Source organism: Saccostrea echinata, unplaced genomic scaffold, assembly GCF_033153115.1.
Source record: "Saccostrea echinata isolate AGI-Se365-2 ecotype Australia unplaced genomic scaffold, CSIRO_AGI_Sech_v1 ptg000002l, whole genome shotgun sequence".
NCBI lineage: Eukaryota > Metazoa > Mollusca > Bivalvia > Ostreida > Ostreidae > Saccostrea > Saccostrea echinata.
This window is the reverse complement of record NW_026889751.1, coordinates 23451933-23512880: the sequence shown is the minus strand read 5'-3', so window position 1 is coordinate 23512880 and position 60948 is coordinate 23451933. Positions and strand designations below refer to the sequence as shown.

Here is a 60948-nt window from a genome sequence, read left to right as displayed (position 1 = left end):
ACCTTTTAGGATAAATTGTTAAATTAAGATTATAGCATATCACTTACATTTAAGTATTCAAGGTCATCTAAGGTGTTTTTTGGAACCCTTAGCTAGTCATAAATAAATGAAATACTTGTGCGAACGCATAAAGGAACTTAAAGGAAATACTTCCACCTTTTAAAATTACACGACTGAATACCATTGTTTTGGTGATTACATTTCATTTATTTATTGCCTAGGCATTACAACAGATATACACACATATATACATGTAAATAAATAAATTAATTCACGTAAGTAACAATCGACTGTAGGGCATACTCACATGTAGTTACTGTACATAGAAAATCACAAAGAACACGTATAAAACATTGGTGTTAGAATCTGTCAAATAAAAATATGAAAAGAAAACAGAGAAAGGATGAGAAGCCACTCCAAAAAACTTAGTTTTTGGATTTGTTTTGATACTCCTGCACTGGACAGGAAGGGTATTGGGGCACAGGGATAGTCCTTAGCCATCAGTTCATTCTCGTACAGTACCGCACCAAATGTCCAGTCTGAAAATCCAAAAAATATGAAGAGTTCAACATTTATTTCGACTGTTTTGGAAGTCATAATAAAAAATCAGGTTATGTTTGAATACAAGTGTTTAGGCTTCTTTTTATATTGCAATTTTTCATCATCTACATGTACCAGTAATGTTGTTCAGGCCAAAATAAAAAAAATACCTTTGTTTCCCCTAACGCGACCGACCCAATTAAATCGCGCCGACTGAAAAGTTTTTTTAATAAGATAATTCCAGTATTGTTTTTTTTTAAAATGTTTTTTAATGAAAATACAATTTCATCAAAATCCGTTTTTAACAGAACGGCGGATTTTGTTAATTTTGATTTTCAGGCGTTTGTTGGAAACAAAATGGCCCCCACATCACGTGGTCAAAGAGGGTTAGTTCGAGTTAATAAATAAAGGCGACGTATCAATCTTATGCCTTTAGTTATTAGAATCTTACACTCTTCAAATATTTCGTTAATAAAATATATCACGACTAATTACGATTGTTTCTGTGGTATGGACAAACCCTTCTTTAAAATTAAGGTACTTAGTATCCACGATACATGGTAAGGCCTGCCTTCCTCGTGAACACATCAATAAATTTCACTGCATTTTATTTAATTTGAGTTTTGATCTAATAAAAAATTCATCTATTCTCCTATGTTTACTATATGGGACCATAGGAGTTGTTAATATGTCTGCATATTTAATACTGATGAATAGAATTCACACGTTCCTTTCTTTCATGCCTTTAATTCATGGCTTAAACTTCGTGACTTTGACATTGTGTATGACATATTTATCATTTTTAGACATGGTTTTGTTTCATTAAATATTATTTACTTACTCTTTCCAAATAGCTTTGAAATCACGATACAGCTTCTTGAGATGTCCAGTGCATTTTTTCTTTAATTAGGGCCCCGAAAATTGGTTGTTTCTTTGCTTAAAATTCCTTCGAGATTTGTTGAACATTAGCCCGGTGAAGGGCTCCAAATTTAATCTTGTACTCGGCACCTTTAGCCATTAATTGTGAGGGACCTTTTTTGTGCCAACATCTACTGCGACACTAGACCTTAGTTTTTACGGTCTCATTCGAAGGACCGGTCTCAACGTCCTGCATTTATATTTGAACCTACGACTTGGAATTAAAATTAGCTCCTTACTTCCGGACTCCAAAAGGAAATGCTCTAGACCATTGCACAATTCGAAGCCCTTGATAATGTACATGTACTTTAATTGCATGTGTTAGCACTGGGACCTGATAGTAGGTTTGAAAAATATACTCCATTCCTTGCATATCCAAGAGTCTTGTCTTTTATATATTCGATTTCAATAAATTTACATTGGCGTCAGATATTTTACAAGTTCAATTGAACAATAGTTGTAAATTAATTTACCTTATATTTTGCTTTTAAACGTCGTTTACATGTATATGAAATTCTGTTTACAAATTACTTTCTTTTGTACTTTTCTTATTTATAAAGGTTTTATTCCATTAAATTTCAAAATGTATTTTCAAAGCTGCTGTCAGAAAAAAAAATTTACCTACCTACCTACCTACCTACCTACCTACATGTACCCAACTTGAGATTTTAGGGTCGGGTTAGGGGAAACAAAGATATTTTTAATGATAGCCTCATTTATTTTTAATTTTTTTTTTTTTCGATTTGCAGACCGAAAGTCAATGTCAGATGTCAACGCCTCACCGAGTGGTTTTCCATTAATCTTTAAAACAGAATAGATCCTATCAGTGTTCACCGGAAACCCGTAAGAGAAGGTGAACAACTCTGTTATGTAAAGCCCCATCATACAGGTGACTGATGCGTACTCTGTCGTTACTTTGTAAGCAGATACTACATAGTCCAAAGTCTGAAAAAGGTAAATATAAAACGCATTTAAAAATTTTAAAAAGAGCAGATGTGAAGTATTCCATTGCAAGGATCTTTCATTTATTATAGCTGTTCATGCTTTGTTTCCAGTCTTGTAGAAAGATGTAACGGCCAACTATGACACCGATGTAAACGTATTTAATGACATATTAACTTTTGGCAATTCAAATTATTAAATTATAATCAAAATATGAAAAATTATATGTACATTGTAGTACAGAATTTTTTTTATATATAAATGTAGATCGACTTTTTATTTGTGCATTTTAAAACAAATTTTGTCATTCTTGAGTAAAATATGTGTACTATGTTGCAATGCAATGGTAGTATGCACTGATCAAGTTCGATCACTAAACATTTTCTTACACAAAATCTCCAAACCTTTAATGACAACTGCATTGCCCAATTAATTCAAATCAACTCTAGATCCCTGATACGTTAGCTTGTTCTGTCTACATCTTCAGTGCGAATGAAACAAAAATCTGAACTTGAGTAATAACTGACTTAGTAACCAGCTTACCTACCTTAGTACAATACACGTATGCCGTTTTGTTAAGTTTTTCGATATCAAGTCTCCCTGAAGAGTCTGAAGCATTTAAAGTAGCTGCTACATAAGCATAAGCTTCAATGGCGTAGAATTTGTTGGAACCCAAAGAGGGTTGATAGATAGAACCTATTGCACACGGCTTTGGGTAACAAGTGTTGTGAGCCTCCTTCAGAAAGCTAGATATAATACTGAAACACTCAGAGGGAGAACCAGATCCCCGGAATGTCACTGTTTTGTCTCCAGTGTCGTATGCGTAATTGTCATCTGAAATATTCAAATTATGATATATGTACATGTTTCCATCTAGACCGTACATCTGCTGGATTGAATAATTGTCTATAAGTTTTACTTGGACTTGTACTGTTTCTTATTCAGTCTAAAATTCATAGAATTAAATATGAAGATCACGAACAGTAATCAAGATCAAAAGTCCATTGAAATGATACAAATATGGAGCAGAGTGAACATGTGGACCTCTAAAAAAAATCAGAGGTGGGATCAGGTGATGTGGATGAGAATATGCATCTTAAAATTTTCTGAAATTGTACCAGTTAACAGACCGTGTCTTGGTGCAGTCTAAATGTGTACCAATGTAATAAAAGTTGAAGATAACGAAACAGTGATCGATCTCATAAATCCAGTATACAAAATGAATTGTAAACAAGGCAAAGGCACGAGCCCTCATGAGATTCAATAGAGAATAATACATCCTCATTTCCATATCACATTCTGTATCAGCCCGAGACACCAATATCAGACAGAGGACCGAGGGCTGATATTGATCAAGGACTGATACTAGTAAAGGTATGTTTTTAATATGTTTATTACATACTTAGTAATAGGATACAGCACACATCTGTTTAAGCAAATACAAATAAATAATCACTGACTAGCTTATTAAAGCAAAGAATAGTAATTTAAAATTAAGAGAATGAGAACCAAAAAAGTGAATTATCTTATAAGTACTGTTTTTTAAGTATTAATCTTCAACGAGTGTGTTACAAATACGTATCAGCCCAGTAGATCCATATCAGCCCTGCATGATCCATACCAGCCCTGGAAGCTTATATGGCTATTGCGACGTCAGTCACATCACATATGCAAAAACCTGTATTTATTACTAAATATGTCATAAATACCAGTATGCAAAATAATGTAGAGTACCTTGCTGTAGTCAATTATCAAAATTGACCAAAACTGTATGAGTAGCGATTTGAAAAACTATAAACTATAATAGATGGACTGGTGAACAACAGACTCTTTGCTATGGCATACAAATGATATATAATTTGTGTACATCCAAATTACATTTCAAGAAATGTATTAAAGGCAATGCTTATAATGTTTGAATTCAAATACTCGAATTTTAGTTTTCTACATTCTTACTTATCAATGCACACGGATTGTTGATCCTCGTGTCCTGTGAACTTTGATGGATAAGATACTTGTTTATTCTTCTATACATATAATTCATTCCAAAATTTAAATAACTGTGCGAGTAGAGATTGTATATTCGCCCTGCTATTCGGAGTGTAAACATGTGAGCTAAGAGAGGTCCTTCTGGTAGAAAAGTGATTTGAGTGGATCCGCCTCCCATTTCTAGGACACCGAAACCTTTCGTCAGAGATCTAAAAAGTATCATAATTTACGATATTAATAGAAATAGCACTCATGCTACAAGAACTAGTCTAATACCCCTTGTACATGATTATAACTGGATACCGAAGTTTAAATCAAATATTTGAGAATAGGTTTCTCACTTGTTAGCGGAGAAGAATCCATTGTGAGAATTAGCCGTAATCCAAGCGAACACGCCTTCCTCTTCACCAGAGAGAATTCGAACGCTTCTTTCGCTATAAATGAATTCGTTGATTCTTCTGTCAGACAACACACGTCTTACTGTATTCATCAGGTTCTTTGCTTTTTCCTCTTTTAGAAATCGAAGACCTGGGAAAGAGTTAGAATTGGATTTTTTTTAATAATTAAAAATACTAGTACTTAAATTGGTCATTTTTGTAGGAGATAGCTATATTCTTGTCTATGTTGATTACCTGCAGTTGCAAGTAGATACAGATGACTTCTGTTATGAAAATGAGATGGAACTTTTGATTCGGCGATTGAGGTCAAATTATGCATATATTCCGGAACTGAATCTAATCTATCCTGAAATGAACTCAATGGTGGTTTTAATTTCTGAGAGAATACTTCAGTTATGTTAAATGTTGAGAAAGTTGATCTTCGCTCAGGCCATGAATACACTCTGACTCGTGTACCGGAACTTCCTGCATCGATCATAACACCATAATGGAATCTCTTTGCGCATGTCCTATCTGCCAAGAAGAGGCCAACCATAAAAATGACAGATGTAGGCATTTTCTGAAATAGAACAAAATAAGTTTACGTGGTGTAACTAACTAAACTTTATCAAATAGGTCAATCATGTACATTTTAGTAAAGGAAAAATTACTTGCATATGAATGTTTTCCTTTTTTATCTTAAGATAAGATGATTTGGAAATTATTTTATTCAAAATTTCAGATTTCATTGGAAGGGGCGGGGTATGAGAGGTCAGAAGTTGTCCAGTAAGTTTCACCCATTTGTTAAAGTTCAGTTATACTGTAAACCAACTATTATTCGCGTCATCTTTTATTCGCGATTCGTCAGTTTGAAATAAGTCCGCGATGATTAATTTTCACGACTGAGGAAACATTGTCTACAGTATATAAATTTTCATAAACTACATGTTTATCAAAATCGATACAGTAATATAAAAAACATGATTTGAAATGAGACCAACCTTTACTCGTTTAGAAATATTTTGCCATTATCATTCATAGAAAAATGTTAGGTTTCCAAAAAGTTTCTTATACTAATGATAAAATACAAAAAGTATTGCATACAAAGAATTCTCGTGTTGTAAATAAATGAAATCAAAAGGTATCTTAAGTAAAAAAAAAAAAAAGATCTGCAATACCGGGTAATACCTAGGTTGTGTAATTAGATAAATTATTAAAATAAATTTGTATGACTATAGTAATTATTGTGCATGTATTACAGTTATTAATTTTGACACTTTGATTTACTATAGTGCTACCTTTTACACATTGATTTACTATAGTGATAAAGAATGGGTGGCCTTAACTGGCCAGAAAAAATGCCGTAAATTAAAGTTTCATAAAATGATTAATTCTTTCCATCATATAAATCCCCGATATCTTAACCGTGTATTCATGGTACAGATGTGAATTTAAAACGCTCTTTTCGAGGTAAGAGGTAAACTAAATAAATATCGAAGGCATGGTGCCTGAAGATTTCTTGAATATCAATAGATAATCAGGATCACGCGTTTATCATCGTCTGAATACATAGTCAGCGCATGTTTGTCGGCTGTTCTTAAGAAAACTATAGTTGTATATTGAACAAAATAATGTCATTATGAACATTTTCGGAATCTCAGACACCCGACAGCTGACTTCAGACAGCGGACTTTTCACGTAAGGGAACGTGTCAAAAAGTGAATAATATAAATAATTTTTGTAGTTTTGATTTATTGTATTCGATAATCACATTTCGTTCTTATTTGTATGATTTACACTACTCTGTATTGTACAAGTTTGCACATAAATGAAAGGGGGGTGTCTTCCCCAACTTTTCCTAAAATAATGATTTGCCCCCTTTCCCAAGAGATTGTTTAATTGTTTAATTCCCGTTGCACCATTTTCCCAACAACAAATAAAAAGCAGAAATCTCCAAGAACTAAGAAAATGTAAAGGAATTGCATCTTGATATAGGTACGTTAATGAGCGCATGATCTTTAAATAAAAAAAATCTCTCAAAGTAAGTTATGGCGTCACTATATAAAATATATTATATGATAAATTTTCTTTAAGGAATTGTTAGTGGACATAAAACATTTAATTTAAACAAAAAAGTACTTTCTCAGGAAATAAATAAATTTGGACAATAAAACATTATCGGTGTCTTGAACGTAAATAACATATCACATACAGCTTATTCCGTACTCCAGATATATCAGGCGCAGATCCAGATATTGTAAATGGGTAACAAGCACTGAGCTTTGACATATAACTACTGATTTAAAACTTTAAGTCATAAACAAGTTACCCCTAAAAAAATTTTTTTAAAAATACTGAACAGTTACATTCTTGTTGGAATAGCCGCGCAAAGTGTTATGTAAATTAGTCAGGATACCTGTTTGGGATCTGAGGCCACCTGCTTGAGGTTTCCACTGGGTACAGGTAAAATTTGAATTTGACGCCTTGCTAGGAGTCTAGGAAGTTTCTTAATTCTTGGATCTTGAAAGACAGGCTTTTTAATGTAAATGTATGAATATTATTGCATCGATGTATTTTAATAAAGAGTTTGTAATAACATCATGGCCATGATAAAAATACAATTTGAATTATCGAGGTAATAACATGTAACTTTTAATTCCATATAAATGTATATATATACACAAATTCATATTCAACCAAGAAATGGCTTAATTAATGTACTAAACATAATTCAGAATTTTTGCACGTACATGTGTTATCTATATCAAGTATTTTATCTTTTAAAAATGGAGAGGGAAGCTTTCTTAATTGTTTACTTTCATTAAATTTTGAGTTCTTTTAAAAAATCACTCAATAAAGTCAGATTAGCAACGTACTTTTGGATTTTTCAAATCAAATTTTGCAAATTTTAATTCCTCATTGTGACTTTTTTTTTCAAAATTATGTTCTTTTTCATATCCGATTTATTGATAAAAATAATCACTAGTTTCTATATTATCTTAACCGAGCTGATGTGGTTAATGTGTTGATATAAACAATCGGTTTCCTATTTCTTGTGCAATCAAGAGATATCGAAAATTTTGAATGACTTTATTGTGCTGAAGAAGATGAATCATATGTCAAGTTTATTATTGCCTGTTGCATCATAAAATTCCAATAACATGTATACAGTCACAAGTCTCTTTTTTCACCCCTTCTTATATTTTTTTTCTTTACAATCCTCATTTATTATTTTTTATTTCTTCCAAAATCAAAGGGAGGGGGCTGCATTTCCCGTTACCAATCTGAATCCGCCATTGCATTTGATGTAAAGAAAACATATTTAATTATGATCAATTAATATGGTAGTTTAATTGTTTGCAAAATGTGCTAAGAACGAACTATTTTTAATCTCTACCAATCTCAACAAATTTTGACCAATTTAATTGTTTTCAATTTATTCGTTTTAACAGATGTCAGAGATAATGAGAGAAAATTCTCAGGTAAATGTTAAAACGTATTTCTATACGCTCCCCGTAAGTTGTCTTTTGTTCGCAAGTCCGCTGTCCGTAGTGCGATTTCAGGGGCTCGTTTCTCAAAAAGTCGTAGATTTCAGCCTAAGTTAGTCCGACTAAGGAAGTTACGCCAAAATTTAGACGGGCCTAAATCGCGTTTCAGAAAGCGGCGTAAGACTAGGCCTAAGACTAAGACCTCTCCGCTAAGTACTAAGTATGCGCAGATCGTATTTTATTTGGTTTAGAGACTACAATTACATGTGGCGGATCAAATTAATATTGAATTTAAACCTAAATACAGAAGTAAAGCACGGATAGCACTAGTGCGCGTCCATGTTTTCTCTATTCGCCATCTTTCAAACATACATGTATATATTATGCAAATCAATCTGTATACATATTTTCAAGGTTACAGCATAAAAATTAAATTACTATTTTTGTACCCTCAGATAAATTTTAAAAAATCTCTATGGGTACAAATTACATTAGAAAAACATAAACATGCATGTACTCCATTGTGATATACAATCGTACATTAAAACCCAAACTTTGTACATAGCATACGTACTTGCGAAAAATTGGAGTACATTTAGCATAAAGAATTTTACTGAAGTAAATTTCTTTTGAAAATAAGCCATATTGTCTTTTCACTTATGTTTTACATTAAGATAAATACACTTAAGGTAGTGGCAAAGGCCTGGAACAGGTTCGTAGCAACGGTTTCGAAAGTTGAGGACCCCCCCCCCCCCAAAAAAAAAAAACTTCATTAACTGTCCAAGTCAAAAACCTAATTAACTGTCCAAGTCATGAAAATATGGAATTTATCAGTGATCGACCTTACAGCGACAAAATCGGATGGGGGGAGGGGTTGGCACCAGCATCTGAAAGAAAATTTAATATAGCAAAATACTACACTCAGAAAAAGTGGAGGGCCGGGGCCCCCTGGTCCCACCGCGTTCTACGGACCTGTGGATAATTTAACAATTATGAAATCATATATTATTAAAATATGGATAAGAGATTTTTGGAAATTTATTAGTTGTATTGAATTTATAATTTCATAACAATCAATTCTAACTGAATTAAATTTCTTGGCATTCAAACTGATACATGTATTACACTTTGGACATACAGTATAACATTGATATCGATATGATAATTTACACAGTCCATGTAAAAATACGCATATACAACATTTCCATTAGCACACACATTCTCAGTAAAGGTTTGCAAAAGCTTAATTAGTCAATCGAGTATTTTTAGTTTATCAAAAATATAAAATATATATGATAAATAGTTAATTAATTTCTTCTAATCCATATTACAGGCAAGCAGTCTAGTATTTTTATAAATTTCTGAAATATTTTCATTTAATAATTTCCAGTCGGAATCAGATTTATTTAGATCGGGAACGGTACAAATTTCAACATCACCATCTTTTTCTTTTAAACCTAGTAGTTCCGTTTCAATTTCTATTAAGAATATGATCATATTATATTTACATTTTTCAAATATTTTTCCTCAACATCTTTTGCAAATTAAAAAAAAGTTCATGATCTCATGGGATGAGTAAGAATATTTCCATTGTGATGTGATTAAAGTCAACTATTTTAATGCAAACTTTGTTTTCTTTCAAAAATGATCGTTGAATGACAAAAATATGTGGCAAGTTATCAGAAAAATAATGTAAATATAAGATATGAATTTAATTTTTGCGAATCCATGAGGCACATGAACTTCACCGCTTCACGCCTGCATATTTATCATGAAGCGCTAACGCGCTTCTCGCCGGCGTACGCGTGAAGCGTCGTAGTTCATGTCCTCATGAATTCTCAAACACTCTCAGTTCTTAAACACATGTATTTCTTTTATAGATGCAGAATGTTTCTTGAAGATTGCATCTAGATATAATGATATTAACAAGTCATGACTTCCATATTCATAAATATTTTTAGATAAGCAAAATTTCTTCTTCTTGATACGTTTTATGAGTATAATGCATTAAATGACAGAAAAATTTGAAACTGTTTCTCATTTACAATAAAAAAAAAAAAACATGTTTAATACGTTATTGACCATTTTCTTTTCAAATGCATGTAATATAAAGTGTTTATCTGTTCATAAATCGATCAAAAGACACTCTCAAACAAAATTTGTCTGACAATAGTACGATAGATTGTAAATTAATTAAAAACAAGTACCTGTTTAAAAAATAATGATAGACCCATCTGCATGCTTTATATGCCATGACAGTTACTCCTTTGAAATAGGAAAAAACACTATTAAGGACAAGATAATTAATTACTGGAACATTTTACAAATTCATATTTTTTCTGTTCTATAAACATATTTAATTAAAGGGGAAATTAAGGTAAAAGGTGTATTAACTTAATTTATGGCATAATTACCGAATATTTCTTTTTATTGAAACTATATTAAATGTATATTGTTTGAGTTTTTTTTTTCAAAAACATTATCTATTTCAAAAATAACACATTATCAGGGACCCAATTGTGTGTGTGGGGGGGGGGGGGGAGGGGGGAAGGTAATTGAGTAACCAAGATATTCAGCAAACTTCGACAGTACAAGAAATCAAATACTGAAAGTGTAGGTCAGCCTAAATTACAACTTAATTTTTAACACAAAACACCATTACTGGAAAAAACGGGAAGGTTGCAACCCCCTCCCCCATACTACGCCTGACTGGTTTTTTTTAAAACTCGGGTACTTCTTAATATCTTACCCAGTTTCACAATTCAAAATTCTTACAAATTTCTAGCTCATCAAACCTTTTTACGGAAAAAGTCTGCATCCTCGCTGGATTTTACTGCCTTTCTATTTACCTACATAATAATTGTATATTTCACGATTTTTCGCATATCATATATGTACATGAATAGGTATTTTATCTTATAAGTACAAAATGATTATTTTTGTTATCTCTTTTTGATCAAAACACTTGCCACTTTTTTCAAGTTGTGTACAGACTAAGAACTTAAGCCTACTCATGAGGAGGCCTAGATTTAAGCTTAACTTTAGTCTCGACTAAGTCTGCGCCTTTTTGTGAAACGCTACTTAGTCCGATTTTGGGGTTTAGTCACTGACTTAGTCCGGACTAAGCTTACGCCTGGTCGTAGGCCTTTTTGAGAAACGAGCAAGTGTTTTGATCATAAAGAGTTAAAAAAAATAATTATTTTTTACGCGCACGATATAAACACCTATTCATATTCATATACGATATGTGAAAAATCGTGAAATATACAATTACTATGTAGGTAAATAGAAGGTGTGTGCACTAAGTGGGAATAAACCAAATAGAAAGGTATTAAAAAACACAGCGAGGATGAGATTTTTTCTGTAAAAAGTGGATGAACTAGAAATTTGTAACTATGAATTTTAAATTGTGAAACTAGGTAAGAAATTAAGAACTGCCAGAATTTAAAAAAAAAAAAACAGGCACGCGTAGTATGGGAGAGAGGCTGCAACACTACCGCTTTTTGTAGTAATAGTGTTTTCTGTTAAAAATTAAGTTGTAATTTAGGTTGTCCTACACTTTCAGTATTTCTTTTCTTGTACTGTTAAAGTTTGCTGAATATTTTGGTTACTCAATTACCTAACCTACCCCCCCCCTTTCCCCATCCCCCGCACACTTTTTTAAAAACGCTGCTGGGTCCTTGATATTTTTTTGTTTTGAAATCGATAATGTTTTAATAAGACTAGCTCCTCAAACAATATACATTCAATATATTTTCGATAATGAAAAATATTCGATAATTATGCCATCAACTAATCAAGGTAATGCACCTTTTACCTAAATTTCACCTTTAATTAAATATAAATATCATAAAAAGAAAAAAAAGTAAAATGTTACAGTAATTAAAGTATCCTTTGTATAATACTGTTTTTTTTCCTATTTCAAAGGAGTAACTGTCATGGCGTAAGATGGGTCTATCATTTTTTTTACTAGTAAATAGGTACTTGTTTTTAATTCATTGACAATCTATCGTACTTTTCTCAGACGAATTTTGTTTGAATGTGCGTTTTTGATCGATTTATGAACAGATAAACACTTTATATTACATTTGAAAAGAAAATGGTCAATAAAGTGTTAAAAATGTTTTTGTTGTAAATGAGAAACAGAGTTTAGAATTTGCTGTCATTTAATGCATGATACTCATAAAAAATATCAAGAAGAAGAAATTTTGCTTATTTGAAAATATTTATGAATATGAAAATCATGACTTGTTTATATCTTTAAATCTAGATAAAATCTTCAAGAGATATTCAGCATCCATAAAAGAAATATTATTTGATCATATTCTTAATAAAAAAAATTAAACGGAATTGCTACATTTAAGGAAAAGATGGTGATGTTGAAAGTTATACTTTGTCCGATCTAAATATATCTGATATATCTGATCCCGACTGGAAATACCTGTATATCAAATGGAAATATTTCAGAAATTTATAAAAATACTAGATTGCTTACCTGTCATATGGCTTACAAGAAATTGTTTTAAAACTAATTAAGCTTTAAACCTTTAATAAGAATGTGTGTGCTAATGGATATGCTGTATATGCGTATTTCCGCATGGACTGTGTAAATTATCATATCGATATCAATGTATAATACTGTATGTCCAAAGTGTAATATTATAATACATGTATCAATTGAATGCCAATAAGTCTAATTCAGTAAGAATTGATTATTCTGTAATGAAATTAGAAATTCAATACAACTGATAATTTTTCAATACTCTTATCCATATTATAATAATACTAGTGTATGATTTCATAATTGTTAAATTTTCCACAGGCCCGTAGAACGCGGTGGGGCCAGGGGGCCCCGGACCTCCACTTTTTCTTCTATAGTAAATTTTCCTTCAGATGCCCCCCCCCCCCACACACACACACACACTTTTTGTCACTGTAAGGTCGAGCACTGTCAAATTCCATGACTTCAGTCTTGGACAGTTATAATAATAAGGTTTTTGACTTGGACAATTAATGAAGTTTTTTTTTGGGTCAGATTAATTTGGTAAGTTGCCCCCTAGTAGTTCAGGTTTTTTTTTTTTTTGGCTTATCAGAATTTTTTTGGGGGAAGTTGCTCCCTCCACCTTTTAAACTGTTGCTACTAGCCTGTTCCAGCCCTTTGCCACTACCTTATGTGTATTTGTTTTAATGTATTTAACATAAGTGAAAAACAATATTACATATTGAAAGGAAAACTACTTAAAATACCTCATGCTTAATTTATTCGAATTGTTCACAAGTACTTATCATGCTTACACTACATGTATGTACATCGTTTGGGTTTTAATGTACGATTGTATATCAAAATAACACAATCGTGTACACGTGTATGATTTTCTAATGTAATTTTTAACTTCATGTGTATATAGATTTTTTTATTTGAGCATGCAAAAATGGTTATTTAATTTTAATGCTTTGACCTTGAAAATACAGGTGGGATTGCGTAATATATCTGTTTGAAAGATTGTGAAGAGAGAAAACATGCACGCGTGCTCATGCTTTCAGTGCTTTACGTCTGTATTTAGGTTTAAGTTTGATATTTTAAAATTTGATCCGCCACATGTAATTGTAGTCTCTAAACCAAATAAAATACGATCTGCGCATGCTTAGTACTTAGCGGAGAGGTCTTAGTCTTAGGCCCGGTCTTACGCCGCTTTCTGAAACGCGATTTAGGCCCGTCTAAATTTTGGCGTAACTTACTTAGTCGAACTAACTTAGGCCCAAATCTACGACTTTTTGAGAAACGAGCCCCTGGTGTCTGAGACTCCGAAAATGTTCATTAAAAGAAGAGCCGACAAACGTGCGCTCACACTTAATTTAACAAAAAACATGTTCAAAACAAAGTTCTTGTTTCCATTGTTATGACTGAGTTAACCTTGATTTGACTTCGACTGACCTGTTAAATATTACAATTCATCACGTGATGTCCACCTGCGAATGTACTCGTGAAAACAGTTACATTGTACATTGTATTCTTCAACCTGCCCTCGTTCTAAATCACATCTTTGAGCGTGTTTGGTTGCAGTTTTCAGAATTTAGCAAATTAAATGTTGTTTTAATTTTGCGTGTCCACACATTTTTATTTTTAATTTCATATTGACATCGCTGTAATATGCCATACACATATTCGAATTTCTAGAGAGAGAGGGAGAGAGAGAGAGATGTCAACAATGACGCCGATCGATAGCCCCGGTTTCTATTAAGGAGGCTCATTACACCACTTTTTGATTACGTACTACACAGAAAAATAAACCTCCATTGTTTCGTCCATTTTCTCCTGGGGACGAATTGTACAGGTTCACTTTGCTGATGATCTAAATCTTTAAAATGCTCTAAAAATAGACTACATGCGGTGTTGTAAACAATGAGAACAAGATAACGGATTCATTATACATCACAAACGAAGAAGGTGTTATTTTTAAGTAGAGACCAAAGAGAATGACAGTCCAATCTTCGCTACCCAAGTAGAGTACAATGTCATGGCGAAAGCAGCAAGTTCTACCACTGACAACATGTACGTATAGAGGAAATTCGAGTTGAAATCTACAACCTCGTTGAAATAAATTATAATTGACTTGCGCTTTTAGAGTACTGTACTCTTGTTGGTTTGTGTGCTTGTCTTTTTTTCTTTAAAAAATGTATATTTATTCTAGAAATTTTAGTTTATTCTGAGTCTGATATGTTCAACCGTTCCTGAGTGTTTTGAGTCAGGGGGATTTAGAAAAGATAACTCTTGCAAGTGGACTTTTCATTCCAATTATTTTTTAAATTTGAATTTTCATTTCCTTAAAACATTTTTCATTCAATTTGTCACTTGTTATTCATAAATATACATTCCTTGTCTATTTATAACTGATTTTCCAAATTATTCATGCAAAAATTAAGAAGAAAATCACATTGATTCTTTTTTGGGAGAAAATTATTTTTTCTTATAAAAATAATGTTGATTATTATGAAGTGTTATTATATTGCCTACATAACTGAAGATGATATCCATCACCTGACACTGAGATTCCTGCAATACTATCAATCAGAAACTTGAAATAGAACATTTAACCAAAATCAGAAAAAAGATTAAAAAATCTTTAAAAAATATTTATCCTATCATAACCTCCATTCGGATATTTGAAATCTTCATAATAACTGGTGCTGTAATGAAATCTAAAATAAACTGTGGGTGTAATGAGCCTCCTTAATATTGATTACGTGACCTAAAAACCACTCCGGGTACATGCCAAATTCCGGAAGACGGCACTAATGTATCGTTGCTTCAATTTTTATTCATGCAACAGGGTACAAAGGTTCTACCTAATATAACCATGTATACGTAACTCTTTCTATTGCTTGTAATATATTTTGGATTCACTTCATTTACAGCTTGGTAGAGTAGTCGCAAAAAGATCCAAAATAGGGCGTTAAGTCCACCCATTCTTTGACACTTTGATTTACTATAGTGATAACTTTGACACTTGATATAACCCTAACAAAAAATACTTTGGTTAACTATAGTTTACTTTAGTTAATTATAGTAAACTATAGTGATAACTTTGACACTTTTATTTACAATAGATAATTTATTTACAATATTTACAATACAAACTTTTATTTACAATAGTGATAACTTTAACACTTTGATTTACTATAGTGATAACTTTGACACTTTGATTTACTATAGTGATATCTTTGACACTTTGATTTACTATAGTGATAACTTTGACACTTTGATTTATAATAGTGATAACTTTGAAATCTTTTATTCACTATAGTGATAACTTTGACACTTTGATTTACTAAAGTGATAACTATGAAATCTTTGATTTACTAAAGTGATAACTATGAAATCTTTGATTTACTATAGTGATCACTATGAAAACTTTGATTTACTTTGGTGAAAACTTTGATTTACTGTAGTGATGACTTTAAAAACTTTGATTTACTATTATAATAGTGATAACTCTGATACTTTGATTTACTATAGTTAACTATAGTAAACTACAGTTAACTATAGTAAACTATAGTTAACTATGGTATTTTTTTTTGTTAGGGAACTTAAATGACCATTCTGACACTTTAGTGACAACTTTGATTTACTATAATGATAATTTTGACTCTTCGATTTACTATAATGATAATTTGATACTTTGAAATACTATAGTAAACTTAAGTTACATGTAACTACAGTATAATTTCGTTAGATATGTTTGCTTACCAAAATGGTCGTACAATGCATGGAATTTAAAAAAATATATATGCATGAACGTGTTTAAATTAATAAGATATTACCATAGAAAGTACTATTTTATACCAAATATCTACCTGTCAAAAGTAAATTATGCAAAAACTTGTACCATATTTGCTATCCTTCACAAATTACATTGTCTTTTGTTACTTACAATGTAAAAAAATATATAATAAAAAGATGTCCTCATTTGTGAAACTTATATGTGAAACAAGGGTGTAACGCGTAAGTTGCATTTATCTTTTAAATCAACAGTCAAAAGTGCAACCACTACGTTCCTTATCCATTAAGGCGAAGAAGACGTCATGTTACTGATATTTAGACATATTCTATCGAAACATTCAAGTGATGAAAAAATAAATACATTCAATGAATGGTATTTATTAACAAATAAGCTTCAAACCTACCAAGTGCAAGAAGCTGTATTTAAAGATAAAACAAACTGATGACACAGCTAGAAGATTAACAAACACCACTATGATATGAACATGATCATTTAATTTTAACTGTCGAGTTGTTAGATTAAAAATCATCTTGGGTTTGTAACATACTCATGGTTTAAGACACTTTTGCTACCGCCAATACATATATTATTTTACAAGTAAAGGGAAAACTTTATAAACATTGCTAATTAAAGATTCCCCAAATATCTGAAAGTTAGCATGAATTTATTCAGTATCCTTCAATATGCAATCACAGTATGATCCACGCTTAATTAACTTTCGGTAGATAAATTCAATGTTATTTTGTGACCCGTGTGACATTTTTCACTCCTTGCCGAGAAAATGAGCTAAATTCAAGCTTATATTTGAGCATGATTGCTGTTCAAAAAACTCCTTATCAAGGGCGCTATGTTTAATCGTTTTTTAAAAGATGATTTATCATTTTCTCACTAAATAAACTTGCAAAGAATGATCCAGAAACATGTTCAGGCATTGTGAAATTCCAGACTCTCCCAAGGAAACGTATACGATTTTTGCATTATTCAAATAGATTGAATCACTGAATGCAAAATAATGATAAGGACAAATTTTATCCAAAACATTTCCAATAAAATCTGACAGGAATAGTGAATTAACCACTTTCCTCCGGTGGCATATTTCTGCCCCCTACATGCAAGATAAATTATGTCAGCGTGCGAGACAGTATGCAAGGTGATTCATGATAAATAACATATCACAAATAAGTGACATTGGTAAGTACATTTACACATATGAAAATCAGATTCTGAAAAAAAAAGATTGAAAATTTGCATGTAAACTTAATAATCTTGCATGAAATATGAAGATAAGGACCAGTCAAGCTCAAAAGTCCATGGAGACAATGCAAATTTGGAGAAGAGCAAACTCTAAAAACATCACAGGTGGGATCAAATGCCATGGAGGAGTAAGCATTCCCTGTCGACCGATCACACCCGCCATGTGCTCTAGCTCCTTGTCATGATCGGACAAACGGGAAAAATCCGTAGAGAATTCAGTGAAAATAATGGCCTACCAATTTTTATGAAAAACCTCAGTCAACATTCAAATTACTGACAGATTTTATTTACTGAAAAAATCATTGTATCGACCATAGAATTTGCAAAATGTTGATTTTAAACAAAAAAACTGTTGATATTCTTGTTTCGTCAATTTATTTGTCAGCTGCTTGAATCGTTCTAGAAATTGTTCTTGCGTAGAGCATGCTAGTGCGTATCGATTCAACTAAGAGACATAAACTCTATATGCAGGTGATAATCCTATATTGCTTCATTTATAAGGGGGGTTAACGATAGAAAAGTTGAAGTCATCTTGTTTATCATAAAGTTTTACTGTTAGGTTACCATTAACGTCTTTTTCCAGTAAAATATATTATAAATATGAAACAGATGTGTCGGATTCGGTGGTGAAGACATTATTATCTTGCAAGTTGATATTAATATTGCATGAGGGACAGAAATATGCCTCCTTACTCTCCTTTTCTGGCATCCATTTACATGTAAACTACATGTATTGGTTTTAAAATACCTATACATAAATTCCAACATAAATATAAAACAAACGAATTTCTTAAAAGTATCTCGGTTCAATTTAGGATATTCATAAAAATGAAAGTACTTCAGGCCGAATATTTATTCAATTAATTTTTGTTTTAAGTGTAATTTATCGTCACATGATTCAATATACTCATAAAGTTCAAAATTGTTATTAAATATTATATGAAATGCACAATTCATTATAGTTTAGTTTGGGTCGCAATGGTGCTTCTATGGTAACTTCAATTGAAAATAACTTAATCTTATTTCATTGGATGAATTTGAAAGAAATTAAAGATTATAATACTTTTTTCCAAGGCGAAATTCATGTAAATAAGAAATCAAGACCACTTCAATTAATGTTCTTTTTTTCCTTCTTTTTTTTAGTTGTTGTTTTTTGGTTGGTTGGTTGTTTGTTTGTTTTTTTTTTTTTTTTGTTTATTTGTTTGTTAGGTTTCTTTTGTTTTGTTTTGTTTTTTTTTTCAAATAATTTGCAAGTCTAATTTTCAATTTATTCTGGTTCAAATTTATAACTTACATTTTTCATCAAAGTTTTGTTATTTTTCTTTAACATGAATATTTCTTTAAGTTGTTGAAACTCGGTCTTTTCACCATTTCAAAGGTCGATAATTATAATCCTCTCCTTTTTAAAAAGCAAATTATCTTTTCAATTTCTCAAACAGGATAGAAGGCTTTTGTGAAACCTTCAGAGAAAATTGAAAATGTCAATCGAAATCTGAATTGAATTTTTTTTTCTATTGCAATTTTTTTAACATACAATTTTATGTCGCAATTTTTTTATGTTGTTTGAAAATAGAATTCTACGAGTGATAAAATTTAAACTTTATTAAGCAAAATCATTTATTTAACAATTTTTTTTGCATGATAAGTATGTAGGATATATTGATAATTTCTTTAGAGAGTCGATAAAATATTTAATTTTCAATCTGTATATTTTCTTTTGATTAACAAGTTATGGTGTTTTTGTAATATATTAACTTACCAGTAAGAATTTTTAACATCCACCAATGACGTTCTCTTTATCCACAATTATATATAGAGGAAGAATTCTACAGCATTGCCTGTTCCATACTTTCCAACCACAGAACACAATCAGGTATATCTTTCATTATCAGTCGTTGCAAAACCTTAGTGCACTTTGCATCCCTAATTGCTTAAAAAGTTCAATTTTCAATCTGCAATGTTCTGTTTATCCTCTATGACACTTTAAGTGAACATGCCTTTAAAACAAACAAATTGAGACGTGTTTTGCAGTATTTTTGCTTCATCTGTTAATTTTTTTTTATCAATTGTGCTCTTGTTCAGTCTGTCCTTATCTGTGTCATTTTTTTTCTCAGGGAATTTAAATTATAGATTAATGTAGAGGGTAAATATAAGCATTCTTTTGAGAAAAATCTAATAATATCAAATAATGAAATTGCAGTAGTACTGGAATTTGCCAGTGCTCGACCTTACAACATCAAGAAATGGGGGAGGGGGAAACCAGCATCTAAAGGAAAATTTACTATAGCAAAATTCTATACTCAGAAAAAAGTGTGGAAGCTAAAAAAAAAAAAAACCTCCCCCAAAAAACTTCAGTCTCGTGCATAAATCCAGTTCCGGGTAGGGCTGAAGTAGTCATATCAAGAGCATCTCATGATATGATACACAGGTAACCATAGAGGTGCTTGGACCTCTTGCTGTAGAGTTTTTCAATGATTACAATATCTTTTGTGCCTCTTTACGCTAGCTAAAACCTCTCCGAAATCAATTTCACCATACACCAATTTGGAAGGTTGTACATTGAGATGCCTGCATGTGTCCTGAAAAACAATGTCCTATTCTGGTGTTAAAACTGTAGCACTTGGTGGTTGAATAAGATACAGTAAAACCCTGTTAATCTGGACGTTTTTGTACCTGAGTAAATTGTCCGGATTAATGAAGCATCCGGATTAATAAAACAACACTAGGAAAACATATAAATTGTTCCCAACAAATTTGTCCGGAGAGTGATTGGTTGATTGATTGTATGTTGTTTTACGTCCCGTTCGAGAATTTTTCACTCATATAGAGATGTCACCATAAATCTGTGAAGGGCTTCAAATTTAGACGTTTAATCGCCACTTAGGGCCATTGAGCAGTGAGGGTTCTTTATCGTGCCAACGTGACAAAGGACCTCGGTTTTTAAGGTCTCATCCGAAGGACCCGCAACTTTCACTTCAAAGTGCCGAGCGCCTGGCAAAGTAACAGTTGTCCGGAAGGCGAAGCGTCCGGATAAACGAGGCTTCACTGTATGTATCAAAATAATTGAAAGAGAAAAATATTCAGTTTTTAAAAAATACAATACAAGAAAGAGGAAAAGCAAAAAACTGGCACTTTTACCACCTCATTTTTCGTCCAGCATTAGCCAAATGCAAATTTTAACTTTATTCATTCAAATAAATTAGCTAAAATATAATTTCAAAAAAAAATTGCTTTAAAATCTTTGAATAACTGGTGACGTGTTACACAATTTATATATTCGAATTAATATGATAAAAATTTTAGTAAGGCTTCAAAAATTCCCCTTAAAGACAAAACATATATAGTGATCGACCTGGTTTAGCATGATAACAGATGAAGCCATTTCATACACAACTTTGACAAAATTATGACTGATAATGGATCAACAAACAAGATAATTCGCTATAATTCCAGATTAAATCTTCTATAGAACTTTGGGAGCTCTGGGTTCTTTCACAATGGCTACCTCTAAGTCAGACTGCGTTACGGAATGCGAACAATTTATAAGCGAAGAAGTAAGTTGATTGTTTATATGTACCTTTTAGTTACGTTTTTGTGAAATGATATACTTGTGTCTTAGATCCGTTATGATATGCTTAAGGTTTTTGACAACCACATACTAGTAAGCATATGTTGGCTATCAGAGACAATGATAATGAGTGCTATTCAGTCTCAGGTGAAGTTAGACAATACAGGGAAAAGCTCCCGAAAATCAAGAATTGGAAAGATATTATCACTGAAAACCGAACAGAAATTAACCGCAACCAAGGTCGTAGCTTAATGGAAAAAGGGTATGGGCTTCCCATCTTTTCCACAAGGAATATCTATGAACGAGGATACCTGTAAAATAATTTTTTGTGCCACTTGATCCGGGAATCAGTCTTTTCTACGTTTTACCGTTTCCATTTCAGTATTCTTCAGGTACTCTGATCAACCGCACTGAAGAACAGATCAAAATGAATTCTCAAATTCTAGTCCCATATTCCCATGGTTTATAAAGTTCCATACTCCCGTGGCTGTCTGCTGCAAGACATACTCGTTCTCAAGAATAAAAAACAATTTTAGTGTAATTTTTTGAAGGGATGCTTTTTTTTTTGGTCGGGTGCAATAAAATGATACTATGCATATACATTTTTGTTTCAACTTTTTTCCTTGTTTAAACATGTTTCTTTAGTGGATTAAAACGCTTAATATGACGATGATTTTTATTAATATATGTGACTGCTGATCGTGAGAAAATAAATTTATAACAGTTTAAATAAGTCAAATGTGATGCCAACAATCACTTTTTATGATAATTTTAACCTGGAATTATATGTATACACCCTAAACGTTATTGGCGATTTCACTGTACAATGTCCAGGTATATGTCCTATACCAACCACTGTGAACAAAAGGAATATCCATTACATTTTAAGATCATGGATCCACTTTGCACTATCTCCGAGTTTGGATACGATTCATAGCGTCCTAATAGTTAATTTAGTTCCGCACACACATTTATAGATCGCTTAAGGGCCTTTTTCGACACATTTTATTTCTTATTAAGATGTCTACAATCCATGAACCACAGGTAATAATGTTTTTGTTTGCACTTTTTTTGTATAAGAACTAATTCATCACTTTTTTGACATTTCTGCATTCCGAGACTTTTGATTTCTCATGTAATACGGGTATGTAATAAGCTGTTTACTAATTGTGTCGTTTATAAACATTTCATCTGACACATTAAACGAACGTGTCTATGGTAAAGGTCACAGAAGGGCCATTGCATAAATTAGTAATATTTTACGAATATATTGTACCTCATTTTCCCGAGCTAAGTTGAAACAACCAGGTATAAGTACATGGTTTTGTGTTGTAATGTGCATGTTTACACCGGTAGTACAGTTTGTGTATTTTTTCATTTTGAAGAAAAATGAAAACCCCAATGATGTAAGCTCATCGATCAAATTATATTCAATCATAGTTTATTTCCAGGGGATGTCAAATATGGATACTAGCATATTCAAATAAATGTACATGTAACTGCTTTAATATTAAACAGAATATTTTGCTCGGAAATTTAGCTAGAAACTATATTTTTGCATTATCAAATTAACCTGTGTCTTAGAACAGATTTTTTTTTAAACAGAACGTTGTATAAGAATTGTTTCTTACATAATTTTCTTTGGCTGATTGAAATCAAACATGCGTGCCCTTTTTGATTGAAACATCTGATTAATTGACTTCTTAGCTGTATGCACTCATATTTAATCCAGTGTGGGTTTTTGCATGTGACCTTTACCACATTGTGCATATATATATATATATATATATATATATATATATATATATATATATATATATATATATATATATATATATATATATATATATATATATATATATATATATATTTAAAACTATACGTGTAATTTTTTTTAAAAATATTCAATTATGAAACATTCCCAATGTTTCTCTTTCACGTAGGACCCAAACAACACGGAGTCGGATTCTGTGATTATAACATACCAACATTCTCCCCCGAAATGTCTCAAAAACTGTTCTCCGCTCAGTCCGGTGATCAGAATTCGGAAATTCCTGGACAGATTTCTGAAGAAAAACAAAGCAAGGTTAAAAACCTGCTTCCGGGTTTTCCTTCTTCTTGGATATTTTGCTTATTTTATTGGAGCGATGGTTCATAGTTTCGGCGACGAGGGTTCGATTCGTTTACTAGTTCTGACCGTGGTTGTGTTGTTTTTCTATGCAATGCATACATTAAAGAAATGTTATGGAGATCGAGTGGAAACTTTCTTAAACAGTACTCAAAAGAATCCAAACTTCCCAAAAGAAAGAACAAGGAGGTTGTTAAAAAAGTATGTATATATATGCCATTTGAAATTTTAACATGTAAATTTTTTCCAGATTTTTTAAAAAACCTCGTGTTTTACTTATAGGATTTTGACCGTATACGTCATCACCATCGTCATCATATATGTCATAGCTACAGTATTGGTAAACAGCCCCTTCAGACTTGTACCTGTTGCCGGTTTATTCATTTTCACGTTTGTGCTGTTCTTCTTTTCAAAGGACCCTGAACAGGTTATTCAATTTGTGCTTCATATATAAACAATTTTGACGTAATATATTCAGGCAAGAAGAAATAAAAATTGGCGAGCTCGCTTGGCAAGAAGCAATTCTCCAAGTGAAAAAAATAAAAAATAGACTAGTCTTTATTTAACTGTAGTTATTGATCAACATGTATCAAATCTTTGGTAATTGAAGAATTATCTAAACATTATTCTTCTAGACATTTAAGCTCTCTATATGTATGGATATATATTAAAGGTTTGTTGGCGGCCAGTATTGTGGGGATTTCTGTTGCAAATGGTCTTTGCTTTGATTGTCCTTCGAACCAGTTGGGGTTATGACGCTTTTGATTGGTTGGGGAAAAGAGTCACGGAATTTCTCGACCACTCAGACAACGGTGCAATTTTTGTTTTTGGTGAAGCCTACACTGAACACTTTTTTGCATTCAAGGTAAAATAAAATTACACATACATATACATGTCATTCAAGTGATAACTTTCCATAGACTTAATTAAAAAAAATCTTAAGTAGGGAGCCATGTCTGTATCCGTTACCTCACAAACAACGTTCATATTATAAAGGAAAAATTCCAAATACTGTAAAGGAAACCATATGGAAATAATTTTTTTTAATTCAAAACTTAAAAAAGGCTGGCTTTTTATATTATTTGTTTTAAATTTGATTTGTTGAAAAGATAAAAGATCTTTCTCAAAGCAATGATTTAATAGGAATATTATCAAAATATATTTCTTGATGATCGAAGTGTTGCTACAAAAGTCAATACACTTGTTTTTATTTGGCAGGTGATGTCTGTGATTTTTTTCTTCAGTGCTGTCATCTCCATCTTATATTACTTAGGATGGATGCAAGTCCTGATTCAGAAAATGGCCTTCATTATGCAGTATACCTTAGGAATCTCTGCCATGGAATCCCTCCACGCCGCAGTCAACATCTTTGTTGGATGGGTTAGTCATTCAGAACGAGAGATGCCCTTTAAGGGTCATTGATCCTCTGTTAAGAGAGATAACTAGCATTAGTATAAATTCACTCGATTCTTTAAGACATTGCTAAGGTAAAAAGATGATTTTAGTTAAATTTTGACCCACAAGGTAAAGTGAAATTATTTTCTTTATAAAGATTTCTTTCGGAAAATTATGAGCATTAAAGCAAAATTATATATGAATGACCAGAGGGTTGATGAGATGTAACAACCAAAGTGTAATTACTCACAAAAATGACTTATTTTCCCACGAGCGAAGGGAAATGGAACATAAATATTCATTGTAATAGGTATATGTATGTGATCCCAGAAATCTATGAATTGTAACTATGACCAAAACCGGTGGGCATCCCCCTGTTAATTGTGTTTTTACTTTAAGTTTTTTGTCAAATACTAATACATAGATCAAGATTTCCCATTAACCTTGACCTTTCTAGTAGATATACCGTCATTTAAATTGAGTACAGAGTAGAAAACATTTAAAAATTGATTGAGAGAAATCATAAAGAAAACTAAAGGTGAATGACAAGTTGACTTTCATTTTATTACAAACCTCTCTGTAGGAAATCACTCTACAAAAATCTCTGCAGACGCCATTTTCGGATTATGTTGTATTTGAAGCTGTTCAAATTGTATTTTTATGATGAATGTCAATTTCTGTATTAAAGAGGTTGGAAAATCAACCTCATTATCGTGTGTCCAAATTGTAGCTTTATGATCCAAAATTCAAATATTATAGATGCTGTCGGTTTTGTTCAAATGTCACCAAATCGGCATGAAACCTCAAATTGTTGAACGAATGCTAGTCACTGACATTTATAAAAATATTCAATTACTGTGTATGTAAGGAATTGTGTACCATTTAGATATTTTCAGTATCTTAGAATCAAAGTATGAAATATGAGATAACGAACAATATTCAATCTTGATAGTCCAATGAAACGATACAAATTTGGAGCAAAGCACACACGGACCTCAAAATTTAGAGGCGGGATCAGGTGCCATGGAGGAATGAGCATCCCCTGCCGATCGGTCACACCCGCCGTCTGCTCCTTGTCATGATCGGGAAAAAAAAACGGAAAAATCCGTAGACAGTTCAGTAATGGCCCAGCAATTAGTATAAAAACATCAGTCAGCATTTGACTTAATGATAGTGACTTAAGTATAGTGTTTCAAAAAGCTTATTATGTTGCCTGCAATTGTAATTCACTGACTAGGATACTGAGTATTTCAAAATGTTTGAAACGTTCTTACCATTTTGCTTCCATATCTATTGCGCGAATTTTTTTTAAAAAGGCTAATCTGATAAAGAGAACATGGTTTTGATTTTGAATCTGTACATAGTTGATGCAATAGACAAACATGGTGATGCATAAGTATCGCACTGCATTTATGCTATTACTATTGTGAATCAGGATTCATTTGTACAACATTTTAAGCTACCATTTCCAAACAAATTGATTTATTTACACATTATCAAATGTCTTGGTTTTAGGCTGAAACTACGACGATCGTCAAGCCTCTGTTTGACAAGATGACCCTATCTGAACTTCACACCGTGATGACGAATGGATTCGCAACAGTGGCAGGAAGCACTTTAGTCGTGTACATCCTTTTTGGGGTACCAGCATCATTTTTGAATTGCTTGAAATCTGTCTCAAGTTGTTTCAAAAAATATTTTATTTATTAGCTCATCTGAGCCAAAGGCTAAAAAATTTTTACATTTTCGACGCCTTCTCCAAAACGCTTGGCCAGTTTTAGTCAAACTTGCCACAAAGTATCTTTGGATGAAGGAGATTCAAGTTTGTTCACCTCTTTCAAGGGGAGATAATGAAGAATTAGTCAAAATTTTCTGACATCTTTTAAAAATCGTCTTCTGAAGAACCAAATTGAAAAAGATAAAACTTATATCAAAGCTTCTGTACAAAACTTTTAAAGATATTAAGTATATGTCCAAAAAGATTTTTAAAAATTTAATTACATGTATTTAAAAACCATTGATATAAAATTTCAATCTCCATGTTTCATAATTTTATTTTTGTTTTAATACAGGCTCCTGCGAATCACTTGATATCCGCCAGTGTTATGTCCGCGCCTGCTGCACTCGGAATTTCTAAATTATTTTGGCCGGAAAGCAAAGAAAGCAGACGAGACACATCGAACGACGCATGCGAAATAAAAAAGTGTCATCGTTGTTTTCAACTAAATTTTATTGTTAACTGTAGAACATGAAAATTAGCATCGTAATGAAAATTCTAAAACTATTGACAAGAACTGATTTTTTTAAACTTCAAAAAAGTTTTTTTTATCTTCAGACAGGGGAGAAACATCATGGAAGCCGCCTCAATCGGCGCCATCATCGCCCTGCCGATTGTGGCTTACATCATAGCTAGTGTGATTGCCTTCTTCTCCTTCCTGGGTTTTGTTAACGCTACCTTGGTGTGGCTTGGGGAGAGGGTTGGGCTCATGCTACCTGATTACCCGCCGCTAACCTTTCAGGTAAGGTGAAGTAGCTGTAATTATTTATGGTTGTTTGTCAGAAACATTACCTAAATACCAGTACGTTCTGCATGATGATTAATATGTGCTAAAGATAAATGAAACAGACTAGAAATGTTAATTCTTCATGGCATGCTTAAAGTTTGTTCTTACCTGTCAATTTTCTGTCAAACATTCTTTGTCAATATTAAGATTTATTGATAAAACAATAAATCCATTTATTGTAGCATGAAGCATAATGGCAATATTTTAATTCCAGCATAATTTAATTTTCAGGATACTTTTCAGTCATTGGTTTCACTAATAGGGTACTTCTTATTCTACTAGTTATTAGCGTTGTCGCTGAAAAAAAAAATTCAAGTGTCGCATTTGTGATAAATTTGACGTCATTTGACACGCCATTTGAAGTGTCACATTTGACGCTTTTAAACCGGAATCTGAACGAGTTAAAAAAACTTAAATTTCTGCATTTATTTTAATTGTATTTATTGAAATTGTATTTATATTTATCAAAGTTTTTGAGTTATTTGTTATTTCAGTCTGATTAAAACCAGCCCCCCTCGTCAGGACGAGTGAAAGGAGAAGGGGGCTGGTTTTAGTCAAACTGTTTGGTATTTAAATATTTTGCAAATACATGTACTGTCTTTGCCGTTTGCCGGAAATAATTATTTTGCCCATTTAAAGTTATTTGCAATGATGTGCTATTGACCATACCTATTTGGTGTCAATGCATTAATGAAATTTCCATTGTAAAATATCAAATTGTAATATTTACATCAATTTTGTCTGAAAGTCAAGACCAGAAATTGCCACTCTGGGTTAGGTGAACATGATTCAGGTCTAAAATATATTCATAACAGCATTCTTCTTTCTTCATAAAAATGGGAATATAAAGAGGAAAAAAAAGTAACAAACATGTCTAAATATTTATTTCTAAAATACGTCATACATTTATATGTGGGATTTCATGTGACTGCATATTTTTCAATATATTGAGAAAAAAATGTATAGTAGGGTTATTTCCGTTTTACAGCTTATCTGCTCCTACCTGTTTTGGCCGCTAGTTTTTCTGTTGGGCGTGGAACCACGAGATTGTTGTGTCGTCGCACGGATGGTTGGAATCAAGACTTTCATCAATGAATTTTTAGCATACGAAGATTTGGGGAAAGTTATCAAAAATAATGAGGCTTTTGAAGCGTACGATGGGCAATGGACAACAACGTCCAGTTGTGATGTTTTCTTGACAGATCGAAACCAGACTCTGAAGGGCGGAATACTGACTGTAAGTAGGAAAATTCTATTAAAGCTCATACTTCATGAAAAATATGGCTGTATAATTGTATATTGACTCATTGCATCGGTTTACGTTTTCATATTCATGGTAGTTTATCATCATTTTTAGAAGGCCTTGAAAATATACTGATACAATTTGTAAATAAATAAAATCGCCAAGTATTGTGAGACTTTATAACTAGTATGTATACAGCTCAATACAATTCTTGAAAATTGCAGTATATTGTAGAAAATGTTTTTGTACATACCTAAAAAGCTTTTACATACACGTATTCATATTTTTTTAAAACTGTATGGAGAGAATTTTACTATAATTTAATATTAACAAATTCTTTTAAAGGAACATTCGGTCGTCATTGCTACATATGCACTCTGTGGATTTTCAAATCTCACGGCTCTTGGAATCATGATAGGAGCACTCACCGCTATAGCGCCTAACCGCAAAGAAGATATAGTGCGTGTATCCTTCCGCGCCCTGATTTCCGGCTGTTTTGCCTGTTTTATGACTGCATGCATTGCAGGTGAGAGGAAAAGTGGATTTTTTTAATTAAATATGCTCTATATTTTTTTTTTTATTTAATTAATAAATGTTGTTTATTTTTGTTTTCAGGTATACTTTCATCATAGCTTTGGCCAACACCCATCAGACCTATAAAATAGAGTTATGTATTACATGTATATGTGTATAAGATGATTTCCTCATTATTTGTTTGTGATGATACATGTGTATGTATGTTTGTAGATACGATTTCTAATAAAGTTTTTTTTTCTGGATATGCAATAATTTCGTACAGCATATTTTTTTTTCTTAAGCAATTTCTTTACTGTTGCGATTTTCGATCAAGTTCTAAATAAATGAAATGTCCATTTCTAACTACTAGCATTTATTTGCTAAAATCCTGCTGCAAGCAGCATAGGACATAGATCAAAGGTGACAACTTTTAACTTTAGTCAAAAATTTTTATTTTTCCTCAGATTTTTTTTCTCTTCAAAACTGTTTCTATCGAGTGTCATCTTTTATTTGAAAAGAATATTTTTTAATTAATTTTAAAACATTCTTTGCATATAGATTAATTTTGCATGATCAAATGTAATAAAATATATCAGGTACCTTTATTTAAATACAACTGATATCATATTGAAAGAAGGATTTGCAATTCTATTGACTATACTGACATTTCTTAATCTGGGTGTTAAATTTCAAGATCGAGGCCACAGGGTTTGTCTTACCGTGCAAAAAAATCCGAAGGCACTTCTCGGGGGGTATTTTTAACGTTTTAAAAATATTTTGTAACAAAGATATGATATAATAGTTTTCTTAACAGAACTCGCTCATACATCGCTTTTATTATGATTCATTTTTTTTTAAATGCACGTGCCAGTAAAAGGCAATTTTTCAGTTTTGCAAGTTAATGAAATATACGAGGCCATATCCTCTTGAACTTTTAAAAACCAAAATATATTACTTATATTCAAATTCCAACACTTCATTTTAATTGAAAACAGAGAAATTGAAAAACTGTGCATGCTTTATTTCCTAATTAAAAGCTGAAAGTAATGTGATATTACTCCTCATAGCTTCTAGCAGCGTCTTATGTAAATATTTTCCTTTATAAAGATTTTGATATTTCGTATGCATACGAAATATCAAAATTTTGCATAGGAAATATCAGAAGTTTTACAGAGGATAATATGCCTATTTCCACTCGGGGTTGCATTGTTTTAGGTTACTAGGTAAGACATTGTTAAAGCTTTATATGGCGTATCTAAGCTAAAAATAAAAATACGAGATTGAGTGTAGATAAACATGATATATGTTACTCACGTTCAAATTTAAATTTTCACCGATTTTGAACTTGCCTAACCTCACGTTTCTATGGTCAGATTGACCTTAAACTGTGTCTGTTATTTAAATGCGGAGTCGATAAATAAATCGGTAATTGTTTTAAATTTCTTATATCTTTGAAACGTGATTGATTTAAATTGTGTAACTTACAGGAAAGTCCTATCTTTATATAAAGTATTAAAACAAATAGAGAGATCTTTTTAATTTTAGTTAGTCTGAACTTACAAAAAATACGCCATATATGACTTTAAATGTGAATAGATATTAGAAAGTTGTTTCTACAGAGATCTAATTAATGTCATGCTGTGTTGTCTCGCAAACGAGAATGAAAACTGTTAGGAAAAGAATTGCAATTTTGCAACACTACATGTTCTACTTCCTGGTCAAATTCTATCTTGAGAATCAGACATGAAAGGATTCTAAAAATACACGGCATTTAAACTCCAAATTCCCCTCCAAAGACAGCCCAGGGTAATTATATTTTCCGTTGATGGATTAAGTATTTTTATTTTAATTAGATGTTTAAAATAAGAGATTATGCACAATTCAATGAACTAGATTACATCACAATATTTAAAAACAATATCCCCAAAACGCGAGCAACCTTTTTTGCATAAAGTCACAGGCGCTTGTATATTTGATCCTTAGATATTTTCACTGTGTGGTCGTCCATTTCAATTGTAATTGTATGTATTAACTAAGCCAATATTGTGTACCTTTAAAATGAAAGACTCTTTCTATCATTTTAAAGGTACATGGTATTGGCTTCAATAAAGACCAATGGCATTGGAAAAGTGCTGGGGATTTCCCAACTCATAAAGAAAAACCAAAAAAAAAATTCAAAGGTTTTTAAATACTTGAACTTTACAAACATAACCATTATTAGCGTAAACACCGAACGAGTCGGAAAGATGAAGACAAATGTTCTAAATTTGTTTTATCTGTCTTTTGTGTTTTGTCTCTTTTTTTCTTGTGTGCTTTCTTCCTGTCCTGCTCCACAAATTGATGGAATTTACAAAAAGTTGATCTTCAATATACCTTTGAAAATTGTCACAAACGACACGTTCAGAGGTTGTGACAAAAGTGTGAACTACATTAATATGGATGGACTCGGAATTGAGCAGGTATCTGGAAATGCTTTTGATGACTTTTATAATTTGGTATATTTAACACTTGCTAATAATGACATATCTCTGTTGCCTTCTTCGTTACTGGACTACAAACGAGGGATTGAATATTTCAGAATTGACAACAACCGGCTTGACCGCATTGAGGATGGAACGTTCAAACACTTCGATAACGTTCGAGAAATACATCTTCAAAATAACAGCATTAGGTATATGGGACCAAATGCCTTTCCCAAAAATCTTCGACTTCTAGAGCATGTCAATGTATCATATAACTCCTTAACATATTTTGAACCATGGCCCTTTATACCGGAGGCGGATCCAGGTGATAATATTGATGTCGTTTTTGACTTCAGGTATAACTCGATTTCCGAATTCCGAAACTCACTGAATTGGATATATAATTTGATTCAACCTTACGAGTATGCTATTTATCTCAGTTTTAACAATTTTTCAACTTTGACTGCAGATATGGTTTATCTTTACAACCCGAATTATACGGGAGATCCTTTTCCGGAATTCCTATCGTTCCGAATGAACGTGTCGCAAAATCCATTTTTCTGCGACTGTAAACTTTATCCGTTTGTCGAATTCTTGCACAATTCTTTGTTTTATTTCTATAAAGTAGAAGACTTTCGCTATCGATGTGCTGCGCCATATTCGCTGGTGGGAAAAGATTTCTTCCATGATGTACCCCTTGAAGACTTTGTTTGTGACGTCACTGATGATTGTCCTTCAGGCTGTATGTGTCAAGAACAGCCAAATAATGGATACCTTCTCGTCAACTGCAGTTTCTCTAAAGATCAAAATGGACAACAAATGAACAAACTTCCTGATAAACTTCCAAATCCTCTATATGGAAAAATATCTTTGCATTTGGATGGACACAATATTCGATTATTGGAGAATAGGAATTACCTCCCAAAACTTGTTAATCTAATTCTTAGCAAAAACCGTCTCGAAGACGTCAACCAAGATGCTTTAGAATCTATGAACAGCACACAGCATTTAGATTTATCTGAAAATAAGCTAAAATATTTACCAAAGATTATTCAGCGTTTTACAATAGATAAAGTACGGATAAATTCCAATCAATTTGAATGTGATTGCGACATGATCTGGATGACAGAATGGATAAATTTGGTCCCAATCGAACCAAATTATGACGTAAAATGTAACAGAGATGATGACCTACTTCTCATACGTCAAATAACAGCTGAAAAACTTGGATGCAAAGTTGTACTTGAAATCGTTGTCGTCATTGTTGTATTAGGAATTGTCATCGCGATTATTATTGGAGCGGTCGTTACTGCCAGAAGATGTCCTTATGAAACCAAGGTCCTACTGTACCGATTCTTTGGAGTGCATCCAATTCCATGGTGGCCTGATCCTGATCCCCACGCGGAATACGATATTTATATCTCGCACTATGAGCATGACATACAAGCCAGACAGTGGGTGAGAACTAAGTTTCTTCAGAAACTTGAAGAAAATCAAAAAAAGAAATATAAAGTATTCTATTCTGAGAGAGATCTTAATATCGGAGGCGACCTGTTTGATGACCTAGTTACCAATATGAAGAAAAGCAAGAGAATAGTTTTCCTATTAACCAATGAATTTTTTGACGATGAGAGAAGTATTTTCGAGGCTGATCAAGCAGAAGTGGAACATCGATCAAGTGACAACCTGTATGGTCGTGTGATTTATATTTTATGGAACAAGGATATTAAAAAAAGATTAAAATCAGATCCCTGGAAGTCAAGAGTGGAAGGAAAGCGCGTACTCTGTCCAGATGACAGATTCTTTTGGTCCAAGATGAGATACGAACTTCCATTAAAACCTCTTCCAACACCTCATCCGACAGATTTTACAGCGATGTTTGTGTAAATCAGTAAGCAATTAATTCATGCCCTTGAAATTTGCACCTCGCGTGCTGCGTTTGCAGTGGAGTATTAGAATGCTCACACACTAAAACCCACTGTCAATTAAACTGATTCAAAGAACAGGCTCCCCTGAAAGAAACATAAGGGGTAGTGAAATGAAAAAGAGACAGATAACGAAAAATGAGAGAACTGAAAAAGAGTATAGAAACAACTGTCAGTAAAAAATCAAATAGTGTGGTTTTGACTCATAATTAACAATGATAAAGATAATAGCAATCTGTTTAGAGAACAAGCTACCTGACTTGTGACTAGAATAAAGACACTGAGCCTGGATGAAAGGTGAATATTAATAGCAGGTGCTATTTCAATAAATATATTTTTGTGATAAATATTATTTACTCTGATTTCCCGAGGAAATCTTTTGAAAGTTTTAAAATTTTCCCCCAATGTCGAATTTCACCCTGCATGTATTCAAAGAGCGCCATTATCAAGCGTGAACTACAACTTATGGGGAAAATTGCATGTCTTGTAAATTTTGAATTTACTGAATGGAGATAAATGCATTTTTGATATTGTAAAATTTGTATTTACAATATGATCAAATGATTCTTGAATGCCTCGTCCATCCGAATAAATCTTTTGTCTGTGAAACAACCGTCTTATTTTATACTCTCTGATTTTTTTTTTTTTTAAATATAAAACCAGTTTTTCGTAAAAATGGTCTTTTGTCCTTATTATATAAAAAAAATAATCTCCAAAGAATTATGCAAATAACCAAATATTATTTAATTTAGGTTGTAACGCGTCATTTGATTGGATGAAAAAAATAGTTTATATCATACAACCTGTGTTGCTGACGTCACAATGACTTACGTCAAAACGTATCAATCCGCTAGACATTTAAAATATGTATTATTTGAAGTGATCTTTGAAGGAGATATTGTCTTATTTTCTACATTTAATGATAGAAAATTAAACTTAAAGAATGAATTTAATAACTACCAAGTTATACTGGTACATGTATAACCTGGGTTGGAAGTTTACGCTTTTTTATAAAACGCTTCACGGTTTATAAAGCGTAAACTGTCCCAACCCAGGTTATACCAGTATAACTTGGGTAGCTATTAAGTTCATTCCTAAAATACAGTAACATAATAGAAGTAATCTTATGCATTAACACATTGTGTAACAATAATGCGAAGCCTCTACTTTACATAAATTCACATTATATTTTTTATATATTTACATGTACCTACAGAAAAACCTTCCGATATAAAAGAGAAGAATAATACTAATAAAAAATATAAGTTTGAATCAGCGTAACCAAGAGTAACAAAAGGGACAAAAGCAAATATAGATAAATATATAAATGAAAAGCACATTATGATGAAGAAAGGCTTATGATATTAACAATAATATTTTAATATAATAATGGAGAATTTTAACTCAATTAGGGCACCTGGTCATTTGTACAAAAATATGGTTAATGTGATTAAATTGTCCAATCCGACAGCCACATGTAGTGGGGTTTTTTTTCTGATCACTCTCCTCACAAACCTTTGGCCTATGGTGCCATCAAAAGTCGGGGTTGTTTACGTCACGTGATCTCAAATTTTATAGAATACAAATCTATATCTGCAATATAGATTCCTAATCACATTATGTGCACAGTTGCTTAAAGTTGGATGACACCACAGCTATTGATTTACTTGTACTTTTGATTCCTGAGACTAAAGAGTCAAGAATATCCCAAATGGAGATATCGTCATTTAAAAACCATTCTCTGATTGGTAGAACAATATCAGTTGACTCCAATCACAACTTGAGAAAAAAATTTCCCAACTTTTGATAGCACCATATGCCAAGGGTTTATGAGGAGAGTAGCGGATCAGAAACCCTTGGCTAGCAAAGATGCTAAATGAACAAATACATGTAGCGCTATTCTATTAAACCTTTGATATTTTCCATTAAAGTCGGTTTTTTTTTTATTTAGCTTTTACCACTGCTCTATCACTAACGCCTGACACTACTGAGAATACAGGCAACCTACTCTGTAAGAACCGAAAGGCAATTAAGTTTATACTTTTTTCCCTATAATTAAAGGAATTCATTGAATTAAGGGAAAATAAATTTCAAACAGATTAAAGTATTTTGCTCGGGACATAAGAAATGTTATTCCTTCTCTAACTTTCAAGCTGTTTAAGGAAGCAAACAAACCTGTATCACGTGAAGAAAGGATGTTGCCGTAAAAGGCATGTTACCAATAAGCTTTCCCCATAAGATCTGCTCTGGCTAATTTTTATGAATTGTGATGACTTTTTGCAGATAATCAAGTTTGTTTGTTTGTTTGTTTGTTGTTGTTTTTGTTTTTTTTTTTCCTGTGCTGAAACGATCTTTGAGAAGGGAACTATTTTTATTCATGTTATGATATGAATTTCTTGTGTAGTATTATTTTATTATCAAGAAAGCTCTGAGAAATAGTTAATTACTACTGTTCACAATTATCACGTAAGGCCTTGGGATTGTATAACGGCATTGTAAAGCAAAGTTGGTGATAAAGGACATGTAGGGGTCACGTAGGGGTGCAGCCCCGATATTATATTAGAATTTGTACATGACCTTATCCACTAAGGATATCCGATCCTCAGCCAGGAAGGATAACTCTTTAATTTATTATTCAAGTCAAAAAAATCTCAAAATGAAGCTTAAAAATGAATTTTTTCATGCAACAATTTTCATTTTATGCATCTCAATGTGATTCAAGGGTCTCTGAAGTTTTAGAAACAGTCTTTTAAAACGTTGATATTTTTACCGTATAAAGGTATGTTAAAAATACAGATTTAAAGAAATCGACTTTTCCTTTAATTTAGCCTTAGATACCAATGTTAATTAGCATGATATGAAATTAGATAGAAACGAGCTATGGTGTTTCGCAGTGATAGGAAACACTTTATAAACTATGCATTAAAAAATAATTGAAGTACACAGAAGAAACTAAAGTACTGTATAAGTATAAAAATCATGCAATAATCTTCAAATGCCTGGATACCTATCGTTTTTTTTTTCCTAACATGTTTTTGTTGATCAATTTCCAATTAGAAAATGCATAGTAGGTGTCTTTATTCGCATTTCCTGAAAATTTAATTGAGATTTACTAATTTTTCCTATATAATATTATTAACTTCAATGATAAAGTTTAACAAATACCGAGGGTAAATTCACATTATTTTGAGAATTCAGAGACATTTTTTTTGAGTATTTTTAATTATTCAATGCCTGATTTTTAGAACCTGAGGATCGGACTACCTTAAAATGAAACAGAATGCTCCAAAGATATTTTTTCATCGTGTTGTAACACTTTCCCTTTTTCAACTAAATGAGGAATATACTCTTGTAAAGAATTTTTGTACATGTAAATATAGAAAGCCTCAGTTCAAAATTCCCCCTTGATGGTGCCCCTGATCTTTCTTCTATTTTACAAGACAAGATTACCAAGTGCAAGGTTATGTCAATATCTATTCATTGTGGAATTTAAATTTAAATGAATGTTTGCGATTGGTTTAAAACTCAGCCAGTATAATTAGTAATCTAATCAAATTTCAACGTTAAGCTCACGATTTTGTCCAGTTATATTCTCTACCGACAGATTAAGACAATCCCATTCTCGTCCTATTGTTTCCTCTGCATGCTCTTTGTAAGACATTCAATTTTGTTTGGCAAAGGTCCTATAGTCTGAACAGGAAAATGTAATGTCAAACAATAACACCATTTATCTCTGAAATATACATGTTTCTTTAAACTAGTTTATAAAATTAATTTTTCAAGTCATCTTGTGCTTTGAGTCACTATTTCTCTTTCTGCATTAAAATATTTAAAAAAAAAAAAAAAATAGGCGAAAAATGTGTGGATAGGACCCTTAAAATCAAATGAGGTGTTTCATCATACTAGATGGAAACTTGACTGGGGATGCACAAGTTTTAATCTTCTGGGAATAGTTTTTTTTTTTCAGTTGAACAAAATAATTGAAATTAATTAAAAGTATTATCATACCCATAATTAAAACATTAATACAAAAATGGAAGCGGAGAATGCTAACTTTCATTGGCCAAATACCGGTAAATTGAAATAAATAAATTAAAATTAATTGAACTTGTCATGTTGCAGTTGAAATGGTAAAATGATACTTATTCTTCTTTGTCAAGATGTTTTCGAGTTCATTTGGATCGATATCAAAGTGTGATAAATCTAAGAGTTACTGTAACTCAAGACTCTCTAACAGGGGGCCTTAAAATTATTAATATCAGAAAATGTATAATAACCCTGAAATGTTCCTGGATTAAAAGTTTGTCGAAATATTGTTAAAATAAATCAAGGATGGATACAATTATGACTGTAAATGGCAATGACATTTTAAAATAAAATGGATTATAAAGATGGTCTTATTTCACCTCAAGGCTTGATGTTATGAAAAATCTGAATGAATCATTTTCACAATTTCTTACATATATCAGTGTGGTATAACTCGAAAATAAAAGTTAAAAACAAAAGCATCTATATTCGGAACTGGTACATAAATGGTGCTAAAACTATTGGATTTTTTATGGTGAAAAGGGCCCTTTTCTTACTCAAAAGACTATTTAAAGTTACATAATGAGTCAAAATCATGTGCTTCTTTTAGGATAATTGTATCATAAAACAAAAGATTTATGTGAAATATGAATAAAGCGAAGTGTTGACTTCTCAACTGCACTGTAAAGCAAGAAAAGAACTGCAAAATGTAAGTGCCGGAAAAGCAAAGGTTGTATCTATCGCTTAGTTATTATCGTCAATATCAACAATATCAAGGTCACGCGACGTTTATTCTTAGCAATGAAACTTGTAAACAACATTGAATTGGAGCAAGAAAAAGTCAGGAATAAGTTCTAATCATCTTTGTTGAAGATTGTATCAAAATCCTCGGTCATCCGATATTTATATATATCTATGGAATTGACACCATGGTAATTTTTCAACTTTTCTGCGCATGCGTGCAATAAAGAGGAAGAAGTGAAGCAATATTTTTGTGTTGGGGCAAACAAAAATTATTTTTACTTTTATTTTTCTCCATAAAAGTAGATTTTTTAGGTTCTGAAACCTGTAATTTTCTGAAACCTAGTATCTTTAAGAATTGAACAAAATTTGCATGTGTCATGCAAAAATTCTACTTTAATTTGTCAATTTCCCCTTACTTCGTCACGGTGTCTCTTTAACAAAGATTTAATATTCTACAGTATGTATTGTGAAATATGATAGTTCTGTTCGTGCAATTTCAATGTACATAAGGTCATGTATACAAAGAATATGTCGATAGATTTTCTGTAAAAAGAAAGTATGGACCTTTTTTTACCTGTTTATTTCGAAAACATGTTGTTTAAAAAATGTACAAAATACATTTACAATTGTTTAAACACAAATTAAGGAAACCTTGAAGTGGAATGTGGAGTTATCTTCATATGAAACAAGCATTCTGAGAGTTTTGCATTAGCAATACTAGTCCCCTACCGGCAAGTGTAATCTGGTTCCCGTTAAGAATTGAAAATGCCATAATTCCGTCAAAAATCAATGAAGCGGGACGAAATGCAAACTTGATTTATAGCTAATCAAGATAAAGTCATATACCAAAAATCAGCTCAATATCTACAAGCGTTTAGAAGAAAAATGCGGAAAACCCTAAAAATTGAAAAGGCCGTAATTCCGTCAAAAATCAATGAAGCGGAAGGAAATGCAAACTTATTCTGTAACTCATCAAGATACACTCACATACCAAAAATCAGCTCAATATCTGCAAGCGTTTAGGAAAAAAGTGCGGAAAACCAAGTGGGACAGACTGACAGACAGACAGAGGGACAGACGGACAGACAGACAGAAAGACGGACAGAAAGACAGCTAGACAGACGGACGGACGGACAGATTCGGAGGAAACCTATAGTCCCCTCCGGTTTCACCGGTAGGGGACTAATAAATGAAAATTGTGTTATAGATGTTTTCAAATTTCGTTTGAAAACAACAAAGGATTTTACAGTTCAATGGTTAGTACAATATAGAATTTTATATAGGATTCTACCAGTTAATTCTCATTTGGAAAGAAAATTGAGGTGAAATTCGGACAATTGTAATTGTAAACAAGAAATAGAGACTATTCAACATGTTTTGTGAAAAATTTTTATCTTTTTGGATAAACCTCATTTTATGTATGTATAAAACAATAAACAAATGAGTTGGTTTTCTTCTTGAAAATATTGCTTTAGGTGAATTACCAATGACTTATATTAGCAAAGATAAAGATTTTATAACATTATATACAAATCAGTATATTTTCAATTTTTAATGCAAGATCAAATTCTATTTTTTGTGGAGGGGTGTTATTACGTCATATTAAATTGAAATATAATATTGAAAAATGTATAGCTAGTAAAAAGTTTTACCTGGACAAACTTGAAAAAGGAGCGGTCCTTGTGGGGGGAAACATTTTTGATTGGTTTAAAACTTACATTGCTATCATATTTTGACATTATTCATGCGTCTTTTAACAATATAGAGAAACAAATTTATATTTCTAAAAGTAGAATATATATAATTGTGATTATATACATGTACTAGATACCTTTTTCAACCGTTTTGCTTTTTTTTATTATCTAAAGAATGAGTCCTTGTGTAAGCTAGTATTTGCCTGTGAGTAAAAGTGGTTAATACAAATTAATAATTTTAAAAACTCATTTTCTTATTAGTCCCCTACCGGTGAAACCGGAGGGGACTATAGGTTTCCTCTGAGTCTGTCCGTCCGTCTGTCTGTCTGTCCCTCTGTCTGTCTGTCAGTCTGTCCCACTTGGTTTTCCGCACTTTTTCCCTAAACGCTTGCAGATATTGAGCTGATTTTTGGTATGTGAGTGTATCTTGATGAGTTACAGATCAACTTTGCATTTCGTTCCGCTTCATTGATTTTTGACGGAATTACGGCCTTTTCAATTTTTAGGGTTTTCCGCATTTTTCTTCTAAACGCTTGTAGATATTGAGCTGATTTTTGGTATGTGGCTTTACCTTGATTAGTTACAGATCAAGTTTGCATTTCGTCCCGCTTCATTAATTTTTGACGGAATTATGGCATTTTCAATTCTTAACGGGAACGGAACCAGATTACACTTGCCGGTAGGGGACTAGTATTGCTAATGCAATACTCTCAGAATGCTTGTTTGTAAAGTATATTATGATACAATGTTAATTTATTTTAAAAAAAATTCTGTCTATATCGAATATTTACATGTACCATCAAAGCTTTCCTTGTAAATGTCTATATTTCATATCGGTATCTTTATCATACACTGTTATAGAATGGACAGAGAAACCAAAACCTTCTTAAATTTGTGTTAAGTGAAACAGGTAATCGGTACTGCGGGTATTTTATTAACTGATATTAAGATTTAATAAGAGTGCACTATTATATCGCTTTTGTACGAAACATAAGGAATGATTTAATTTTCAGAGCTTAATAAAAATAGAACTATGTCTTTTTAGCTTCCTTGTAAAATAATAATTGTTTCATGCCAACTTCAGCACCCTCTTTCGTAAATGGGTCCTGCTCTGTTTGGAAATGTTAGTTAATGATATGCACCAGTTGCAGAATGAATGCAAAAACAAAGAAAAATGACTAAAAAGGAAAAAAAATACCGTAGTAGTTGTTGCTCAATATTAATGTGTACTGATGTAAAATAATTCTTCAGTTCAATACGTTTTTTATATATATTTCTTTCAAAATTCTGTTTAAAAATCACACAGATTAGTAAAAACGTGTCTATAATTTACAATACATAATTGTGGTCATCTGACACTATATAGCTGCTGTTGAAAATGTCCAGGATTTCCTACGTTGTCAAATGTTTAAGTGGAAAGAAAAAAGACAAAGGAAGAGTAAAAGTTCCAGTAGACTTAGTTTGAGGCCTTGTAGAGACACTCCTGCACTGATCATCGAGGAAATGGGGGGACAAGGATAATCCCTGGCCATCAGCTCAGCCTCGTATAGCGTTGCACCAAAAGGCCAGTCTGAAACACACAGTTATATCTAATGAACATAGCAATGTCAGAACTTAGAAAAAATGGAGTACTGATCAACCGCGATGGGAATACATGAACAATACCTTTAATTCTAGCTAACTGTCCAAGTTCTTAAATCACACTGTATATATTGTATGCTTTAGATATATGTTTCAAAGGAGCAGAATATCGAGAAATATCTTCTGTGACTAAACATGAAAGATCAAACGCTTTTGGCGTAAGTTCAACAATTTGGAGTTATTTTTCCTTTACCTAGAGATTTTCCATTGATTTTCTGAGCAGAATATATTCTATCTGTATTCACCGGAAACCCGTAAGCAAAGGTAAGTAACTCTGTAATATACAGTCCCATCATGCAGGTACTAGATGCAAACTCTGCCCGCACTTTGTAAAAGGATACTGCATAATCTATACTCTGAAGAAAACAGAATAATTAAGATTTCAAAACTCTAATGATCACTTACAAAGGCTCTTTTGCAGCTTTCCGAGAGCAATTAGTGGCGTCGCCGTCCCAACATGAGTAAAATATTTTCAGAGGCCTAGGGATGTACAGTAAACAAACAGTGGCTCAAAATCTGACAGAAAATATTCTGGTCGCGGCACCAAAATTAATTTAAAATTTTGTTTTATTTTAGCATAGTCAAACTTACCTCACTGCAATATTTATATGCAGTTTTGTTTAGTTTGTCGATATTAAGCTTCCCTGAAGAATCTGTGGCATTTAGATCGGTAGCAATGAAGGCAAAACTTGCAGTAGCATAGAATATGCCTGATCCAGTAGAAGGCTGGTAAATAGAACCTATTGCACACGGCTTCGGATAACAAGTGTCATGAGAATCTCTTAGAAACATTGATATGATATTAAGGCACTCAGAGGGAGAACTAGATCCCTGAAATATCACAGATTTTTCTTTAAAGTGGTATGTGTTATTGTCATCTGAAATATATAAATAAAAATGTGTGGTTGGCGGGTACATACTAAGTATATTATAGATTGTTGACATCTTTTTAAATACAAAACTATAATTTTGTAAAAATGCTCTTAAGCTTACTTATCAATGCACACGGATTTAGGATCTCCGTGTTGTGAGGGTTTTGTTCGATAAGATGTTCTTTTATCCTTTTCTCCATATAATTTGTTCCAAAATTTAAATAACTGTGCGAGTAGAGATTGAATATACGTCCAGAAATTCGAACTGGAAACATGTGAGCTAAGAGAGGTCCGTCTGGTAAAAATGTGATTTGTGTGGATCCGCCTCCCATTTCGAGAACACCCACTGCTTTCGATTGTGATCTACAAGAAAACATATCTTAACATTGATAACAGAGTCATACTAATGATAACAGTCTCCAATTCTAATCTTATTTGCATCAATGAATTAATACACTGCTTCTTACTGATTAGAAGAGAGGAATCCTTTATGGTAATTAGCAGTAATCCAAGCAAACACACCCTCCTCTTCACCAGAGAGAATTCGGACGCTTCTATCGCTATATATAAATTTATGGTTTCTTTTGTCAGACAATATACGTCGAACACTGTTCATTAAGTTCATAGCTTTTTCTTCCTCTACAAATCGAAGACCTAGGAAAATGTGTGAATAAATAAAAAAGCATTATTTCTTAGGAATTTTTGGCAATGATATAAATATATCGGGATTAGTTTTGAAATAACCTACCTGCAGTCGCAAAGAGATAAATATTGCTCCTGTTATGACGGTGAGAAGGCACTTGTGATTCAGCAATCGAAATCAAACTCTTTATATATTCTGGAAGTGAACCTAAACTATCCTGAAATGAACTCAATGATGGTTTTACTTTTTTGTAATATTTTTCTGTTATGTAAAATTTTGATGAAGTGGATGTTCGCTCAGGCCATGAATATACTCTGAGTTTTGTACTAGAACTTCCAGCATCAAGCATAACACTATACTGGTCTGTCATTGCGCATGCCCTGTCCATCAGGAAGAGGATCCCCATACTGATAATGACATTTATCGTCATTTCCTGTAATAAAAATAAAACAGTAAGTGTATAAATCAACCGTTATATGGGTTTGTTTCCATTAGGGACTATCTATACATGTATATTCATAATAATCAACTGACTTATCAAATCTCTACCATTTGATAAAAAAAATACAGTGGTGGCATCTTTTACATTTATTCAAGCCTTGATTTATGAGATTAATCAGAGTATGAAATTAATTACTAGTATAACAAATAAAAAATTAACGAAAATAGGACTCAACACTCACTATTATTCTCTTACCTATTCTAATCTTGTAGTTTCATGCCAGACCAGGAAATAAAAAATAAACATGTTTACAGACTGCAGAGATTTTTAACAGGTGAGACGGGGCTGGCTGTTTACTTTTTAACAAAATCACTTCAATGTCGTCCGTTTTGTGAAGTTCTTTTTATTAGCCAATACCAAGGAGAAAAAAATATTCTAATTTGCGAAAACGATCCTTTCTATAACAACTTATGTTACCTCTTCGACTCTTTCTTAAAAAAAGATGTGCAAATACACGCGTTCTATAATGTAGTATATTTATATACATTTCATCATGTGCATTATGCAAAATAGGGTTAATTTAATTCGTTGATCTGTTTAGCATTTTCGTTTCTTTTAGAATGTAGAAGTTCTGACTGTTACCTTGTTTTAGTTTAATTTAATCAGACGAGTATTTTGTTATGTAAATTTAAGTCACTGTTACCATGTTTTGTCCATTTCTTTAATTTATCCCAGTTATACATTTGATTATTGTTGGTCATTAAAACAGCTGTTTCTACTTATAAGGATTTCATCGTTAAATTTTATAGACAGTCATAAAATTCTGGTTTTAATATAGATCAAGCTTTTGTTATAGAGGTATGGAATCCAGAGAGACAAATAATATTTTTTAAATTGTTTTGCTTTGTTTGTTTGTTTGTTTGTTTTTTAAAAATATAATTCAAATTTCACTTTTAATTACCGCGATATTTCCTCGAGATCTTGTAGTAGAAAGATCAGACTTAATGTATTGCAGAAATTGCACTTTAGCTTAAATTTGCAACATTTTATAGTTTGAAATTTATCCTTCAGTTTATCAAACTTGCTTCACTGTAAACCCTGCATGTAAAATTTCAGAAAATAAACTTCTTTTCAAACGAATTTCAACGTTCATTTATACACAAAAATACGCATGTATATCTGCACTTTACACAGAGAAACTGTTTAGCAGTGGTATCAAAATTTAGGTTATGGGCATAGCACAATTCATATACACATGTAATCCATTTATGTCTGATGTTTGTTGGTTTTTAATCACGAGAGCTTTTATGATCTATGGGTGCAGTAAATGGCTGAGTCTTGGACTACGGCCCGGTAACACATGGGTGTTTATAAATAAATCTTTTGTGACGTCATGCATATCGCACACTAAAAAACCTCTGTATTTATTGCTAAGAATTTCATAAAAAAGATTAAATCTGCAAACTTTCTGAAAGAAACTAATATAACTGAAGCAAAACTTTAAACGGTACCCTCTCTTCCCTTTAAGAGTATGCAAGTTTCTATTTAGTAGACATTTTTGTATTTATATCTTAAAGCAAAACCGAATTGAAAAAAAATTAAAATATGATAAAACTATAACTAAATAATTTTTGAAACTCTCTCATGGAACAAAATAATGTTAGGACCAGACATTTGCATTAGTTCTATGGGTACTTGACTTAAAACATTGCTCTAAAATCCTTAAATAAGTAATGCCTAACGAGTAACCTTGTTAATTACATCATCGCCAACAAAATTCTGTCTCCAATAAAAATACACTGGAAAAGGTTGACGGTTTGTGCTTTAAAATAAAAGGTGACATTGCTAAAGGATGGCTGCACTTAAGGACATGCGAACTTTGCCACAAAATAAACTTTCAAAAAAGGATTTTTCTTTTAATTGTAAGGATGGTCAATATCTAATCTACAACTTTATTTAATTACATTAAACAAAAGTTACGAAGTACCAATCTGTTTTCAATGGCGGGGGTCATCACAATTTCTTGATTCTCCTTTCGATAATGAGGACCCCATTTTTTTACTGACTTCATACATAGTCAACGCATATTTGTCTTTTGTTCTCCGTTTCACAGTAGTTGTACATGTATATTTGCATTAATAACAATGTGTCAAAGGGAGATTGATAGACAAACGAGCGCTTATGGTTAAAAGGAGAAAAACTGCTTCCTCTTACATTCGCTGTCTTTGTTGTCAAGGATTTTGACGTGTTGAATATTATAATTCACCACGTGATTTCTTACCTAAGGTAACATTCCGTCACGTGACTTGTAAGGTAACATGTTTTGTGCTAACTAGGACATTGTGTTCGAACACGTTAAATCGTATGGCTTTGATTTAAAATCTTCTTAATTACATAGACATGCTCATATTGTTAATTTCGTTTTGAAACCTTTGTCAGTAGTTTACTAATCGGAGAAAAGAGTAATCACGTTTTTTTTCACACATGTCATTGTTATTTATCTAATCTTATTTTAGACTCATTCTTTACAATGTTAGCTCCACCTCTCATGCATACCTAATGTTCAGTCAAGGGCAGGTAAGTGTAAATCATTTTAACATTGAAATTTGGCTCCAGATTGACAGGATTCTTTTATAAATATACAAAAGTGAAATAAGGTTAAGATATACATGTAAAAGCAACAGATGCGTCCGAAAAAGGCCCAAAAGCCGGCGTGAAGTGCAGTCATCCTTTATCTTGAATGCCTTAAATGCAAATTACAAGATGATTTATAAAATCAAAAATAAGGCGGATAAAAACAAGAAATTATTATCAGTGGAAATATGCAGGTTTCTCCAGATCTTGAAAATGTGAAGCATAATATCAGAAAAGGTTCCACGAACTTTCTGCTGATGTAAGAAAGAGCACCGCACTTTCCTCAATAAGATTTCTAAAAGCTTGAGGAATATTTACTTTATTTTCTTTGTAGTTTAATAATTTAATGTAATTCTTTCAGTATGAATTCTGTATAATGGTTTGTCCATTTTTGTTTATTTACAAGGACACCTTGTTATTATATACTGTGCAGAGAGAAACATTGCGCCACGTGCAAAGTCGTGTTAACCATTGCACTGAGTGACTATATGTGTTCCCCCCGTTCTATTTTCCCAATAACATTCACATGAACAGTATACTGATATATCTTGTTGGCAGTGATGTAGCTTTTATAATAATATAGAGATTAAGATGGATGTAAACTTTTCTCAAAGGTTCTCTGTTGATAAGGCAATCCGCTTGCCAAGGATATAGTTACAAAATATTTAAAATAATTTTTCGGGATTCTTTTTTTTATTTAAATTTTGGAATACGTTTTAATGTACATGTTCTTTGACTACACAATTTACAAGTGATATAATTAAATACTCCAAAATACATGTATGTTCATTAAAATTGATGAAATATAAATTTAAAAAGCACGTTCAGACTTGATATAGAAAAATAATTTTGAATATTTTGCTCCGCAATTAAAATCTTCTTTTTTTTAAATAAAGTTTTTTCTCTTATTCCACCCATCTTGACACAGTTACGGAGGTGGAGAACTCTTTGGCTCCCTTTTTTAGTTGTTGTGAACCAGAAACACAGGAGTGCTTTTAGCACATTTCATCGCTAGTCTCTAAATATCAACGACACGCTTTATTTAAGCAATCGTATATTCCCGGATCATTTTGAATTAAATGTACATATACTACAGGGTATAAGCATCAATTTGTAAAAAACGACAGTTTTCTTAAGTTGTTTTTTTTTCTTTATGTCATATTTATAACAAAATAACTTCCTTTACAAGGTTACCCATTAAAAAATAAAATTTTTATTGACACTTTTTGTGAGGAGAATATTTTCTTATAGACACCTTTACACATTGACCCAGAATTTTTTTTTTCATATTAAAAATTTGAAATCTTCTTTAGAGATAAAGTCTCCCCTTTACTGACAGTTTATCTAAATTAGAACATTTTTATCTACCGAGTATATATTAACTTATTTATTTGTATAGATTGTAGTTGTCTGCCATGGAGAGCCTGTAGCCGGTCAGTGGTAGATATTATAACAAACAGACTGCTCGGTGGCTCGTAATGATTTACTTGATCTGAACAATACGAGGAAGTTTATTTATCTTTAATTAACGTCCAGTATGCAAGAATATACCCAGGGGTCAGAAATATTATTCAGAATATTTCATGATTATTGGCTTCTAAGGAATCTAGGATCCATTTGTTTTTAAAATTAACAACAAATATCAGAAAATAAGTAGATCGAAAATGTGGATTTCCTTTCAGAAAATAAATATTAGGTAATCTTAGGAAAGTTTTACAGATCAGAACTATTCAGGTGAAAACTAGGCGATAGATAAAATCAAAAATGTTATTTACTAATCATAAATTTTACAAGGCTTTAACTGCCCGGGTTGATTTCAAATACTATTATATGTTATTTTATCGACGGAGGATCTTACCTCAAGTATTGAGAAAGTCCTGCCGAACCACCAGGAGGCTCAGAGGTAATGAGAGAGATGTTACATTTGTACGTACCTCACATCTGGGAAAAAGGGTCAGGATTATGACAATAACAATTAGCCCTCTACTCCAAACACTGCTCGATTTATGTAGGAGATACAAAGAGGGAAGAAAAATCTCTATACTACAACAATTTATAACTTTTTTTAAATCCCAGATATTGCCAACATGTCTTATCTAATATCACCGCGATGATTGTGATATAAACTTCTGTTTCTTTTTATATATTTCAACCAGCTGGGAGTCCAGTGAAAATACCGTTATCTAAATTGACCAGGATGTTTGGGAAGATTTTCTTTACAGTATTACCAAAAAAGAGTTTTCCTGATAAAAACTTCTGGCACATAATTATTTCATGCTCCTTTATTTGCTACAAATTATTTCATATTATATCATCTGCATTGTCTAATATGCATAATTTCCTAAACAGGTTTTAAGCTACCCAGAAAAAGTGGGTTACATATTAGTCCGAGAACTAGTTCAGTGACAGAACTATCCATTATTGCAATAAGTATACATCCATCCTGTTATGAGATTAGCTTGTTAGCACAAAATATACCTTTTATATTTAATGCTAACTTTATTTCTTGCCAAAATAAAGTCATAATAATATTCAACCACAAAAATGATAACTCGTGTTTAATGATATTATTTTTATTGAATATTATTCATAGAAGAATCGTCGGACCTGGTTCAAATTAGAGACAACAAGAGCCTTAGTGTCCCTATCGGTATCATAAAACCACGAGAATTAGCAAGGCCCTCGAGCTCTTGGGCTGTCTTATTTTCCTCTGGAAAGGGGTCTGCAACCAGAATCTGTCCAACTCCCAAAGGGAAGTACTCTAACTTTATAATATAACCAAACCTGCAAGATGTAGCGAAAATGTAGAATATTGACCTCTCTATAGTGTATTTACAATTCATAAGAATGTTGCGCTCTGTGCATTTTCGATAAAGAAATGGTATTCTAAATTGTTTATATCTTCAATGCGCTTTATCCATATATTTAAAAAGTTCAAGAGTCTTATCAGTTTTACTTATATTTGTTGACAATATTATGTAGCTTTTTTCATAGCTTTTTCATGATATCTGTGGATATCAAATTTAATAAAAGACAGGACACGTCTTTGTGGACCATATTGTGATAAGTATAACAGAAAGCATTAATGGCGTGTGATCTGTGATATTCGGGGGTGCTAGATACACCGCGAAACACTTGGCACAGTTAGAAAGTGTTGATCCTTTCGTCGCGGGTTCGAATTCCACTGCGGTATTTGGAGACCAGTCCTTTGGATGAGACCGTATACATCGAGGCATGAAAAAATTCCTCTTGCTCAATGGTCATTAGTGCCGAGTACAGGTCCAAATTTGCAGTCCTCCACCGCCAACTGGTGCATGGCGTACCAATTCTCGAGGGAACGTTAAGCAAACAAACAAAACAAACACTTGGCACGGAAAGAAGATGGGCGAACAAGGCGAGCAAAATGCCTAGGGTGCGACAAATATGAAGTTGAAAAATTAAATCTCAATTATAACAAAAATTCCTTTGATATTTTATCTCCACAATGCAAAATTCCCATAAAGATTGAAATTACTTGTCTATGAAATAGCATACACACATCAGAGTGGGCAAAACGGATCATTTTCTCATATTATAACATAATTTTTCCATATGAGTGGGTCTTCCCTCCTTTTGTGTGTGTGTGTGTTAACAAAAACATGGAGCAAAGACCCACTATACCTTAAAACACACACTTTTATGACACATGTATTTCCGAGGAATACTTGAAGTCCATTTAGTCAAGAGTCACATCATAAACATGACTTAAATTCTACTATTTGTCATGAGCTGTGTAGCGTAGTGGTCAGCGTCTTATAACTAGTCTCAAAAAAATCTGATTCTCAAGATTTTTATTGCTTGAATATCATTATCTGGGGAGTTCTTGTGAAAGTATCATTCAATTCGTTTTTCCTTCTATTTAAGTAGATCAAGTAACCATCTGGAAGCTATCCACATTGTTTCAAGTTGTTTGAAATTTATTCAGTATTATTCTTATTGTCTTCCCACAAATTTTTTTTAGATAGAAAATTTTGTTTTATGAAATAGTCATAACACCAAATTCTCTATCTTAATTAAAATTTGTGGGAAGACATTATGATGGAGGAAACATGAATCTACCACTCCGAGTATAGCCAGAATTCCCCGGAAGGCGGCTACCATTCCATAAAGGTTTAAAGGAGTTAACACTGCATAAAAAGTGTTCTTCCATTCCAGATCTAGATATTTATTACTGCAAGTTTTATATCCTTGCAGAAAAGTTTAATTCAAAAAGAAAGAACAGTGATTTAGATTTTTACGTTTATAGCCTGTTCACCCAAATGTTTTCATCTTTGCATATATTTTTTGTCAAGGTTTATGTAATAAGGTCTTGCAGACATTAACCTTGCATTTCAGAATTATGTCAAATCATTTAACATTATTGAAAAACACATCTTTGCGTTTCTTAACTTATCAAATGGGAGCATCGTCAGTTTTACTGATTTCGTTGTTTATCATTCTGTTAATAACTTAATATCAAACTCAGACTGGGCTGCAAGCACAATCCGCTATGTATTTCTTGTACCCGATAAGAGAAAAGATTATCTGCCTCATCACAATGTTTTATTTACTCGCAGAAAAAGAATTCGATATGTTACTCTAAGTATATCCTTCGATGTTAGAATCTTATTTTGCCTACAGTGTTGATAAACAGGCCATACAAAAAAAACCAAGATGAACATTTCTGAGGGAGAAAAAGTTGTCTAAGGAATAAATCCGGACGGTTAAAGGTCATCAGTCTGGTAGAATGCCGAAAATGATTCTGAATGCATTATCAGTATAATGTAATGGGTATTTTACAGTAAGGTTTAAAGCTTGGTTCTGACAATTAAATCAAAGAAAATTCTTTTTTATTTCTTTTTTATCCTCGAAGTATAATGAAACAAATCCGAATATATCTTTATCTCCGGATTCCGCACGTTTAACCGGTAATTACTGCATACCTGTACGAAATTAAAAGTTTCTGGAAATCTGTGTTGAGAAATGTTCTCAAAAATTTTCTTCCACTTTTTTTTCTGTCGGTTTCTATAAATCCTACCAATCAGTTAATTGAGCATCCATAGAATCCGTGCGCTTTAAATATTTACACCGATTGCTCGCTATCTGATAGAAATACGATGATGCGGAGAAAACGTCTGTCGATTTTTGCGATATTAATATCTCATTAATCACCATTCACATTCCATCTTATCTATGTGGTTCCACAACTTACAAAGTTCATCAGAAATTGCATAAACTGGCCTTGTGGACGGTAAAGACCTACTGGCCCATAGTGCGTTTTAATGATTTGTTACGTAAACTCGCGGAAATGTTATAGCTTGAACTTTTTTTCTATTATTTATTTAGTATCTGTCGATAATTTATCTTATGAATAACATGTAACATAGGATATCCCGGAAACTTTTGGAAATGCGCAACTCGATATGAAGACTATTTGTGATAAACTGTAAACCAACACTCATCTAAGATGATTCTTATTGGCAATAACCTTGCAATCGCGGGAAAATCATCATTTTTACACAATTAACACTTTATATATAACTGGTATGAAATAAAAAAAATCTCATTGGGAAATAAAGAGGCAAAAACCAGAGTTTTCAGATAAAAATACATTAGTAACCATGTTGCTACATTGTACCAGTCTTGCAAGGTTTTTTTTCTCTCGGTAAAATCATGTTTTTATTAATACAATGCTTATCATTGATTATCATGATCAATGTGGAATTGAGTTATTCTTATACTTCTATAATTAGCGTTATCAGTGTATCTTATTAGTAGGGCAAGTTTCTTATCGACTGGTCAGCGAAGGCATTTCATATCGTTAAGAGCCATGATGCGCTTCATCGTCCTGTCTTTCTGACGTTTCTACGATATCTATAATATCTATATACAAAACAAGCATCCCGTTTTGCATGTTCTGCTTTCGTTTCTTATCATTTTTTAATGTATATATATATTTCCCATTTTTCCGTAATTTTTGGAAGTTATTAAATCACCGTATAACACACAGTATGACAAATAATCTATAGTGGTAATCATATTTTTTTCTGAATTTTGATAGGGGTAACTCATATATCCAGGTTACGTCATTTTATGCTGAGCAATTTCAACTGGACATATCTTTAAAAAAAAATGCTTTGGCGTCCAGAGATTGGGGGTGTAATTAAAACAAAGCAGGACATAATTACATATATTGCATTTCGTTTTTGTTCTTATACACGTAATTAACATTCTAATTCATAAACTCCAAGTTCTAATAAATTGTTTCCAAACTTACATCATGTAGAAAATCATGCTTTCAATTGATGCTGGTCATGTATAAAAGATATATTTTTACATTTATATATACTTTTATGCAAGAAACACACACAGACTGCCTTTTACCTACCTCATGTAAGGAATATTTCCTATCGCCATCTAAAAGAGCAGAAATTGCAGGTGGTGCTGCAGAGGTCAGGGCACATTGCTTGGTCTGTCATACTGTAAAGAAAGAACCGGTAGTCCCACCACAACTCCTAAACTTTCTGTGTATACTAGTATATTAAGAAAAGCTAACATAGACAAGGCTAAAATCGTTGTATGATCTGTCTGTCGACAAAATCTATTCACACTTTGGCGTGAGCCCAGGTCTCCATGCACGAGAAAGTTTCGGAGTACGGAAAAAGAAAAAAAAGAAATCGGCAACAAATTGGTTTGTTTCCGATTATTTAAAGATTTTCTGTGGGGAACTCCACAAAATCGCTCTGTATACTAATGATATTCACGACATACAGTTCTTAATTCCAGAGGAAAGAATTTCATTACAAGAAACAATCGATTCTCACGCAGACGACAACCCCTTCATATAAGCCAACGAAAACGAGATGAATGTTATCACTAATTTAGCTAATAACAATTAAATATTATTGATTGTGGCGAAAGTTCTATGATAACTGTAGAAACAGGTATAGCATTATAAGCTCGATGTAATGGATCTTAGCATTGCCCGGCTGCTTTACGCATTTACTGGTTTTATACAATGAAATGGTCGGCTGACTGGACCACAAAGGAATTATCATAGCAATAGGTAACTGGTTTGTGTTATTGTCAGTGTAATTTGATATAAGATTTCCATACAGCAAATAAAAGCCAATGCAATCAACATTCTAATATTTACAGACAAATCAGATAAAAATCATGCACTCACAAAAAACTCAGATACATCATCTCTTCACTTGCCAATCTCTAACATGCACGAATAACTGTTAAGTCAGTAAACGATGTTTTATCGCTAAAAAATCATTACTTTGAATCCGGCTATTAGAATCGATTTTTAACCACTAATTTGAAAACTCAACCTAAATTAAAGTTCCGGGAAACCCGGCCATTTCTAACAATTTAACACTTTTAGATTAAAATAATTCACTATTTTAAATTTTCTCACGACGATGAATTTTCATAAATTAGTAGAACTGGATTTGCGGAAACAAACGCCTTTAAATACAAAAGCTCAGCAGTCTTAAGCTTTCGGAATCATGTATTTGGTGTTTGATATGATTCGCAACTATTAATTTCGCGGTCTGTTCGCTAAAAAGATGTAAAACATTAAAAACTGACTTTGCGGAAAATGTGCATTAAGGTATAAATGATAAGACTATACGACTTTACACGATTTCAAAGAAATTCAGTATGCGTCAATAAATAGACCTTCGCCGAAACATCGGGGTATCGATGATAAACGCCAAATGGGCTTTCAGCGCCCCTATTATTCTAGCAGATAATATACCTTGAGTACCCTATCCAACAATGCTTTGTGCGCTCTTTTCTATAATTTTTGCAATTAATTCCGTTATCATTTGTATAATAAAACAAAAATTGATTATAATCCCATGCAGGAAGAATTACATGTACTTTTGTTGTGAATTAAATTAAATCTATATTTACTTAGTACTTAGACATGTACAATATGAAATCTTACACCGTTATAGCATGTTGCTTTATCCGGAAATGATAAAAGATAATATAAATATTCCATATATTCAAAATAACAAAATATTTCATATTAGAAGACTGTATAAATATTTTATGTTAAAAGATACATTTATTGATTATATTAATATTTCATATTATTGAGCAGTATCGGAGGCCTGGTCAACAGAAAGAGCGCTCACGAACATTTTTGTTGGAGGGATAAGGAATTTTGGCGAGCGCTCGCGAACGTTCGCTCTGTTGAACAGGCCTCGGATTATAACCACAATACTTAGAACCCTGCTATCAGAAAAACGAAAGTAAATTTGATAGAAAAACAATGAATTTTTTGAAAACAGTGTTCGACAGTTAAAGAAAACACACACGAAGGCGTAGGGTTTAATGTCTGATTTACATCGTTCCAGAGACCGATCACACAGAAATAACAATCTCCAAGATATAGTATCATCTGAATAAACACGGACAAAACAGATGGAATTGTTCTCGCCTGTAGCGCAAAATTCAGTCATTTTCCGTAATCAGATATTAAAGATTTACGTTAAATATACATGTACACAAGATCTCCTTTCTTTGAGTGTGTATAATCCGTGTAAATCAAGTTTTTCATGTGTATCAAATACGAGATATTTTGAATTTTCTTTAACATTATATAGACAATACGAGTTTTGAGTACAGTTTTGAGCATTTTGGAACTTTGCAGAGTATTGATAAAGTGTACTTGGAAATTATGCAAAATTTGTATGTGACATTGTCAGATACAAATTTTGCTTTAAAAGTATATTTTTAAATAGACATTTTAATTTGTAGATGAGTGATCAGGTTAACTTATTCACAAGAAATTTGAAAATCGTGTGTCGATCAAACCTTCATGAAAGATGACAAGACAGCGTTTTCTCTCCCTTGATTCTGACTATTCATGCATGCAATCTAATTTTCAAACTGAGTGATTAGATTTTAAAAAAAAAACGTTGAAATCAATTCCTAAAGTGATATATGTCTTATTTTGATCAGTTTTGTAATACATGTTGCACCTAGGAATGCAAAATATCAGTCATTCTTTTCAAAACTGTATATCACAATAATTTCTGCACGGATAACTGGATTAAAGTCTTAGAGTACCTCCATTCACAAATAGCAATTCTATTTGTTGGAGAAAAAACTTGTATAAAGTAACAGCAGAGAATACTTTAAAGTAAGCCTTGAATGAACTCTATATTCTGAATGAATGAACAAGTTATGGTAATTAGCATATAGGATGAAAGTCCAACATTATAATAAAGGTATGCTCTGAGCACTCAGCTCACAAAATGATACACTCCGCTCACATATGCCATGAACCCCAAATATCTGTCCAAAATAGAAGGTGTACAATGCCACTATTATATGTAAGAAAGATTCTGTGAAAGTCTCATAAAATTTTATTCATTGGTATAAGAAGAGTTGCGGATAAAAGATGGGTACCCCAATATTGTAGAAAGAATGGCAGTGACCATGCCAAGGGAAAACCCAAATATCTGTGCGATTAAAACATTAAATACGACGTGTACAATGGCACTTTGTTATAAAGATTCTGGGAAAATCATATTAAATTTTATTCATACAGTGATACAGGAGGAGTTGCGGATAAAAGATGGGTACCCCAAATATTATAGAAAGAATGGCAGTGTCCAGGTTTTGCTATGGGAACCCTAAAATATGTGTCTGATCAAAACGTGAAATAGGAGGTGCACAATGGCACTGTGTAAGTGCCATTGTGCACTTATAATCTTATAAAGATTATTTGAGTCTCATTAGTTTATTCAGTGGAATAGGAGGAGTTGCGAATAGGAGATGGGTATCCCCACAATCTTTTAGAAAGAATCTATTGTGCAGTGTCTATGTTTTGCTATGGGAAACCCCAAATATCTGTCTGGTCAAAACGTAAAATAGGGAGTGCACAAGATTCTATGAAAATCTCATTAAATTTAATTCAGTGGTATAGGAGGAATTGCGGATAAGACCCTCAAGCGTAACGGACGGACAGGCACCACATCATTACGTACCCCCGCCTTGCAAGCGGGAGGTACAGAAAAACATTTTACCTGCCTTGAGAGGAAAATTTTATCGATTTAGAATGGATATTTTGAAGTTTTGGAAACTGTCATTTATTGGAATTTGTTGATTCTGAAGAGATTGTGAATCCCAAAACAACAGCTGCGTAGATGTATATCGGTTTTCGGTTTTTGATTTTGACCAACCTTACTAAAAATAAAAAATATCTGTATTTAAAAATCTGTCAAAATATTAAAGTTCGTATAAATCTCCTATGTCTTTTAAGCAATATCACCATACATGTAGCTACTAAATAACTAAATAAATACACGAATTTGAAAATCTTTCAAAAATGCTTCTCCTCCTACAGTTTTGTTTTGGTTATATAATAAAACTTGATACACGTTTAGAATCATTCTTCTTACAACTTTTGTCTGCCTAAATTTATTAACAAATCAGTATAGAGCCACAGTCTCCTCTGGTTTGTTATATATACATGTATGTTATATATTAAATTACAAGTACATATACTTAATTGTTAAATGGAAATAATGTTCCAGATGCAGATTCAACCCACATATAAACAAAAGAGTGAACAACAACTTGAGTCTTTGATTTTAAATGAATTTGTATTCCTGCATGGATACCATAGTCAATAAGACTGAGAAGCATTCTACAATAAAAGGACCAATTCAGAGTACATGTATATAACATACTCAGTATTTACTTCAACAATATAACTCTCGAAAGGAAATATCAATGCACTTGAATAAAAAGAATTATCTACAAATCTGGCACTAGTATCGTTAATATTTTATAACAATCGATATACCAGCGGCCATAAGGCAAGGTTAAACCTGAAATTGGTTTATTATTAGTTCTCTGATGTTAATTATAGAAAGGTAGAACATGAATTTTAAAGTTTGGCACGAATCTGGTATTAGTTAAAATTTCGGGGGGGGGGGGGATGTTCGGAAGTTAATTAATTCGGCAATATTTATGATTAATGTTTCTTTTAAGATGTAAATCAAAAAAATTAAGTATCAGTATTTCGTTCCTAAATAACAACAGGCCCAAGGACCTTAATGGTCACCTGAGTATAATACAACACTAAAGGATGCATAGGAGTATATTTAGCAAAATTAACTAATAGATGGAGCTATGTTGCCAAAGAATTTCAAAAATCTGGTAAAAATACCCTTGCTTATCGTAACATGCGGGACCCGAGCGATCTCATTGGGATCGTACTTGGTTTGCCCAAATCTTACAAAGATGATAATAAAATGCAAAATAAACAAATATAACGGACACTTGCTTTACCAGCACTCACCACGTGGCTACACAACGTGGCTATTTGCCACTTGTTACAAACTACATGTACGACACATTCCCTAGTCACCATGGCTCTCTGTGATTAGTTGGTCACATTGATAAAGTATAAAACAACTTCGTACAGGTTTTTACCAACTAATCTATGGTCTCCCTGACTTTACCTAACAATAAATCGTCATTTATCAACCAGTACACCACATTAAATACATACTATGTAAAGCTGGCTATTTTGCTAGATAAATAAATTCTATGTCAATCTTTTAAATTGCTTTACAGGCAAGAATCAAACTTTGAGCATGCTTTTCTCATTTAAACCAAACATTCATTTTTATTTGTTTCTATATACTAGTATACAACATTCTTTCTTGTATTCTCATTCAATCAAATAGCCTGTTAATTAAATTATATAAAGGGATTTCTTGATTAATACAATTCAGGAAAGGGGAGTAACTCTCATTTGTTTACATTATAATTTTGAACTCTGTATGTGACCTAGATACCCAAAAGTAGAGAGGGGGCATATTTATTAATACTCAAGGGCAGGGGAGATTTTCAAAGCATTAATGCATTTTCGTTATATTATCAACAGAGCCCGCCCTAACACCAGAAACTCTGACCCAGGGGCCATGAAATTCACAATTTTGGAAGAGGCACTCTTGCTCATCATAAGTATGCATTTAGTTTGTTTGCTTATTACCAAGGAGCAAAGGAGAAGATTTTCAAAGCATCAATTCAATCATTCAAAATATAATAAATCCCCCCCCGGAACTCCTGACCCTGGGATCACATCTTTCAAAATTTTGGAAGAGGCACCCCTGCTCATCATAACTATGCACTTGTTTCATCAGCTTAATACCCAGAAGCAGAGAAGAAGATTTTCAAAGAATTGATGCATTTTCACTATATAATCAACAGAGCCCCGCTCTAGCACCAGAACCCCTGACCCAAAGGCCATGAAATTCACAATTTTGAAAGAGGCACCCTTGCTCATCATAACTATGCATTTAGTTTGTTTACTTAATACTTAGGAGCAGATGAGAAGATTTTTTTAATAAATAGCGCATTTTCACTATATGTTCAACAGAGCCCGGCCCTGACACCAGAACCCCTGACCCTGGGCCGTGAATTTCACAATTTTGGTAGAGGGCTCAATGCTTATTACAATCATGCCAATATTTTGAGTTCTTGATGTTCAGAGGGCAAAGAAGAAGATTTTTAAAGATTGCATTAATTTTGATGGTTTTAGCCCAATCCCTCAGGCCCCAAGGAGGGGAGGGGGTGGCAGGGGCCATGAGTTTCACAATTTTTATTCCCCTTCACCTATAGATGCTATATACCAAAATTGGTTGAAATTGGTTCAGTGGTTCCAGAGAAGAAGCAGAAAATGTTCAAAAGTTTACGGACGACGAACGATGAACGACGACGGACGAAAACAGATAGCAATAGGTCACCTGAGTTACTCAGGTGACCTAATAATTATATAAAAATTATACCTTAAATGCAAAGACACTCCTGGATCACCGTTATGGAAGTAAAAGTCTTAAGAGAGACAACTATTTTTGACTATCATTTTGTTATGTCCAAAATGTAATGGTCTTAATTATCTGACTCGAAAGTAGAATCAATCATATTAGGTTCCGTGGTCACTTTTAAGAAAATTTCTGTTCATCGTCAGATCTGCATGGCTTGTGTGCAATTTAAAACAAAAATATGGCTAATTTATTTTCTCGACATACTACATTGTATGATTTCGTATGAAGCAGGATCCATGCATTTCTTTGCAAGAAGATGTTTATCTTCTTTTTATACAGGAAAAAACTTTTTTTTTCAATTTTCCATGCAACTGATTTACGAGTACAACGCATAGACAACAGAAAACTTGTACATGAAGATTTGCAGTGGAATAGAACTTTAAATATTATATAACTCAATCTGCATATACATTGTATATCATTAAATATTTACAAAACCACCTATGTAGGTTTAGTATTAGAGTTGAAATCGATCTTTTGAATCATTAATATTATGTTACAACTGTAACTTAATTTTTTTTTTATATGGTCACGTTTTTGTAGAATGACTGTGAGAAATCTTCTCTAAATGGCACTTTTTATCATCTGAAAATGTTATATCCGAACAGTTCTTTCTTTTCTGTTTCCCACAATAGATGAATCTCTACACTGTTACACATCTCCGGTAAAAAAATATATATACATGTACAGTCAAATCTCGTTATCTTTAACTCTTTTTTTAACATTCAAAAAGCACATTCCTAGGCTGCTTTCAAAAAAGAGAATGCATTTCGCGCCCCCTTTTTTTTCTAACCAGAAAAAAGGAATGGACTTAGGCCTATCTTCTCTGAAGCTTTCAGATATCTGCACACAAAAAAATAAGCTTCGCATATGATGCCTTAAATATCTCTACAAATTTTCATTTAAGCTGGGGAATCAGGTTACATGAAGGAACCGTACGGTAAAAAAATTGGGTCTTTAAAAATCTAAAATTGCATGAGGAAAAAAAAAATACATTGTAGATTTTTAATTTCGCAAAATTTTTAGGATATAATTTTAGTTTTTATTACCATCCATATTTACTTCCTCATATCTATACAGTGAAACTTGTCTAATTCGACATGCACTGGGAGACAAATTTTGTGTTGGAATAGATAGGGTGTCGAATTGCACAGTGTTAAATAACATAGAAACAGAAAAATAGAGATTTAGATAAGGGTCGGAATTCACAGTGAAACGGATTGCACAGGTGTCGGATCAGACAGGGTTTTTTTTTACTGTATTTGATAAATGTAGAGTATAGAAGCTGACGATTTATTTACGAAAATGAAAACATTTCCATGTGTTTACCGCGATTAAAGACATATTTTAATCTTACAGTATGTACCTAATTTCTCTATTTCAACTGTCAGAATCATTTTATATAGATGTCTAAAATGTAGGGACTGTGTTCGTGATCATTCCACTTGATGGACATTGAACTGATATATCTGTGATGTTTATTAACCGGGGAACACCCTGAGGGACAAAGATCAATCAGGACTATAGTCCAAATCTCTCAAAAGCGATAGAAGTCCCGCTAATTGAGATAAACTGATACAGTAATGAATGTCTTGATTTCAGTACGATCCGTAATTATACACAAACATGGATATACGTTTGTTCCGTCTGCCCAAACAATATCTCTGCACAAACTCAAAGAAACAATCGGTGATGTTGCGTATGCATGCATCGTTTTCACGGAATCTGCTTTCCTTTGAGTATAAAGACTTTGGGTGAAAAACAAACTTTTGTCATCGAG

General features: G+C 32.5%; 4 protein-coding genes across 6 annotated transcripts; 2 read left to right on the top strand and 2 right to left on the bottom strand.

Moving 5' to 3' along the window:
- Positions 1-200: 200 nt before the first annotated feature.
- LOC133175090 (uncharacterized) lies at positions 201-5343 on the bottom strand. Its single transcript, XM_061310217.1, has 6 exons — positions 5022-5343; positions 4731-4917; positions 4357-4598; positions 2948-3234; positions 2241-2403; positions 201-539 (listed from the first exon to the last, which is right to left on the bottom strand). The coding sequence occupies exons 1-6, from the start codon at positions 5341-5343 to the stop codon at positions 370-372; spliced, it is 1371 nt and encodes a 456-aa protein (XP_061166201.1). The 3' UTR covers positions 201-369.
- Positions 5344-22378: 17035 nt separating this feature from the next.
- LOC133178160 (solute carrier family 28 member 3-like) lies at positions 22379-29383 on the top strand. The gene is made up of 11 exons (XM_061312909.1): positions 22379-22402; positions 23302-23687; positions 23769-23913; positions 24160-24351; positions 24705-24866; positions 26397-26522; positions 26954-27084; positions 27217-27400; positions 28434-28682; positions 29034-29214; positions 29304-29383. Exons 1-11 carry the CDS (start codon positions 22379-22381, stop codon positions 29318-29320), a joined length of 1797 nt encoding a protein of 598 aa, XP_061168893.1. The 3' UTR covers positions 29321-29383.
- Positions 29384-31435: 2052 nt separating this feature from the next.
- LOC133178159 (slit homolog 2 protein-like) lies at positions 31436-33553 on the top strand. Its single transcript, XM_061312908.1, has one exon. It carries the CDS (start codon positions 31451-31453, stop codon positions 33551-33553), a length of 2103 nt encoding a protein of 700 aa, XP_061168892.1. The 5' UTR covers positions 31436-31450.
- Positions 33554-41306: 7753 nt separating this feature from the next.
- LOC133175072 (uncharacterized) lies at positions 41307-52833 on the bottom strand. 3 transcript variants are annotated; one of them, XM_061310209.1, is made up of 7 exons: positions 43909-43933; positions 43317-43644; positions 43036-43222; positions 42690-42931; positions 42288-42574; positions 41890-42052; positions 41307-41625 (listed from the first exon to the last, which is right to left on the bottom strand). In XM_061310209.1, exons 2-7 carry the CDS (start codon positions 43639-43641, stop codon positions 41456-41458), a joined length of 1374 nt encoding a protein of 457 aa, XP_061166193.1. In that variant the 5' UTR covers positions 43642-43644; positions 43909-43933; the 3' UTR covers positions 41307-41455. The 3 variants fall into 3 exon arrangements, with proteins under 3 accessions (XP_061166193.1, XP_061166178.1, XP_061166184.1); XM_061310194.1 differs by lacking the exon at positions 43909-43933 and adding an exon at positions 52694-52833 and having other exon boundaries at positions 41309-41625; XM_061310200.1 differs by lacking the exon at positions 43909-43933 and adding an exon at positions 48222-48338 and having other exon boundaries at positions 41309-41625.
- Positions 52834-60948: the final 8115 nt, after the last annotated feature.

Bases quoted from the DNA above. Each gene is read 5' to 3' on its own strand.
- LOC133175090 (XM_061310217.1), bottom strand. From the start codon at position 5,343: ATGCCTACATCTGTCATTTTTATGGTTGGCCTCTTCTTGGCAGATAGG. The intron at 4,918-5,021 runs GTAATCAACATA...ACTCTTTCCCAG, and splicing joins GTATCTACTTGCAACTGCAG to GTCTTCGATTTCTAAAAGAG. The intron at 540-2,240 runs GTGAGGCGTTGA...TTGGATTTTCAG, and splicing joins GATTAATGGAAAACCACTCG to ACTGGACATTTGGTGCGGTA.
- LOC133178160 (XM_061312909.1), top strand. From the start codon at position 22,379: ATGTCTACAATCCATGAACCACAG. The intron at 23,914-24,159 runs GTTATTCAATTT...TATATATTAAAG, and splicing joins TTTCAAAGGACCCTGAACAG to GTTTGTTGGCGGCCAGTATT. The intron at 28,683-29,033 runs GTAAGTAGGAAA...ATTCTTTTAAAG, and splicing joins TGAAGGGCGGAATACTGACT to GAACATTCGGTCGTCATTGC.
- LOC133178159 (XM_061312908.1), top strand. From the start codon at position 31,451: ATGAAGACAAATGTTCTAAATTTGTTTTATCTGTCTTTTGTGTTTTGT.
- LOC133175072 (XM_061310194.1), bottom strand. From the start codon at position 43,641: ATGACGATAAATGTCATTATCAGTATGGGGATCCTCTTCCTGATGGAC. The intron at 43,223-43,316 runs GTAGGTTATTTC...ACATTTTCCTAG, and splicing joins TTATCTCTTTGCGACTGCAG to GTCTTCGATTTGTAGAGGAA. The intron at 42,575-42,689 runs GTAAGCTTAAGA...TATATATTTCAG, and splicing joins AAATCCGTGTGCATTGATAA to ATGACAATAACACATACCAC.